Here is a 72,089-nt window from a genome sequence, read left to right as displayed (position 1 = left end):
GAACGTTTCCAGCAATGACAACGCATCGGTTGAAATTTCTATGACTTCAAGCCCTTAGCACCTGTATGGACTGGAAAATGCTTTATTATCCTTCTAAATTAAACAAGGATTTTCCTGTTATTCCAAATATTTCCTAGAATATATACATATTTATAACAAAGGAAGGTAATTTGCTTTAGAATAAATCTAAAAAATTTAAGAGAAACAATTCTAAAATCTATTCTCCTGTCTTTCATTAAAAGCACATGCCTCAATCAACACCAATAGCGCTACAAATTACTCTGAGCCTGAAAGCTATCGCAACTATTTCATTAATTCCATAGTTAGAGCTACTACATAAAAGACCCACTCTTATTTTTCCCATTTGTTCGGCACTGTCGCAAATTGTTGAATCACCAATCTCAATGCAAATCTAATTTGCCAAAAGCCAAACCCGCGAAACTGCGAATTTTTCACTGAGCTGTCATCAAATGTTTGCCACACAAAGGCGCATAGTGTGCAACCGCCAAACGACAACAGCGGGGAAACCAACACTAAAAACAACATCAAGCGCAACCAAACTTAAATACAAACAAAAAACGAACTGAAATTGCGAATAGATTCGGTAATACAAACGGAAGTACATACAACGAAATATATAGTAGACTCGAAAAAATGCCAACGCAATAGAGCTAGTCTGCGGATAATTGGGTTGCTGATACAAGGGGTGTTAGTTTCACAAAAATGATGAAATGTGCAGTGGTACGATTTTGAGAGGGTTGTGAGGTTCTGACTATAGTTTGTGACTAGAGAGCATAAATGTATCTTACGTTGTTGATTCGGTTGAGAAGTATAGTAATGTCTTGGGATAAACGAACCATTCCGTCAAATATGTTATGATTTTAATTCTCATTCCAGCACATTTGACCTGTCTGATTCGATCTTAAAAAAAAATATTTAATGCTTAAAAAAAACTATTTTGTCTTCGCTTAATAAGTAACATTAAACATTTTTTAACCTTTTGTTTTTGTAAATTTAAATCTTAGCTGTTGAAATTTTTCTTTCTGTAGCTGAGCAGTTTGAGATCTCGACGCTTAAAAACTCTTGCCTTTCATGACTCGGCAAATTCCGCTCGTTTGCGGATTGCGCCCCACGCGTCGGTTGGGCGGGAGGCGGGTAATCGTTTGGGTTTATATAAAAAAAGTCTGGTTTATTTTCTATATCAGTGACTAGCCTGGAAAAGAGTGCTCCTTGGGCCAATAAACGAGAATTCTATAGATTTGCATACCATTAGGACTAAGGGAAAATCAAAAATTCTCCATGAATTAGCGAGTTACCTTTTGAATTTATGTCAATGAAATAAGTACAACGAATACTCAATGATTCCCCAAATTCGGATTTCTTACGTGATTTTAAAGTTTATTAAATTGTCTTATCGATTAAGTGTGGTTGTATGGTTTATATATATTTTATAGCAACAACAATTCCTGAAAGGTTTTATCAGTACGAATATAATAGCTCGATTTTTGAGATCTTAAAATATAGACTTAACCTAAAAGTCATTTCCTTTATATTTCAGGTATAAGAGCTCTGGATTTTGAGATCTTTCGTATATATATTACCGTAAGGCTGTGGGAACCTGGCATAATACAGCAAAGAAAGATAGGAACAGAAAGCATCAAAAACTAAGAAAATCATTCCCATGGTTAATCTATTGAACTGTGAATACAGGCTGTACATGATATAACCCCCAAATAGTTCGAGTCTCGATTCCACACATATAAAGATATAGAATGCGCGAATAACAATATATTTTGGACCGCCTTTATCAAGAGACCTTAATACCTTCTCTTACAACACAGAGTTTTATAGTTTTGTTCACATAACGGTTGTTTGTGTCACCAAGCAATAAAAGAGTTAGATATGGGGTTATATATATATAAATGATCAGGATGACGAGTGGAGTTGAAATCCGGATGTCTGTCCGTCCGTCCGCCCGTCCGTCCGCCCGTACAAGCTGTAACTTGAGTAAAAATTGAGATATCTTAATGAAACTTGGAACACATGTTCCTTGAGATCATGAGAGGGTTGCTTTCGAAAATGAGCAAAATCCACTGCCGGACCCACAAAATGGCGAAAACCAAAAACACATAAAGTGTCATAACTAAGCCATAAATTAAGTTATAACAGTAAAATTTGGAATAAAGGATCGCACTAGGAAGGGGCATATTTGGATGTAATTTTTTTGGGGAAGTGGGCGTGGCCCCGCCCCCAAATCGGCTATTTGTATATATCTCGCAAATCAATGAAGCTATATAAACCAAACTTTCTGCAGTCGATTCTCTTACGTACCCCACCACACACCATGAAAATAATTAAAATCGGGTTTTCAACTTTCAATGGACTTTATATAATATATATGACGAATATGTGGGTCAAATTGTGTATTATATAATTAAATAAATAAATTGCGAGAGGATAAAATGTTCGGTTACACCCGAACTTAGCCCTTCCTTACTTGTTTGAGATGAATTTGCAAAAAAGTGCTGATAGTATGTATATTAGCGATTTCAAACGACGAAATCAATCAGAAGTCTACGCTGGATCGATGATTAATTTCGAAGCAGAACGACATATCTATTAGTAGTAGATAAAGAATTTTCTTCTCTTACTAGACTACTCCTGGTGTAAAAGATTGTCCTTTCGATAGTGTCAACATCAAAGTAAGAAAAGAAGGACAGTTTAGTATAGCTTGCAAGAAAGCACAATTAGAAAATGGAGATCTTAAATGGCTAAAGTCTTCATATTTTGAAAGAGATTTTATTAGAAAATTTTCCGAATACAAGTTCCGTTAAACTAGACAGGAATATCTAGAATTCCCCTCCCATAAAAATAGCTTAACCACGCTCCCCTCGACTCCCACACATATTTATGAATTTATACACGAAACGAATTTTTAGCTCAATACATTTATTGGTGCAACACAAAGACAAAGCGCCTGAGCAGGTAGTAGATTTGGCACTGCCACGTCCAGCTAGATTTTAACCGTGAAAACTGTCAGCACGCATTTAAGTCAATGTCGACACAACACACAACAGTGGCGTTAGCGCTGGACATTTTGTTGTCATATTGCATACCACGAAGACCCACTCGCATATCCCGTGCTAAAATCCATACCAGTGAGTAAATGTGGGGGTGTGTGGCAAACTGAGCCACATAACTCCGCCCCACACTCTGCACGCTTCCACTCTACCGCCCGGCGGAGGTGTTAAAATGAGCGCCGACAATGCACCGCAGCACGCCGTCATGGCATGTAACCAAAATGCAACAACTCCAACAATAACAACAACAATTAAAACCATAGCGCCTCGCCACAGTAACTAACATTTTCGGCAACTGTCAACGCGCAAAAATGTTTCTCATGTGGAAATAACTATTGCGGCGGCGCCGTTGACGAGTGACCAGCAAACGCACCGCGTCCTTCAGATGGTTAGTCCTACCGTGTATCAGAGGTATGCATTTGTCTGCCTATCGTCGGTCGAGCGTGGGCGCTCTCTCCTCAGTTGGTTGTGCGATTGCATTCATTTACATCGCAACGCATGGTCGTAACGAAAGGATATCCAGTTGCCCGTAACGGAAATGGCCAAAATGCAAAATGGTAACGGTAATAGAGACGGAAATTGTGTGGTAATTTTTGTTTAATTACTGGCTGCAAATTCAACGTTGCGGAAAAAGCACGGAAATGCTCGCAAATAAGAAGCTGCTAAGCTTTTGTTACACAATTGCTCATGCAAGGATATTATCGCTGTTTGCATGCGATTTGAGTGCGGCGAAAAATGCTGCAACTAATTCTGCTTAAAACGCGCTAATACGTCTATTATGCGTTGTTTCTGCGAATTTTCGCGGTACATTTCGTAAATCTGGTGAATTTGATTATGTGGACTTAAGCAATCGAGCAGTAAATGTGGCTTAATGAAACATTAATGTTGAGAGGACGTACGAATCTGTCTTTAAATAAACTAAAAGGAAATGAAGTTCCATATTTTGAGAAGTTTCTATGGCGAATTTCCAAAAAAATCCGTTTTGGCTTCTTATAAAATCAGAAAATAACTTTCCTCAAGCTGTAGAATTCTCTGAATTTCTCTTGAAAAATATATGGTTTGTAGTGGCTAAGCGGAGAGCTTTCTAAGGAACATTTACTCGAAATTTGCAGCCTATCTCGAACCATTTTTCAGGAGCTCCTGCAAGCAAGTCCGAAAAGATTGAAAAGCCCTCGCTTTCTGCAGATAACTAAGTGCCGTAGAGTACTTCAAACCCCTCTGCATCTCCCCATAACAATAATGAGCTACTGTGGGTCCATTATAATGTAGCATACTTTTTAGAACGCATACTTCTTCAAATATTCTACCGACCTCTCCGAGCCGTTCGATACCAAACGAGGTTTCAGACAAGGTGACTCACTATCGTGCGACTTCTTTAACTTGATGTTGGAAAAAATAATACGAGCTGCAGAGCTAAATAGAGAAGGTACAATCTTCTACAAGAGTGTACAGCTGCTGGCGTACGCCGAAAGACAGCAGACAGCGGCTACGCTGGCTAGGTCTTTGTCCGAATGGACGAAAACACTCCAGCTCTGAAAGTGTTCGATGCAGTACCCGCCGGAGGAAGCCGAGGAAGGGGAAGGCCTACACTTGGAATCTCCAACTGGCTCCGAACTGCGAAGGAAAGAGAGGAGTGGCGCGCTCTCATCGATTCGGCTATAACCGGCTAAACGGTTGAACGCCAATCACATACATACAATTATGACAGTCCTCATGTCACTATTGACTCTCGGTTCGTCCGATACATTTTAAAGATTTTTCGAAAAAGCTCTACCTTGAGGGATGTCTGGACGTCGGATTACTATTCGCTTTTATTCGTTTTTTTTTTTTTGAAACTCAAAGTGCCACGCAGCACACAAATATTCCCAATTTAGTTCAGAGTCTCTGTGATCTTGTTCTTGAGGATATATTGGATGAAAAGACTTTATTATTTCTCTTGGAGAGCTGAATAATTTCACAGTTTCTGGATTTATGGATTTCTTCGTTGAATAGCGTCTTCGATAAGTCGCCTAGTGAAATTTACGTTACTTTTGACAGTCATAACTTTGAAGTCGTAGATAATTTCGTCTACTTGGGAACCAGTATCAAGTACCTGGCTAGGTCATGTTGTCCGAATGGACGAAAACCCTCCAGCTATGAAAGTGTTCGATGCAGTCCCCGCCGGAGGAAGCCGAGGAAGGGGAAGGCTTCCACTCCGTTGGAGGGACCAGGTGGAGAGCGACCTGGTTACACTTGGAATCTCCAACTGGCGCCGAACTGCGAGGAAAAATAGGAGGAAAATCTACAAGTCCCTCATTATTCCTGTCCTGATGTATGGCACCGAAGCGTGGACGATGACAACATCCGATGAGACGACACTAGGAGTTTTTGAGAGGAAAATTTTGCGCAAGATTTATGGTCATCAGAACATTGGCAACGACGAATACCGCAGACGATGAAACAATGAGCTGTATGTGTTATTCGACGACATAGACATAGTCATATAGTCATATACATAGTCCAGCGAATAAAAAAACAGCGGCTACGCTGGCTAGTTCATGTTGTACGGATAGTTGAAAACACTCCAACTCTGAATGTGTTCGATGCAGTACCCGCTAGAGGAAACCGCGGAAGAGGACGACCTCCACTCCGTTGGAAGGACCAAGTGGAAAGTGGCCTGGCTTCACTTGGTGTTTCCAGTTGGCGCCAAAAAGCAAAAAGGAGAAACCAGTGGCGCGCTCTGGTGGATTCAGCTTTAATCGCTTAAAAGCGGTTCCTATGCCAAACATATATGAGTTTCTTTCACTCTTTTGTCATTTTTTAAGCCAAAAGTATATATTTAAACCAACGCAACGAAGTCACGTTAGAGACCCGAATAATGATTCGTATAAATTTGTACAAAAAGCTTCAATCCACAGACCGGCCATTTCGATGCGGATATATTGTTTTGTTTCAGAAATTCTCGAAAATTAAATTGAAACTGGTCTTAATTGGTTACTAAAATTAGTCTCTGTCATATATTTGAGTAGAAGCTCTGGGAAATATACGAAATTCTAACTTCACCAAGCTCTTTCAGTCCGAACACGATTTTTCATGACAGTCAACATCTTCAAAGCCAGAAGAAGTAGTGGAGTGCAGTTAGTAACTTTAAAGCTTACAGCAATCAGCCTACAATATACTACCCACTTCATCCTTTTAGACCGAATCTTGCTAAGGATACTGATCTCGCTTGATCCTTTTCGACCGAATCTTGCTACTGATACTGATCTCGCTGCGCTGTGTCACTAGCTTAATGTTTAAGTTAACAAATAGTTGATATTATTATTATCTATTACTATAGACCCAAATTCGACCCTGAATTCGGCTTTCCATTAAAATTCAGCGAATATTCAATAAAATGTACCTTAAACATTCTCTCACTCAGTTTGCAAAAGAAATTACACTTTACTGCGTTTGTCGTGGACACTTCCCAAGAAATCCGATTGAAATTGTTTTAAACTTCAACGGCAAAGTAATAAACTCAATGAAATTTGAAATTGTGCTGCAAGGCAATGCGAAACAGGGCAAATCTTCAACCATAAGATTACACCAAACAAAACACTAACTAGATAAAATGTCAAAAGCACACACGCGGACGCATTCAATCTCCGCATCAATGCCACTGTCCACACTTACACACACGGCGTGCAAGCGGTTAAGAACAAAGCGAATGAAGCGAGGAGAAATCAATTGAAAGGACACGAAAACTTTAAAACCAAAACGAATGGACAAGTCCAACAAGAAGAAAGGGGAACTGAGCTGACAGCGTCCATTTGCGGGGATTTGCAAGAGAGAGATGGTGGACCTTGATGGCATCATGAGTGGACGATGCGCTACTGGGAGATAAAGAAGAAGATATGATATGAAGGGAACCTTGATTCTACATTAAAGTGGGCTGAAGACAGCAGCAGCGTATTTTCGGTACGAACGATTGAGCCAACAAACATCATAGCCAAATTCAATTGAAAATTGTACAATCGCATTGCATTTTCAATAAATATTTATACAAGTAAATGCAACGAAACAACAACGCACTATGACTACAATATAAAATCATGAGCAGCAACAAAAAAAAACGGCAAATACGAGTTCAGTTGGATAAGTCAGTGATTTTCTGAATATCCTGAATGGAAGCGGACTTCAAATGCAACACTGAATTTATCGACTGCTGTCAGACAGAAGAGCGTATAACTTGATTCCACTGTAGTTGTAAGGACCAAAAGCTCGCTGAAAGTTTTGATCATCCAAAACCAGCAAAAAACTATTCTCGCAGAGAGAAGCAGCGGTTTTAAATGACTGCGGAGGAACAGCATTGACACCAGCTAGATTCAAAAATCCATCGCAGTGAACTTTACGCCACAGTATTCTATTAGAAGATTGATGACTTTGTTAAAAGTAACCCAAGTTAATTACCGATGGATCCCAGACGCACAAATGGACTGTAGCACAGAATCTAAATAAATACTCCTGCAGAATCGGTTGACCAAGGTAAAATGACGGTGCTGCCCCTAAAGTAATTTCCTCCCACCTCAAGCTCAATAATTTGCAAAGTGAGCACAAGCAGATATGGCTACAGCGATGCTCTAGTCTATATTCTTATCATGAATTGCTGATGAGCAACTTGAAAACCTCAGTTTCAATATCTATTAATTTAGTTAATTTGGTAATTGCTATGACTAAACATGCTAATTGACTCACTAATAAACTTAATTAAAAGGAAATGTATGACAACTCGAGATCACTTAATTTCGACAATTAGTAATTGTATATGGAACAAATTTACTAATTGACTCCCTAATTGACTTAATTTATTTCACTAATTGACTTAATTAAATTGAAATTTTAGATAATTCAGGACTTTTTAATTTAGTCTATAAATTATTGCAATTTTTTTAATTTTAATAGACCAAATTTACTAATTGACACACTCATTGACATATTACAATTAAGAGATAATCTGAAACCTCAGTTGTAGTAATGAGTTATTTTTCAACGCTATTATCTTAAGTTCTTGCGAATATATGATATATGCCACTGGATCTTTGTTTCAAAATCATAACCTCAAATTCATTCATTATTAATTGGGATTGAAAGTAAGACCTCTTTGTTAAATTATGTGATTATTGATGAAATTGAGCGATTAAATGACGTACTAATCAAACTATCCTCTCAAACTGGAAAGATTCAAATGATAGTTTGTAAGTATGTATAACTAAGCTTTTATTTATTGATAACATACTACATATGTACTCTAAGCAAGCATTACATGTATAGGTGTGTGTGGAATTGCAGCGCAAACGAATTGAGTGAAATTGTTTGAACGGAACGGAAGTTATTTTACTTGAACAACAACAAAAACATTTCGTACAACTACTGCAACTGATTTATCAAATACACACAGACCAACATATGCACTTGAAACACGCACACATAGCCACACATATGTATGGGGCATGCACTTAAAAATGTCCGCTGTTGGAGAAATTCGAAATAACATTTGTTTCATAGCATAATGCACAAGTGATTTGCTGGCCTTTATTATTGTTTTTGTAGCTTTTTATTTTATTTTTTCTTCTTTTATATTTTTTCATTTTTCTTCGACCAAACAGAGGACGTTGCGTTCAAACGAAAATTGCGAAAACTTTTGCGTTGCACTCTAATTTCCTATTAGAATTCAATTTTCCAACTGATTCCAACACAAATACAACACAAACACACACATACATATGTACAAATTGTAGTGTAAAGACAAGAGCGCACCCTCCTCGCCTCCTTCTAACAACTCCCCTCCATACAATAAGTTGTCGTTTCATAGAAGAAATCGTTACCGTAATCGGCTAGTCAAGTTTTCATATGGACAAGTCTCTATTGCAGGCGACAGCAGGAAGCAGCAGTGACAGCATGAAATCGCCAAATGAAAAATAACAGTACAAGAAAGCAACAAATACATACATATAGGCAAACTTAGTATTCTTAGCATTCCCCCCTGTTGTTGAACTGTAAATTCAATGAAATGAAATAGACAAGCCACCGAAGCTTTGCAAAGCTTCAAAGCATGCGAGCAATGTCAGGCTAGCTCCCCTCTCTCACCCCAAAAGAGATAGCAATGATGACAAGTTAAGCAGCGCCGCTGACATGTGATTGCTGCTGGCGTTGACTAAGCAGTTCAATGAGCTGGTACAGGTGTATTTATAAGTGGGTGAATTGTCAAAAAACTGCCGCAAGAAGTAGAAGTAAGAATCAAACGAAATACATTGCCAAGTCAGGCCAATGTTCATGCTTTACGCTACCGCATATCAAAATGTTTGTAAAACGCCTGTCAGCCGGCAGCAGCGCTGACTAGTGTTCTGACGATAATGCTTGGACTCAGTGACAAATGTGGTTTACACATGGTTGAATACACGCACATAGTTGAATACAGGGTGACCGAAGATGAACAAATATGCAATTTTTAGACATTAGTTTCAATTTAGTATAAGAAAAATATTCTTCGTTTTGAATGATCAACACATTTTTAACACTTAAAATAGTCTAAAATACAAATTATACAAACTTTAAATGGAATGGATAGCATTTTTAAGATTTCTACAAATTTAGTAAAGTTTACTACCACAGATAATGGAGGGGAACTTGACCAATCATCAGAGTTGTTTTCTAAAAGACAAATGAGCTATGTTCATCTTCTCTGGTCATTCCAATTCTCACAAAGAACCCTTAAGCTCCATTTTCGTTATAATTGAATATCTTATTACTCGAAGAAATATATTTTCCAGCAGATTAGTGCTTTATTTGTACAATTTATTTCACTTAAAGGCGAAACCTTTATTTTTATGATCTACTAACTTTGGTGTACAAGAAGTTTCTACAGAACTGTATTTAATTTTAACTAGGCGTTTCTCAAAGCCTGTCAACTTCAGTATACAAGAAATTTCTTGTTCGTGACTCTAAAAATACCTTTTTATTAACCATAAAATCTGCCTTCATCCAAATTTCATACCATTCAGTTATTACTAAAAATATATCTTCAAATATTAATTCTATAGTTAATATTTTATACTTTTTACAGAATTTATTATCCAGCATTTTCAGCATAATCTATTGCGAATTCTAACAAAATTATCAAAATGTTTATTTACCTAAGTTTTCTACCACTTAAGACGATAGGCGACCATTGCCAAATTTCTTCGTTATCCCGGAATATTATTCTAGCATACACCAACAGATTATTATTTCTCCTATGATTTAGAAAGAGTCACGCTCACAAAAATATATTGAGATGCTCACAGCTTCAGTTATCTGTCAAGGATATACCGAACCCTCTCGAGCTTCAGGACTGACATAAAAAGTGACCAAGTTGTGACTAATGGTTATCCATCAGTTAATCTATTAAACCAAGATATTCGTAAGATTTGGTTTATAGTAGTAAAAAGCTCTTAATTCTAATGAAATTCACATTGCGGTTCGGTCCAAACTGTCTTTATACTCTTCAGCTCATGATTTATTCGTTCTAAATCTTACTATTTTGGTTTAATTATCTAAAAATTTTGAAATTGTGTACAGATCTAAATTATATACATGACAACAACTTCTAGATAAGGCTGTCATTTGGTCTTCTATCAGTAGAGCCGATATCTTCTTAAAGGAGGACTTCAACAAGGTTTTTGAAAGAAGAAAAGTGTTGGATGCTGCGAATTTTATTTATTCACTGTAAAGAAGCTGGTAGAGGGCAGCAGAAAGAAATGTATATCCAAACTCTGTGTATATCCAAACCCACTGGCTAATGCCTTCTTACATTCCTATAATTTAACACGTTTAAGAAGAAGATATCTGGTAGCCTGGTAGAGAGAGAGAGAGCAACCTTCTACCAAAACAGCTTAACCACATTTTGAGCTTGTCCAGTTTTCATTAATATTAAGATTTGATTACTTTTTTAGGCTTTAAATAAATATAGAATTATTGAAGAAAAAAATTATTTTCAAATTGATTGGGAATATTAAAACTTGCTATGACATTTATTTTGGGGCTTCAATTATAATCGTAATCCGAAATATTTGATACAACTGGGACAAGGATTTACTTAAACTATTATTCGGTAGAAATATCATCACAACTTACAAAAAAAAGTTGTCACAGAACCTTTCAAAACACCCACTATATAACAGAGAACTGTGTTCGAATTCTGCTTAATTTTATTTACTCAACTCGAGTTGATGCCCAGGTGCGTTTGCAAGTTACACATATCATGACAAATCACATTACAAACAACAAACTACACATATACACACACTTCTCGAAATGACGGAATTTTTGTATTGAAACCAAAATCTACAGAAAAACAAGTAAGGAAAGGATAAGTCCGCGTGCAACCGAACATTTTATACTCTCGCAATTTATTGATATATTTTTATTAAGATAACACACAATTTGACCCAATTTGAAAATCCTATAATAAGGTATATGAGAGCTAGGGGAAGTTATGACCCGATTTTAACCATTTCTGGTACAGAGACGCACTATTAGAAGAAAAATGTTTTCTCTAAATAAAATTAAGATACCTGAGAGATTTACCGAAATTTTCTGCACTGAATTTTTCATATTCGATTTTCGGGGCTTTGAAAAGTTATAGTCCGATTTCGACAATTTTTTCACAAGAGATGCCACAGATCATACACAGTATTTGTGTAAAGATTTATTCCGCCATCTTGGTTCCTTATGGAACTTGTCGTGGTTGTGAACCACTTTCATTCATTTTCCACACGTCTTATCAGGGTGTCAGGAAAGTATTATACGCCTATTTTCCATTTTGTTAAAGTGCAGCTTCCTTCTGCTATTTCTTCTGTAAAATTTAGTGTTTCTGACGTTTTTCGTTAGTGAATTAACACACTTTTAGTAATTTTCAACCTAACCTTTGTATGGGAGGTGGGCGTGGTTATTATCCGATTTAAACTATTTTCATGGTGTGTAATGGGGTACGTAAGGGAACTGACGGCAGAAAGTTTGGTTTATATAGCTTCATAGGTTTTCGAGATACAATATACAAATAACCGATTTGGGACGGGGCCACGCCCACTTCCCCAAAAAAAAATACATCCAAATATTCCCCTTCCAAGTGCGATCCTTTGTTCCAAATTTTACTTTTATAACTTTATTTATGGCTTAGTTATGACACTTTTTGTGTTTTCGGTTTTCGCCATTTTGTTGGCGTGGTAGTGGTCCGATTTTGCCCATTTTCAAAAGCCACCCTCTCACGGTCCCAAGGAACATGTGTTCCAAGTTTCATTAAGATATCTCAATTTTTACTCAAGTTATCCGTTGCACGTCGGACGGACGGACAGACAGGCATTCGGATTTTGACTCGTCTCGTCTCCCTGATCATTTTGATATGACTTACAAAGTGAACAAAACTATTAATACTCTCTTAGCAACTTTTGTCGCGAAAAATAAGCCAATCGACTACCATAGTAGCACTAACATCACCTCTGGCAAAATATGAGACTAACATATCCACCATATATATATACTTTGGTATTTAACAACAATTTCTTTGTTGTAATTCAATTGCTTTCGCACACACAACCGCACATCGAAGGCTTTATGTGCTTTGAAGCACCTGTTTTGGTGAAATTGCTTGCAGCAATTTGCCAAATTTATTTAGTTGTGTGTGTATAAGCGGCATTCCCATTCCGGGTTGCACGTGGCGTATGAGTGACTCTAATACAATTATGCTCGTTAGAACGTCCTGCGAGTGCTGTCGAATCAAATTGTTACATTTTCTGCGCATTTGTCAAAATTAACTTGATTGCATCAAATCAAACTGGCTTTTACGAATTTTTCGTTTAATTAGTTTTCAAAACTGGCATTTATTGGAGTTATTGATAAAATTATACACACTCACTTGCATATGTTTGTAGGAGGGAAGTATGTGATGGTTGACTTGTTGAGTTTAAATCTTCAACTACAAATGATTAGATTTTTTTTTTGGGTAAAAAATATGAAACAAATCAACAGTGTGCTCAAGTAAATGCAAAAATTATAAAATTTTGAACACATTTTTTTAAATGTTTTTGAACGAATATGTGGTTGAATGTAGAAAGGGATCTGGATTTATTTATTATTCACTTGAAATATATTCGGGGTACAAATTTCTTCTTAGCCAATTATGAAGCAGACTATTTAATATCTAGTTCAATTTGTTCTTTATGAATTAATACATTCTTTAAATCGGTTATATTTTAAAGCTGCAGCCTATGCAGAATTTTTCTCAGTTGCAACAGTTTCTCATCGAATATATAAAACAATTTTCTCTGCGTGGATCATGCAAGCCGATCTAAGCATATACTTCCATCATCCTTCCCAAAAATAAGCCCCTATCAGCAACAACTTTACACCTCTAGACTTATCAACAGATAACCCAATCGTCCCTTAAACTCCGCCAGACTTACACACAACACGGTAATCTCTGCTAAGCGATTTTCACTCGATCTAAGGTCACATCCATGTTAACACGCATTTTCACATTTTCTCATACTTCAGATATCTAAAAATTAACCCTTTTGCCCTTACTATATTGAAAAATGGTGAAATAGGGGTACGAAGTAGCTTAAAATCCACTCAACTAGCTCGTCTATAGCACATCTGTCCAAACGATCACTATAGAAAATTCATGAAATGTTGTTTGAACCCGTAGGTAAATTCGATGCAGGCGATATACAGAACCAACTTTATTAACCAAACTTAAGTTTAAGAAATTCGAAAGCCTTGAATTTTTATCATGACGAGCTGAAGGCTTTGATTTGAAATTACCCATCTTTTAATAGAGAAAAAAATATTTACACTATAATTGGTCTGTTCGATGGAATTAACCTGTCAAATATAGCAATAAACTGATCCAACGAAATCTAATCAAGATATCAGGAAACGATGCCCGTCTTTAAATTTAATTTAGGAGGTTCATAAAGCGCTATAAACAAATAATGAGATAAATGTTGATTTCTATGGATCTACATCAAGTAGTCATCCAAACTACTGTACTTTACCGTTTACTGTCTGATAGCTCTCTTTGTTCTGCAATTGAAAAAATGGCTTTTCATTGAGCCCTGAGGCAATAACTGGTCCGATCAAGAAGATTTCGCTGCAAAAATCATTCTACGATCGATCCTAAGATGTGCTCCGAAAATTATGTTACCTATCGTCCTTACAAAATGCGAAGGAATAAAAATTGGCCGATTACAGACAGCGATAATTGGTGTGCTGCCTCCTTATATAGCTGATAGTAAGACATCCGCAAAAGTCGACTGATCGGCTGAAATCTAACAATGAGAAAATCCAAATATTGATGTTAAAGATTAACAAAGCCAAAGTGTGAGGAAAGAGATATAGGCTATAGATTCAGGCCACTCAAATAAATATCTGAAATTCGTCGTGCAAGGCAATTTTAAATTGATCTCAAAATGACGAACTTTGTCAAAAAACAAGAGCGCAACTTTTTGGTTCCGTTTGAATGAAGACTTCGAAGAAGTGATCCCTCTTCCGACACAGACGTGGCAGTGAAATTAGGCAGGGCGGCGTCAATATTTCGTTTTGGAACCCTTTAAAGCTATGAATAAGTAGAGCTGGGAATTAAAAAAAGAAGATACAGTTAAAAGAGATTATTTTTTCGTAATAAAAAGGAGAATAAAATAGGATTATATTGAATATTTGAAAGTTCTTTAACTAAAGTTTTATACTCATGTTATAGTGTGTCACTTAGATAGTTTTAAGAATGATATTAGAATCTGATTTTTAAAAGCAGAAAACAGAGACCAAATTTAGATTTGCAATCAACTAACGCCTCTAACCTAAAAAGAAGTCCATAAACACTTCGAAGAAGTAATAAAAATGGGAAATCCGGCAATAAAAATTAATTGCAGCCCGAAAGGATATACAACAAATGCGATGTTTGTATGCAATTTTATAGTATTGTGTGCAATGAACAGCTGTCGCACAATTTCGTACAATAACAACACTTATGTGTACAATTATGCTACAAATAGCTTCGCATCGATTTCAATGCATTAATTTGTTTTAATTTTCTTTTTTGTATTTGTGTATTCTGTGTTCGCTTGCATTAGCAGGCGATGAATTTGGGTTACGCAACAGCAAATGCAACTTGCAACAAAACCAACAACACACGCCACACGCTGTACATCATTACGCATAGTTCAACGCAGCCGCCGCAGGGTTGCTTTTCAATTCGACCGACAATTTGATGCATCGCAAACACTTTGATTTGCCACTCTAATGAGTTTTTGCGTCCACTGCCGCCACGCACCCCGCATGCAGGTGCGCATTTGCTGGCTCTGGGCTTGGATATTTTTTCGATTTCCCATTTCTTTTTTTTCGTTGCGTCATTTCCAAATGAATACTTAGTCGTAAATTTAGCTGCACAGCAGGCAGATTTTGTGACAAATGCCGTTGATGTTGCAGTTGCCGGTGTTGCGAGTGCTTATGCGACACAAGCCCCGTTGGCCGGGAGCGTAATTGCGTCAAATTTTCACAGTGTGCACGAAATCTAACTGTTCACAATTAACATATTTTACGCTCCATTCATGAGGAAGTCGGTGAAAAAAAATTGAACGTGAGGGGGGAGTGAGTTCCGTTTGAAGCTTATGATTTAAAGACTTCAAGACTACATTAAAATGTTCACCAGTTTCAAAAATTCTGGGAATACATCAACCTAGGTTACCCACAGAACCTTCGACTTTTTAGAACACTCATTAAAATACTCATTTATAAGAGTACAAGGCAATTTCGAACGTTTCTGATCCACTTAGAGTTCAGTTGGCTCAGTTTTTTATCAATGAGCATTATGAGGTTCTTAGGTTCAAAATCTAAAACTTTCATATAAGGAAAATGTAAAGAAGAAACCGAGTAGTTCTAAATTAAGTCTCATTTCTGCCCTAAAAAAGAACGAAACAAATCGTATAAATTTCGAGGTTACATTACGCCTTAGGCCCTCCAAGCGACTGAGGAGCTCATGGAAGATTGCTTTAGGCTAATTTTCATCTCTAAATTATTTGCTGAAATTCTTCTGAACATTATTTTACGTAAGCGTGGTAATCTATATAACTCTTTCCGTCACATTCTTGGAACTGGCGAAAATGAAAGACCACGCTGAGCTCAGCGGGAGCTGCACTATGTTTTCAGAGATTATTGGAGTTGTCTGGAAAGCCGAAACTTAAGAAAATGCAGTTGAAATCGGATTAAAGAGATCATACCAACTCGTCTTCAAGCGATAAGTAACTTTGGCAGTCCTCGATGCAATATGGATCCAGTTCAACACGATTGCGCAGCTCGGAAGACTCTTGAAAAGATAAGAGGTCATTTGCTGAGCTTCAAAATATGTGCAATAAGATTCTACAAACCATCACCGAAGACTACGATCCCTTGTGATAAGATTTCTTACAACAGAAGAAAGAAACTCGAAGGTTTACTAGTGTCGACTGAGAAATAAGACCCATTCTCTCTTTCAGCTCCCACCAGACCAGCAGCTTGTAAACTCATTTTGAGCCCTACCGCCATATTCGCCAGATTAATGTCTTCATTATGCTTTAAGGCCATTTATAACTCAAACTGATTTTATTTATAAATTTACAGAAAAATGCTTCACAACAAATTCTCATCATTCGACAGCAACAAAATTAACTCCAACAACAAGAGAGAAAATCAAACTGCAGTAACTGCAAAAAGTAATGAGCCACGAGCTCTTTCAACAGGAAAAACCGCCAAGCATCGGCTGGCTTGACGCTAAAGACAGCCATTAAACACATTTTTATCAATGCGAATTAAAAGCTTTTAACATTTATTATAATTCTATTAAATTACTCAACGAAACATAATGTAATGAAAGCAATGAACGAGCGAACGAGCAGCGACACACAGAGGCAGGCCGTGACAATATTGAAGATAATGTTGTAAATATATATACGAGCACATATTTATAGTCTGTAGATGCAAATCAACGGCTTACTTAACGTGTGCGTCATTATGCCAAAGGTAACCAGTGGAAATTACTCTTGGCTGAAGCTGCGGCATGCGCAAATATTAATTCATACAAGCAATCCCATTTACCGTGTCAATGTGGAATACTTACACGCTTAAGTAACGACTTACAACTGTTTCACATTATTAATCGGAATTGACAGCAATTCAGCGTTATGTGGAGAAAATCTTTAATTTTAAAGTTAAATAGCTAGATCAGTAGACGAATGGAAAAAGACTTTACTACTTTTTTGGGTCATGAATTTGTCATCTGTCATAATATATACAGTCGAGGAACCTGTCAAGAATCAGGAATCCGTCAAGTGTCAATACAAGAGACATCAGTTTGATACAGCTTTCTCCAATTTACTTATGGTTCGACGGAAGAAGTCTACTTTCACATCCACTGTCAAATTATTTTTAGAGTAGTTATAGTGCTAATAGTAGTCTTTAGATCTAAAGAATCACCACCGTTACAACCATTTTAACATTCATTAATTTTAAACACCGAAGTCACAAAGCATTCAGCAAGTTTGGTGAGTTCAGATCCCCAAAAGCTCTGACGAACTACATCCAACCGCGAATTAACCTCAAAAATGTATGTCAAAGCTCTTTATATTATGAACAATAGAAAATAAGCCTCATTACCTCCCAAAATCACTCCAGATCTTGCATAATAATCAGAATTAAGTTTAGAGTTTTTTTTCAGAAACAAGCTCTCTTCGGAAAATGTAACGATGGATTCCTGAGAATTACAGTAGTACCTCGACATACGAGTGCCCCAACATACGAGTTTTTCGAGATACGAGCCGACGAGCAAGTGATTTTTTGCTTTTGGTTACGACCGAAATTCGAGATACGAATCCAGTTCGGTTCGGTTCGGTAGTAACACGCAGTAGAGATAAAGGAGATCTTAGGAATGTGGGACAGAGTTTCACAGTTCGTTGAAAAAACACCCAGAAAAAGTTGCAACAGGTCGTGCATTTGACCTTTTTAATGACACTTGCCTAACTCATTTCCGGAACATTTTGAGAGGGATGAAGAAACAAACCTCCTTGGACATGTTTTTTTCTAAACGGCCTACAGGTGAAATCGAGAAAAATGTAGCGAAAAAGGCAAAGACCAGTGAGGATATCTAATTTAATTCTTTACATTCTCTTTTTTGTTTTTGTGTAATAAATATTTGATATTTATAAATACGTTTTTATTATTCAAAACCACGTAACAAAAATAACTGGGGTGACATTTTGGAGGTTGGAACGGATTATTTGTGGTTCAATTGTTTTGTATGGGGAAATTTGCTCGAGATACGATTAATTCAAGATACGAGCAAGGTTGCGGAACGAATTAAACTCGTATGTCGAGGTACCACTGTATCTATATTTGAAGACGATTTTGGATTGGGAGCACCTTCAATACATAGAGAAATTTTGGTCACAAGATGCCCTGATAAGAAAACTAAAATTTTTTTATCTCGAAAATTAAGAATTTAAGAAGGTCTTATCGAAAGTCTATCTTATCTTGCTTCGCCTTTAAATCAAGGGCAAATCATAACCTTCTATTTACTTTGGAATCAGGGGAACCACCTGAATGCTATGGTAGCTTCTATATAACACCTTGTCACGGACTTTAAGGACCGCTATATTTATTAAGTTAAGTTAAAGAAGAAATACCGCGATCCGCCGGAATCGCTGAGCTCATTCATATGCTGCAGTCGTTCAGCTTCTTTTTCTTCCATATGACAAATCAAATGCACTAATAAAATCAAAGTTATAAATATACATGCGATCAAAATAAATGGAATACAACGCATTACCGTTATATTATATACCGCTGTGACATGCTGCATAAATAAAAGGTTCGCATGTTGCACATATAGAGGATGTGGGATAGCTGTTGCAATATATCGCTTGCAACTCACGAATGATTTCTATAAAATCACGATGAGACATATGATGCATTCAAGTTTATAAAGGGTGTCATAATTAGTTTGTAAACGTTCTGCTTGGAGTCTAGCTTGGAGTCAGGCCTACAAAGCTTTGCTGGAGCCTAAAGCTTTTGCTTTACCAAAGGTTTATGATTTCTATCTCATATCTCGAGATCAAATTTTAGTTTCCCACACAATCTCTCAACGTTCCACCCATTATAGCATTCTGTGGAGACATACAATTCTGCTTATTTCACATGACATGACCCATTTCCTCTGATTTCTTGTTGCCGAAAATTGCAGAAATTTTTCTTCATACATATTGCGCAACTTCTTTGACATTTTCCGTACCGACTTGAAACCACATTGAATGCGAAAACATTATAACTGCGGTTTGTAGACCACCACTAGCATACTTGTTCTTATTTATGTACTGAGTATAGCTGCCGCACATATCAAACCCACAAAACTGTGACCGGAACTGGTGACCAAAATTACGATGCATGGTATTGTGCAAAATTAAAGTAGTTAAAATTTATTCGTCGATGTTTTCGAACACTACTGCTATGGTCAACCTTTCCAAGGACCGAGATCTGGTCGTTTAAATTTGTGGTTGATTGAGATCTTGTCTTGAAAACCGTTTTGTCAGATCCTGCGAACCAAGTTAAACCTTCAAGTAAACTTTCGAAAACTTTTTGGTTGAGATGAAAGCCCTTTAGAGGGAAATCCATCAGCTGTTGTAATCGTCGAGTTTGTACTGACTGAAGGCGTTGAACTGTGCCGATTTGACAATATTTTTCAAGAATTTTCAAATAGAGAAGGTTAGAAATGGTTCTCGGCCTACTGAGAATATCTCAAAATCTTCGAAAAAACGTTATAGTATACCATACTCCATTCTCGAGCTGTATACTTTATTCTTCAGACAGTTTATTACTTCTGGAACTCTAGGTTATGCTAGTTTTGTCCACTCATCAGTCCGATGTTTACTTTGAAAGCGTTTAAATAATCAAATAATTTTGACGGGGTCACCAACTGGAAGTTGAACTAATGAGACTATACTGGAATTCGGAGAGAACTTTCAAGAGATTCAGCAGAGTACGAGAACCGCGTTCTTGGCCTGGAATACCAAAGCTGAATCGATATCTTCTATGCACAAATATGAAAATAAACAAGGCTTCGGATTCACCGATTTTCAATCAAACGAACTTCTTCTAAGCAACTACTAAAATTTTCCACAATATTGTAATTCCATGTATATGATTTCAAAAGTTCACTCGTACGCCGCAACTGATACCCATATACTCGTATGTATATCCATGTCTTTTTCTAAAGGGAATTGATTCATTTTGGGCATAACTGATGAATTCGATTCTTTCAACTGAAGACACGTACATATTTAAGCACTGCATTTACTCTACTTGGTGGCACTATGTTATTTTAGTGTGTTGCATGCCACAAGAATATGCCAACTTTCCAATATACCAGCTGCATTGCACGAAATACCTATTTGACCCCCATGCACAGTTGGCATTCTGCAAATGTCAGTACTAGAAGTAGATTGTAGATTATACGTCTTTAAATATGTATTTTCTTTTAGAAACTCTGCTAATAATGCTCTGCTGTCTTATAATATAATGTATGGCATTTATTATTTACCCCAGGGTGCTGCAATGCAGGCCAATACTGGTATAAGAGGATTTTTTATATTAATTCATTAATATTATAAAATGCCTTTATTTCTTTTATCTGTTTGTTCACTTATCCTTGACGCACCTCGATGTGGACTTAATTTCCATAAGTCTGAATTGTCCAAAATAGAAACGAACGCATAAAAAATTGTCTAAATTGTCTAGTATCGCAAATAGTTTTCGGAACTTCATGCCATTAGAGGTATCACATGTCTATGGTTTGTATTTAGCAACTTTTTTATAGAAATTATAAGTCAATTGGCCTCTTTGACCTTGAAAAATATATAATAGATAATACATATACAGTAGTTTTTCGAAACGAACACATTAATTGTCAGGCCTGTTCGTTACATCGATTTTTTCGTTAATTCGAGTACTCACTTAGAGGTATGTTTTTCAATAAAAATTAGTTAAATATCCGTAAATTGTAGTTTAAGAAATTATTTTGTTAAAATAATGAAAAATCAGCACAAAACAATTCAAATCAGCTAAATTCTTCCAAAATGGACCAATTCTAACAGTTATACTTCTTATTATATATTTATATTTTTAATTCTGGTTCGATGTTATTTGATTTTTTCATCTTTCTTCATATGTCTTCTTCACGTTAAACCGAGTACTTACCATGTTCGTTATTTAAGGTACTTAATGTAACAAATTTGCTTGTTCGTTATAAGCGGTTTTCGTTAAAACGAATATTCGTTATTTCGGAAAACTACTGTAAATTGAAAGAATACTGAAATAGATGTAATATTTTATTAGAAAAGGGTGGCTATAGAACTACTCGAACAACCGATTTCGACTAAATTTCGAGAAGAAATAGTGCATGGTCGAAGACTTCAAGAACATATATTTTAGAATACGGAAGTGATTATACCCAGTCCAAAAAATTTACAGTTTTGCGGAACTGCTGACAGATTAGCTAACCTTAGTTCTACGGTAGGTGGCGCTGGAGGGCAGATATATTCGGAACTCATATTTAGTATGCGAATTAGATTATAGCATATTCATCTCATACAATAAAAAGGCCGAGTTATAAATATATATATTATATACAATAGATCGCGTTGGAGTCGAACTCTCTCTTCTTAAATAGAAGACTATCCGATTAATGATGAATTTAAATGAAAAAAAATAACATAACAGATATGTAATTATAAATACACTCATTGACATACAAACATATGTTTAAACTTTCAAGAGGCCTACAACAACAGCTTGCTATGCGGTCAAGCACTCAAAAATAACACAAGAAGATAACACCCGTGCGTATAAAGCATAGGGGGAAAAAAAAGCATTGAAAGCATTTATTTAAACGAGTAGAAAGAGAAGAAGAGTAAGAAGATGTGTTAAATACAAATATTTATAGTGTGGATAAACTATAAATAGTGTTATTTTTTAAGTAAATAATGAATAAATTGAATTGTACAAACTTTGTTGTTGGCGTTGATAGAATGAGTGTGAAGATTTGAAGTTTATGTGTGGTCATATATTATGGGAGACAAGTGTCATGGGTCTTCACCTAACAAAGTATATCGGTCCTGTGGCGCAATGGATAACGCGTCTGACTACGGATCAGAAGATTCCAGGTTCGACTCCTGGCAGGATCGCAGAGTTTATATATTTTATTAATTTTTTTTATGGAAAATCCCAAGAAATTTGAATTTAGAATTATAAAAATGTTTAAAATTAAAAAACTAGAGACATAAAATTAAGCAAAATATATTTCGATTATAAAAAAAGATGAAATATAGTTAAGAAAAATATTTTTAAACAAACAAATGCGAATGTAAAGCGTGTAATTTAACTGATTACATTGTAATTACATTTTAATTATTTATTATATTTTAATTTTTAATTTACCAAAAAACAACTCAACAACTTTACATTACTAATTTTTAGAGAGTTTCAAAGTAATCTAAGAGTTCTAAAAAGTAATCTTAAAAATAAAATAAAAATTTTTAATTTTTAGATTTTAAATTTTAAATTTAAAAATATTAATTATAATTAGAAAATAATATTTAAACGAAAAAAGTTTATTTTGAAGCTCTCAATTAAACTGATTACATTGTAATTACATTTTAATTGCTCAATTAAATTTACAAAAAACAAATATATATGTATGTCAGAATCGTAATATGAATTCGTAAATTTATATATACTTATAAAGTACTTAAAATTGTTACTTATTACCTTTTAAGTTAATTCAAAATATCATTTTTGCGCAATTAAAAGTAATCATACAGTAATTAAGAGTAAGTAAGTGTATAAAATATAATTTGAAAAAGTACATATATAACTATTACTACATTTAAACCATTTATACTAGTAAACTTAGAGGAATTAAATGTTATTTTAAAGTAATTAGATTAGAATAACACTATTAAAATTAAATATTATTTACAATCAACCAAAAGTATACTAAAATGAAGAATAAAATATTGAATTTTAAGCTTAAACTTAAAGTAATTACATCTTATTAACATAACTTTATTTTTTGATTAATTCTTAATTACTCTTAAAATTAGTAATATCTTAATAGGAATTTATAAACGTAAATAAACATATATATGAATTTATATATCTATTATTACTTCAAAAGCAAAAAAAAAAACATTAAATATTAATAATAAATAGCCAAAAATATACGAAATTAAAAAAAAAATTATATTAAATTTTACACCCTCAATTATGCATTCAATGCATTCACGAATTCATATGTATGACCTTGCTGATTTTCAGTAATAAAAAAAATTAAGAAATTATGTAATTAAAAAAGTCTCAATTGAATTCGTGAAGGCATCTCCAAACATTCATAAATACTTATACGCTTTTATATGTATCTACAATTACTTATAAACCACCTCACAAACATCAGAAACCTACCAACTCTTTGTGTAATTAAAAGTAATCTGGTAATTTTCATCAAATATTTGATTGAACTAATTTTAATGCGATAAGACATAAACATGACAATCACATTAAAAGTTCTACGTTGCAACAACAAAACCAACAACTACACCACAAGAATGGATTTACAACTTTCAACCACATGGTTAAACAACAACTAACAACTTCTCCGATGTTTGCGTATTAATTTCAATTAAATTTAGTACCACCCTGTTAATGCGTGTCAATAAACATTTCAACCAAAATATGCTGACTTTTGTGTACAACAACAACATTAACATCTACTTATTACGCTTATTAAAACTTATGCCTTGCCAACACAACTCTTTGTTATTTAGTTTGGCATATTTCACTGCAAGTTACGAGTACCTCAATGTTAAGTGGTAATTATACTCAATACTTTTACATTAAAATCAATAATTGAGGAACTACGACGACAGAAGACATTAAAAGCAGGCAGCTATTGTGGGTGTAAAGCAGCAATGGCGAGAAATTTTATTTAAATACATGTCGAAACATCTTTTACTTAGTACGGATATGCAGAGTACTCCACATTATAGTGGAGAACAGTGGGTTGAAAGTGGCTCTTTGTAGTAAAAGGATCCTAATTAGGTATATCTAGAGTGAGTAACACTATGGAGACCACAATTCGTGAATATTTTCTACTAAAAGTCTACAGACAAATTTAAGATATGCATAAATACTCAGCATCGGCACATATCTTCTACTTCGACCGCTCATTAAAGTACTAATCGATTTCAATCAAAAGCTAAGTTGTGATTCGGAACTTAAGGCAATTTGTTACAAGATTATCTCAATCACTATTGGATCCCAACTAGTTTGAGTTGCAGATCGATCTATCCTTACTATCCTTTTAGAGGACGGATAATATTGACATCAAAGCGAGTCTTTTAGTTAAATAATGCGTTATTGGTGGCTTAAGTATGGGTTCCAGCTATAGAATATATGGAACCACAGCGACTTCTCAGACTAAATAATACTTTATTGACATGATTTTCTTAACCGTTCTTGAGAAGATTAGGACTTTTGGCGAACCTGTATATTTTTAAGCAGCTGATAAGTAAATATACGAGTCTACTAACATAAAAAACGAGCCTTGTGGTGGCTGTGGTGAGTTATAGAAGATCTCGAGGTCGTCTTCCGCTTTCAGCTTATTAAGGTAGAACCCAAACTTACAGCCGACCAGGAGATCACATGAACTATCATTCATAAACTAGTCTTGAACTTGGAAATGAAAAGGACCCAATTGAAGTAAAGAACTGACCAAGTGACTGATCTTCTCGAAGTTGAGGTTTATTATTTAATTTTCCATTGTGGATAAAATAACGAAGCTTTTGTTAAACAGCAAGTACAAGTAGACGAAGCATTGCGAGAATACCAGCAGCTGACAGCATTCCACGCATACAAAAACCGTCTCTCCTCCACTTTAATTAGCAAAGCTTCAACAGTAACTGCAATAAATACTTGAATAGCTGCAACAATTTCTATGTACTCCGCTGCAATTGTGTGTAGTTGCCCGACAATGTATAGGCACGTGCCAATAAGTTGCCATCAGAGTTCAAGTGAATTTCACTCTTCTTCCTGCCTCTTCTTATTTATTTATTTTAATTATTTTTTTTTTAATTTCTAATAGAACTATCGTTAGCAACGCCTCAAAGGCAACAACAGCATTTAATTAAACTAAAGAGAAGAAAGTGCAAATTGCAAGGGACAAGTTGAGTAGCGTAAGTGGCTCGCTGCGCGCTTGTCTACAAACTGCCGACTGCCAAGTGATGCCACGCGCATTAGCTAGCGTTGCCACTGCAACTGAGCGGTGTTAATTACTTGGGTGCTCTATTACAAAAACAACAAATTATAATACAAAAGCAAAAGCAAATAATGCGCCATTAAAAGTGCACAGAAAGTCGTTGAAGCTGAAAGAACCCGCTGAATTGTTGGAGATTGAAGGAATTCTGAGAAAACGAGAAGCTTCTCGGGTTTTAAATGCTGAATTTTAAGAGTTCGATACTTGAGGCATTTAATGGAATAGTAATGCACTCGACTTCATAGAGTTCTTCCCTCCATTCTCCTTCTTTCAAGTTCCAAACTGCTACCATACAATAACTTGGCCCTCCGCAGTATAACTATAGAAATAGCAGTAACTGAAATCATCGATTACTGAGAGATCAGGCATTAATTCACTCTACAATGGTTGTTGGACAAGCGCTTCTTACATACTTTTTTGTCTCTTCGACTTGTACCATTGCCTCTCTTCGAGGAACCCTGGGTAGCTTGTCGGTTTTAAAAGCTCTACGTTTTGGAATGCTATGCTAATCCAAGATTCGTCTTTATATTTAGATTCCAGGAAGTGCTCTGAACTTAGGACGTTCTCAATCATACAAACATGAAAGACCCTAATACCCGTATCAAAATTAGTCAAATATTTAAACTTACCACACAAATGTATTCACTTCCTTTTGATCCGAGTGCTACTCCCATTACAAAGCCGCCCAACACATCCCAAGGGACTTGTTTTATGTACAGTTCTTGTACTGAGTAGCTGCCTGATTGAACGTTCATCAGCGGTCGATTACATAAGGCGACTGACTGTCTGGTGGTCTTCCACCTCCATCTCCTTCGGTTTTTCATTTATTTGCATAACCAATTCGTAAACTCGTCTTTTCTTAGTGTACAGTGTACACTTTGCCCCCACGCCTCCGCCCACTTATCGTCCCCCAGAGAGACACTTCAGTTGTGCCCTAATACTGCTCGACTTAAGTCTATTGGTCTGCCGGTCTGTTGGTCTATTGGTGCATCTTCCGTCGCTGCTATTTTCATAAGCATTTAAATTAACATTTATTTTAGTAATGGAAAAACCGTGTCTATCAGTTTACGCTCTTTCGGCTATCATTTAAATCATTTTTGCTCGTGGCTTTACAGCGGAAAAATACACACACTAATAATGGCGTAATAAGAAAAAGAAGCGGAAGCGGAGCTGTTTGAAAATCATGCTTAATAAATGATAGTGAAAAGTATTCAAAGCTGTTGGGATATAAATTGCAAATTCCTTTTACTTTACGGCGACTTGGCTTTGGCGGGTTCAAAAACTTAGTAGCAGTTCTCAAGAAAAAATGCCAGTGGAGATTTGGCAAAGTTGACTTACATAAATACCATCGAAGAGTTTGATTGGCTTAACGGTTGGCATACGCCTTGTAAGTCTGAAGTACTTCATTGATAATTATTATGATAAACAGTTAGGGATGACGAAAGAGTTGCATTTATCGTAGGGCATTTATCGAAAGACCGCTGGATTTTGTAAGGACGACTTACATGAATGTATGTAGCTGATATGCAAATATATCACTCAACAGAACTGAGATTCGAAAACCCCGAAGTGACACAAGTTTAAACTTAGTCATTGAGTCGAGGATTCTGGCGTAAGAGACGTAAGACGTCTATTATAACACCGTAAACCATTGGAGACTAGTAAGACTGGCAGTGCTGATATATTTTAAGATTCGCAAACTTGTAAAGACTCTGGTAAGAATGTTTGAACTCAAACCCCGGATGTATCATCCATAAACGAGGATCTAGAAAATGAAAACAAGAGTGCTGGACTGCGCGGACTAAAATTTCTGGCCGTTTAGAAGTCCGCCGAACCTTCAGTTTAGTAAAGTACGCGAGTCACCGAAGTCTATTAATCATAGCAAGACCATCGGTATCTCAATGACAGTCTCTTCAGAACTCAATAAAAAAATCATATAACCAGAAATTGACGTTATTTAACCTTGTGTATATTCGATTGTTAGATCAAGCTAAATTTGGTTATGTTAGATTAAAGATGTCTCCTATTAAAGAGTTCATTCTCAGCAAAAAACGAAGAATCTTACTAGTTTATAATTTGAGAACCTTATTAAAACTCCTAAGGCTGTATACCTTGATAGGTTATAATATGTTACAGGCAGATCCTCGTGACAAAGCCACAAGAGATTCTTCTTGACTTGATAGGTACTCAGGAATAGGGATGGCAACGATTAATCATTTGATTAAATTAATCGATTATTTTCATTTAATTTACGATTTAATTGCATCGAAACACCTTTTCAAATTACTCGACTATTACTCGAGTAATTGCAAAATAATCGCAAACAGCATTTTCAAATTTAATACATTTTATATTCATCTAAGTTAGCTTACAAGGGTCGAAATTGGTCACATCAGTCATTAATGAGTGCAAACGTTGTAAACATAGTTAAATTCTAATATGTCAACGTAGTTTAATATCAAAAAATGAATATCTGGTAACACTGCATTTACAGTTAAGTCAAACGCATTTTACGTTCAGTTGTTTGAAGTGCAATGGCGCCAGTTAAAAGCGAAGTATGGAAATTTTTTAATAAAATAAGCAATAACTACGTTAAATATCAACTCAAATGTCAAAAGCGGGTGCAACTGCGACCGAAAAACGCAATCGTTTGACAACAAAACGTTTATCGAAATTGCTTTTTCTTCAAACTTGGTTGAACAGACTTCTAAATTTTCTTGACTTCATGAATATATTTTCCTTTTAAGACAAATGAATTTTTAATACGATATTTTAATTTTATTTACGTTTTTGTTTTTGTGTATATACCAACACAATTTGAATGTCTGAAATAAGAATATAGTCTCCTATTTACTGCTACTTTGGACTGAGTAGGCAATTGAAAAGTAAAGTCCTCTCTCGACGAACCAAAATCAAACTCTACAAGTCGCTTATCATTCCCGTCCTGCTTTATGGTGCAGAAGCTTGGACGATGTCAACATCAGATGAGACGACACTAGGAGTTTTCGAGAGGAATTTTGCGCAAGATTTACGGACCTCAGAACATTTGCAACGACGAATACCGCAGACGATTGGAAGAGTTCAGCGAATAAAAAGACAGCGGCTACGCTGGCTAGGTCATGTTGTCCGAATGGACGAAAACACTCCAGCTCTGAAAGTGTTCGATGCAGTACCCGCCGGAGGAAGCCGAGGAAGGAGAAGGCCTCCACTCCGTTGGAGGGACCAGGTGGAGAGTGACCTGGTTACACTTGGAATCTCCAACTGGCGCCGAACTTCGAAGGAAAGAGAGGAGTGGCGCGCTCTCATCGATTCGGTTATAACCGTTTAAACGGTTGAACGCCAATCACATACATACATACATATTTTATTGGTTTTATTTTTACGCAAAGTTGCAAAACATAGCCTTTCAAGCAAGAGGCAATTGTTTTACTTTACGATTGCTGTGCATATTTTGAAAAATTTAATGTCATTGTGCTACTTAACTTCAAATGTAGGCCATTTTCTCTTTTTGGATATGTCTGGGACTCTGTGATAGAGCATTATAATACAAGATTCGGCGCTGAAACTGATGGTGGTCTTTATGCAATTTTGTATTATTTGAAAACATTGGAATTAATCGATTAATCGATTTTTTTACATTAATTGCAATTAATTGCAATTATTTTTTTATATCTTTCAATTAATCATTTGATTATTTAATCGATTAAAAAAAAATTTTTGCCATCCCTACTCAGGAACAATATTACATTGGACTCCAATGACTAAAACTGAGACAAGAGAACATTCAACTTCCCTGTCTGACTTTGGATCATTGTGGAAAAGGCTCCCTAATCCGAGAGTTCCTGAGTAGTTCACTGATTACTCTTCTCTAGAAAGAAGGAGGGCAGTAAAAGTATTAGTTAGTAATTTAAGACGAGCCTTATGGTCTATCCGTCAAAAATTTCTTCAATCTAAAAGTTTGGACCGCGTCGTTACCAAATGAATGTAGGAATTATTGCTACAGTCTTCAGTCCTCCCAGCTAACTTGTGGAAATTACAAACAATTTTTCAAAGAATTCAACAGGTTTATGATCTCGTAATTCGAATTCCTACTATACTACCTATTCATTTCGAGTGTCAGTGTTATCTATCACATTCAATAAACAGCTTCTCGCTTGCGTGCTGTTGAGAAAAGAAAAAAGTGAAATAATACATTAACGGGCTTATTGAGCTGCCGAGTTCATTTAGTTCTTTTCGACGGAATTTCCACTCTTCCTTTTCTGCTTTATACGCGCTGACAATTTCTTGATTTGGATTTCTTCGTCTTATTACTGCCATTTGCGTACTTGCTTTATGCGTTATTTTATTTTATTATTTATATTTTTATTGTTGTTGTTGTATTTCACAATTCTCAAACCTCATACCCCCATCGAACTGTTTTGAATTTAAATTGAAATGTAAACCGCAGTGGCAGCAAGTTGACAGCCATATCAGCGACAACTGGCATAATCAAAGTGCCACCACTTCACCTCCAAGGACCTGTGAGCGGAACTGGGGTCGGTGGTAAGCCAATCGAGACGCTTCATCAGCGCGCCAATGCGTCGTTATTGGAGTTTATTAAAACACGTTCAGCGCGCTGTGGAGGACTATTTTTTTGCACCTTTTCACGCAACTGATTGTTGTTGTAATGAGATTTTTTTTGCTTTGTTCTTGTTGTTTTTTTTTGACATTCCATTTGGCATTAAATTTGCTTTACTTTATTTGTACTGGTTGTTGTTGGACATTTTTGTTGTAATTTTTCGCTTTGTTATTTTTTTGTTGCCGTTAATACATCAAAGCACACAACTAACTGTAAATGAGCACTCTTTGCAGCAAAGTTAACCAACTTGTTGGTCATCAGCGACGCTCTTCACATCTCCCTACTCCCCTCGCTCTTCTCTACCTCCTTCTAGAATCCCCTTTGATACTCTTTTGGTCCGTTTTCCGCAAATAGCAATCTAAACCAATGGTTGGTCATTTAGTAATCAATAGACAAAAACAATAAGCAACAACTTCAAAACAGTGAAGACACAGTAAATAGAGAAGCAATCGAGCTACGTGCAGTAATAAGAAAAACCAAAAACAAATGAACAGTTATAAAACTCTTTCTCCCATCACTGCATTCGCGTTTGAATCAGTAAATGATCAGCTAGTCCTTAAGCGCACAAAGTGCTAATTTCGTTTTCCTTCTTTGTTGTTATTGTTGAATTAAAAGAGCAAATTACTTTCACAGTTAGCCAGGGATACCCACGAGCTATAATGAAATCAAATTGATTGCTATATTACTTAAGAATTTTTTTGTCTTAATGTTTGCAAACTACCGTTAGATATGTATGGTAAGTAAAAATATTTTCCATCATTACTTTGTTGGGTTCTCCGAAGAAAACCCAAATTTGAATGTTAATTTGGAGATATTCTACAAACATCTCGGATGATCTTGGAATCTCAAGATTAGTCTCCGGTTCGTCAAAGGAGTATTTTGCACTCTTTACAGTAATAGAAGTCATCGTATCGCAGAAGACCACCACCACCGATTTTTACAGCAAAGTTGTGACCTCTGCACTCACTAAAGGCTGTTAGGACTCGGATTTCCAAGTTTAGTCTCCGAGTCGTCACAGAGAATTCGAATCTTCTTTCATTATAGTTTATCCGGTAATACCCCGCGAAACTTTAAATTTCTCAGCAACAAATTTTTAGTCGACTCAAAATGGTTCAACAAATACGTCCATTATCTACTATAACCATTGCTAGTCTAAGACTTTCAAACTATAGTCATATGTTAAGCTCACGAGCTCCAGAGAGTTGCTGATTCGCACCAGTCTGGGCAATTAATTTCAGTTAATTTGCCTTGAATTCGAAAATTGTGAATTCGTGTTTGTGTTAGAGAAGGATTTGCTTGTCAAATTGACTCCTATTGGCTGAGTTCCGTGCTAAGTCCCTACTTCAAAATGGTCAAATGGCTCTGAGTTAAACTGGAAGATTCAAATGAAATGGCTCTGAGATTCAAATGATTGAAAACCTTAACATTTTCACTCTTCTGAATTTCATCAGAGATCCCAAGGTTTGCGCGATCGACCTTTTCACACATTTTTGTTGATCCAGCAACGGTGGATCCCTCATTCTTGCCAATAGGAGGCGTTCTCAAGACTTTGTAGTTCCTTTGGAAAGGATTCTCCGGTGTACACCCAATGCTATTTTCTGAGGCCATATTATGGCAGGAAAAAAGTTGGGTATTCCTGTCTGAAAGTATGTTCAGTCGCTGTCACTGAAAAAAAAGCCTACACGAAATTTCAATGGTTGGCAACGCCCAAACCAAAAGGAAAACGAAAATGAAAAGGGGAACAGCTGTTCGATCAAAATAAACGGCAGAACAATTTGAGTGCGCGTTTTATTTGATAGCTGTTTTTTATAGGGGAAATAATATTAATTTATTTATCCACTAATTTGCCGCGAAAATATGGGCAGGCAAGTGCAATTGAATTTATATCAAATAACAATTGGTACTTATCTCTGACTATAATATATAGGTTCCACTTGAAACTTCCAGTGTCCCAAAGACTTCAAGGTAAATATGTTGGTTGTTATTGCACATAAACCAGGTTTAATTAACACAATCCCAGGAGCACTTAATAAACCCATCTAACTCACTCAATATACAAATGTGTATTTTCCTCTACATTCCTCACTGCATACATATGTATACTTGGAGAAATTATCTTCATGCTATAGCGCAACGCCTCCAACGACCACAAAGCCTTTACCTGCTAACTTTTTATCACTCCTACAAAACAGCACACAATCCAATTTTCCGAGAAAACAACAAAAACATACAACAACATCGGAGTTATTATTTGCACTGCCAGCACTTTTGTGCTGCAAGCATATAACAACAGCGCTGACGACAACTTCGACAAGTTCTTCAAGGCGCAGTGCTTATAAGCATAGAAGCAGGCGGAGCGGATAAGCAGGTGGTAAATTTGAATGTTGTTGTAAATATACATATACATATATTGTTGTAAATTAATATGTTATTGTAAATATATATGTTGTAATTTTGTTGTTGTTGTAAATATATGCATATATGTTTTTGTAAATATGTCGCCTTCTTATGAAATTAGCGCACTACTTATGCCTCTGCCAACGTCACTGCTACTGGTGCAACGGCATGTATGAGTAACCTCACATTGTTCATACGCAGCGTCGAACAGGTAACTTGGTATATGTTATATGTATGTTCATATGTAGGTGTGTAAAAACTTATTTACATAAATATTTGCACATTTGCATGAGCACCAGCTCATTTCCTTATAATAATTGCTTGGTTACCCCCGCACCGCAGGCACACTTTTCACTCACACCACACGCATACACATACATACACATACTCATTCTCGCGATTATACGTAGTTAGTGGTCTTGTTGTTCCGTGCCATTTTTATACCCTGAACAGGGTATATTAAGTTTGTCACGAAGTTTGTAACACCCAGAAGGAGGTCCTATAAAGTATATATATAAATGATCAGTATGTTGAACTGAGTCTGTCTGTCTGTATATATAAGAACTAGTCCTTCAGTTTTTAAGATATCGTTTTTAAATTTTGCAGATGTTATTTTCTCTTCAAGAAGCTGCTCATTTGTCGGAACTGCCGATATCGGACCACTATATCATATAGCTTCCATACAAACTGAACGATCGGAATCAAGGGCTTGTATGGAAAACTTCCGCATTTTACTACATATCTTTACAAATTTGGTGTGAGTTATTGTTCATTGAAATAATTTAATCTCCGAAAAAATTGTTCAGATCGGTTCACTATAGCATATAGCTGTCATACAAACTGAACAATCGAAATCAATGGCTTGTATGGAAAATTTTCGCATTTGACGTGGTATCTTCACGAAATTTTACATAGATTACTTGACATGGATCTATTTTCTTTATTAAATAATCTTAATGTTTCTAGCAAACAACCCGGCTAAAAAGACTTAGTAAAATGTTTTCTTTTTTTTACTTACTTTTTCTTACGTTTTTAGATTTGCTTAAAGACATAGTTACTAAAAGAAATGCACCTGTGAAGGGTATATTAGCTTCGGTACAGCCGAAGTTAACGTTTTTTTTTGTTTTCGCATGCATTCTCTTACATTTATTCCACTACAATGCGCTGACTGACTGTCTAGCTGTATGTCTTGACATTGCCTTTATTATATGTTGGAGGAGGTCTGCTGCTCATATCTAATGCATCACAGCTCTTTGTTTGTCTGCATTCTTATCAGTTTGTCGCCCGCTACGTTTCACCTTTCAGTTGCTTGTCTGTCAAATTATTGTTATTACTTTGCATTAGTTTTTGTTGGCGGCAGCATTAAGACGCTTGTAGAATGAGGGCGCGGCTGTGGTGTTTATAGATTCTTTCACTTACTTTATTGTTGTTGTTGTCTACCCACTAATACAGTTATTGGTGCTGAGTGATAATATTTAATGCAATTAAGTGCATACGCTTGCTTGAAGATGTAGTCAATACAAATCAATTACTTTATTAAAAAGAGGCTTTGCTGACAAGGTTCGAGGACTTCCGTACATCAAGCTCTTCGATTCAATGTCTTCATGATTTTAATCTCTCTCATAAGCAACTCGTTTGTCATCTTACATGTCTATTTACTGTTTTAAAAACACATATGAGCTCAAATGAGCATTCTTCAATGATTACGGACTAACAGCTTTAAATATAAGGAGGTTCTAGTTCAATTCAATCTTACAGAAGGCGATGTAGGAAAGTGAAGAAAGGAAAGTCCTTAGTCCTAGAGTTCGAGGTCCATGTCCTATATGAATACCAAGCCCCTTTTCAAATAAGTATAAGGAAGAGGGTACTAAGGTCACATCACATTTCTTATCCTTGGTTCAGACTCTCTTTGAATATAGATGTCCATGTCCCGTATGAATCCCAAGTCCCTTTTCAAATAAGAATAAGGAAAGAGGGTACTCCAACTAAGGTCACATCACATTTCATATCCTTGGTTCAGACTCTGTATGAATATAGATGTCCATGTCCTGTATGAATCCCACGTCCCTTTTCAAATAAGTATAAGGAAAGAGGTACTAAGGTCTCATCACATTTCTTATTCTTGGTTCAGACTCTATATGAATATAGATGTCCATGTCCTGTATGAATCCCAAATCCCTTTTCAAATAAGTATAAGGGAAGAGGGTACTAAGGTCACATCACATTTCTTATCCTTGGTTCAGACTCTATATGCATATAGATAAGTTTTAATTTTTTCTGAAGACGTTGCTAAGAGAACTATAAAACGGAATGTTTTCTGGAGTCTACACTAAGATGGCAAGAACCTTTTAAACTACATCTAAGAATATACCAGGGTTAGTAACATTGAATCAGCTACACAGCTCTCTTCGTTCACGTCTATAGTAGAAAGTTTCTAAGTTAGAAACGTAGAAATTGTATCTCGGAACCATTGCTTTAAGGAAAAATACTCCGAACCACGTGGTACCAAAATCCCGAAAACTTGAACTGTTCGCTTGAAATATACGAAGTTCACACTATTAGATCCATCAAGCTTCAACTCAGAACTTTCATCAACATCAATAATTTATCACATACAAATCGCGAAATATCAGCCGTATAGATCTCTGACGCATTCACTATTTGTTGTAATAGATTTTTACTTATTTCTTTTCGAAGTACAAAAAATATTCTATATCAAACACTGCTGTCCTCTGCCCCAACCTCACAAATACGTCGGTATTGCAGCCATCCGAAAACTTCAAAAGTTTGCTTCATCAATTAATTACTTACACTCCATTCGCAGTATGTTGGTATTTTTGTTGATTGCCGAAAATTTCTTTCAATTAGCATTGAAACTTTTTGCCCAAGTACTGAGTACCCTGTATGAAAAAATTGCTTTTAGACAAAGCGGATACTACGATTTTATCCAAGTGTTAGAAATATAACTGAAACTCCGTTGAAGGTCTTCATTTCAAGGAATTTTTAAAGATACGGAACCATAAAACCTCGACAATTCTCTATAAAAAGCTAACCAGGTCAAGAGCTCGAGTGGTTTGCAGCATATTAGATCTTCGGTTTGGATACACAGGTTAGTCAGGACTCGTCTTCAGGATTATTAAATATAAGAATACCAGTAATCCAGAAAATATCACCTTTAATCTAACCAGAAAGTCTACCTAACTTTCCCCACAGGGCTTGCCCTCAGTGTTCGCGTCAGTAATCAGTCAAACATCAATGATTTCTCCATTCGCAACAATTTAACAAACACAAATTAACACATCGAAATAAAAAAATCAAAAGAAAGTATCAAAACAACAAAGTCGCAATGCGAAAAATAAAACAGAAGTAAATACAAAAGCAGTTAATGTTCACGTAAAAAAATTTGCTCGAGGGGTTAGTGGGCAACTATTGCCCTCATGTTAGTCTTTATTTTGGGGGAGAACTTTGGTATGGTTGGCGTGTTGCAAATTAAAAGGCACTTCCGCTTCGATTTGATTGACTACAGTGCTTCGAAAACGCATGTCCGTCGCTTTAATTCAAGCAAGACTAGCTATAGCTACCAACAAACCAAGAATAAGGTTAATGGCTCCAGAAAGACCTTAGACTTCCCTTGTGGGTTCCTTATACTCTGTCCTAGTGATTTAACCTGTATCCCAGAATGAATATGCTGAGCCTACGTTATGTCCGAAAAACTTCCGGCATTAGACAAGTCGTAAAATACGTTAAGTGATCTCAAAGCTCAGCCTATCGACCTTTCCCACGATAGTCGAATCTATGTATTTAATTGGTAGATAGACTGGATTTTTTAGATAATATCAACACTTTTCGCTCAAATTCCTCACAATTATGCTAAGAATGTTTGAAATACTGTAAATTACACAAAACGCTTAGATTATATCAAATTATGTCATGTGGTTTTCGAAAAGTTACTTTCCTGATGTAAAGTTCATTCTTCACTATTACTTTCTATGCAAAATACAGACAATTTCAATTACATCAATTAAAGGGGTGACAATATTAAGCGCAGAAATGTTATGCACAAAAGCTTTTAGAAGCTTCAAAGGATGTTAAGAGTATATTGAAGAATATGAGCTTTTATGTAATTGTCTTCGCTGAACACTGATTTGCCTGCCATTGAAAGATGGAGCTTAAAATATAAAGCTTTCATAACCATTGCTAAGCTCTCACCCGAGAAAGCTTTTAAAAGCTTAAATTGATGCATCGAAAAACATAAGCGCGTATCAAATCCATAACAGGATGTGGGCTTTGAGGCATTTGTCTTCTCTAAATGCGATTCTGCCATAGAATTAAAGAGCTGAACTGCAAAACTTTCAATTTGGAAACTTTTGTACGATAGCTCTTGATAATTAGGAACCGAAAACAACTATTCTGGCCAGAGACAACCACTAGTCATGAGAATATGTAGATGAGTACAATAAAAGAACATTTTATTTCTTCAACTCAAATATATTTTTCTAACCGGTCAAATTCGTACCACTGATATACAGCTTCACCATTTGTTCGATTGGTACATAAGAACCGGTTACACCACCAACAATACCAAATAATATCACGACAAAACTAAGTAATAGATGAATTTTCAGAGGTCCATAACCCTTTTCATATCGAACCGAAATATCAATGATGGCTGGAAATATAAGACCCAGAAAGGAGAGACAAAAAGCGCCGACAAATGAAAGAATTAAGGTTAGGTTCGGCCAAGCAACGGCAAAACCAACTTGAAGGGAAGAAAATAATAGGTGAAGACCACCATAATACAATTTTTTTAATAAATGTAAGTACAGATCATGAAGATCTCTGATTACCAGACAAAATCGCCAAGCAAACACGAAAGACCAACTCCAACATGAACGCCTTGCTCTCGGGCACTTTCGCCTTCAACCAATTATTCCACATTACATCAATGGGCACATAGCCTTGCAGTGGATGTGAGATATACATGGAAAAGGCGAAAATGACGCGCGCCGCATTACCGAGTCTAAAAAAGAGTGAAAGTGTTTCTAAGAGAATTTAAATATTCTTAATTCTATTACATCTCATCATAAGGCAGGCTCTGCAATATTGCCGATTTGATATCATCGCCATAGCGCCAATAACCTAGTAAACCGAAGACTAGCTGCAGCAGTATAACAAAGTATATGCCTTGACTCAGCACACCGGTTATGCCGACGTAGGATTGTGGTTCTTTCATATTTGCCTCAATCGAAACGACCTAGTGAGTTTGAGAATATAAAGTAGGTTAGGTTTGTATTGGAAATATTTTTATAGTTACCAAACCAGGCGCCTCAAAGGCAAATAATGTGGCACCAATGAATAACGGATATAGACGAAAGTCTTGGAAAGGTTTCAAATCCTCAAATGGTTGTAAATTACTGAACATGTAGTAGAAGATTATGCCGAAACCTGAAAGAAAAAGAAAGTATAATTAGTTTAAGATATAGTCTCTGAAAAAGAGCGATCCTAGAAGAATTCTACTTAATACGTGTGATCAGATTTTTCCAATATTTTCGAGATTACTTTTATAGTGAGGATATTTGAATCTATATTAATTTAACTTACCAAATATTAGCGAAAAGTTCGCAGCCATCGCAAAAGGCACCAATGACTTCAAGTTCGGCACAGAGTAGATAAGACATAACGGTAAAATTTCACAACACATATACAAACGACTATCCCAGACGGCCCAGTAATGATCGCCGAGATCCTTAAGACAATTTGCTATGAAGACCACATAAACACAACAGGAACCGAAATGATATATGAACAGTAAAGAGTTCACCATGCAGCTGAAAGTAGAGAGGAGAGAAAGTCCCATTACTGAACTAAAGACTGTATGAAAGATAAGGATATAGACCCTAATCAGTCGATCTGAGGGTGGTACTTCCCGTTGACGAGATCGATTCGGGCCAAACGAACTATGAAGCACCTGATAAAAAGTCGAGACGGAGACCACAGAACTAGATTATAGCTAGTCTCTTAAAACGATGCTTTTAAGGTCTTTAATAACGGGGTTTTCATCTTACGTGCTACATCTCACCAACAAAAATTGTCAATTAGAGGCATTCATCCCTATATATTCAAATACCCGTGAATTACGGGAAAATATCGCGTGAATTGGTCCTGATCATTCGTTAAACAAAGGAAGAATAGATAGCAGAACAGAGAATACCTTACAACATAGCCAAATTCAAAAAGGCGTCCGATTCCATCGCGCCGAACAGAACCTTCTCATGGATAAAGAGGTCAGATATTTCATAAATATTCTCAATATGTCCTTGGCTACTCCCATTATTTCTAAAGTCGGACAGAAAATTTCATTCTGACGAGACCTTTCATCTAAACTGCCCTCCCTTTCCCGTAAGCCCGACCATTTAAAAACTTCAACTTACGTCTTGCCTCCAATCAGCATGAATTAACTCTCATCATAATAAAATCATCTCATCTTAATAAAATGTAGTTAAATTAAATATACATTTATGTATTAAGAATTTGAAACTATACCAACCGCATTGTACCCTGCAGTCCACGCAAACAAGGTGGACCTTCGATTATCGCTTCTACCACACCTTCGGCATATGTATAGAGTGGTACATGACGTCTCTTTGCTATTTCGTACATGCCATACATCTGGAAATGGCAAAAACTAGCAGTACTTCGAAGTTGACTGCAATTCAATGTACTTACCAACATTTGCTTCGAATACAAGACAATAACACCAATTACAGTCGTACTAATCAACGCATTCAACCAGCCAGCATTGTGAAAAGCCATCGGTGCCACCAAAATACCGGTGCCAATTATAGCCTTGATGATATTAGTCAGCGCGCCAATATTACTGCGAGTAATAGATAAATATCTCTGGGTTTTATAGAGGGAATCTTCAAAAACTCACGATATTGGATGCGCAACTTCACGATGCTCATATGGATTGTAGTCATCCTTACTAAAGAAATAAAAATGAGGTTTGGTGTGGAATTTAAGAATTCAAGAACTTACGACTCAGCCATTACATTGAAATGAAATATTAATAATAATTTACAGCTATGCGTTTGACAGGCTTGTAAGGTGCGACTGTTGATAATTGAATTTTTAAAAGAAAGAGAAGGATGTTTATTTGTAAGAAATCATTGGCAAGAAAGAAAGTCCGGTTAATTCCTTGGGTTTGGGCCATAAAACATGAGCATCAGATAGATTCGTGGGTACGTATACTAATGGGATTAATATCCGGTTCCTTATAGACAGCACACTCAGAGACTTCAACCATTACAATATTAGAACTCTGTTATAAAAGAGTTACTGAGAGTTCAGAGACAATATGAGACTTCTGTAAATTTTGTATTCTAGGATTGACCAGATCTTCTTATCACTCATTAGAATCTGCGAGTTTAAATTCCTGTCATAGCTCTTCTTTTAAATATATGGGGAATCTAGAAATTATCAGATCTTCTCATTACTTACCGGAATCTCCATGTTAGAATTCCTGTCCCTGCTCTTCTTCGGATTAGATAGGGACACGCGGATTGACCAGATCTTCTTATCACTTACCTGAATCTCCGAGTTTGAATTCCTGTCACTGCACATCGTCGGATTGGATCAGGAATCCAATATTGTCCAGATCTCCTATTCCCTTACCAAAATCTTCGAGTTGAAATACCTGCCTAAGTACAGTTGTCTGATTGGTTGGGGATTCTAAGGCTTACCAGTTCTTCTTATCACTTAACAGAATCTCCGAGTTCGAATTCCTGTCATTGCACTTCGTCGTATTGGATACTGAATCTAGATTGAATCTAGGAAAAATTCGGCTGAAAAAATGGTTCGATTGGTTCGGATCTCAGAGGGAAAACTATCAAGTTAAACTCAGAACCATAGTTTCGATAAAGATCGGTGAAACCAGGACAGGTTTGAAGTTAAGAAGGCGCAGTTATATACACAATAGACTGATATCCGTTAGAACAATAAGTAATTAAGGGCATACTAATCGATAATTCATCGATATCCAGCTGTATATAATAAACTCTTGATTTCAAATTTTCGAGTCCGATATAATAATTTTCACATTCTAAACAAAATCACTATATATTTTCCATTTATACAGTATAATATAAAGCCTTCATCGTGTGATTTTCAAGGGTATATGTAAAGACCCACTCCTGTATGGGTATATATGTACCAACAATGCCACCGACCAAGCCTAGAAACGCCAGCAGCATACTGAAAATTAGATAAATCTTAATTGGACCATAGCCGGTGTCGTATTTCACGCAAATATCCAAAATAGCCGGTAATATTAAGCCCAGAAATGGCATGCACATAGCGCCCACCAGAGAGAGTATTATGGTCAATGATGGGCAGGAAATACCGACTAGTACTAAAATGAGAGAGACCTTAATACAATAATAGTAGTGAATAACTGAAGTAATACCCGATGAAATGGCGATAAAAATGCGAAATAGCATCTCCAGCACAAATTGATGCTCCTCGGCCACTTTCGCTTTCAACCAATTGTTCCAGACAACATCCACGGGCACATAGCCCTGCAGTGGATGCGAGATGAAGAGTGCAAATGCAAAAATGACGCGCGCCGTTGCGGCGGGTCTAAAGGTAAGGATAGTAATATAAATCTTTTAAATGATTTCTAAAGACTTACACCGCATCATAGGGTATATTTTGTAGCACAGTCGAGGCGATATCTTCAGCATAACTCCAATAGCCGCAGAGGCCGAAGACTATTTGAAATATAATAATTATCAGCATGGCTAACACAAAAACGCCACAAATGTGCCGAAAATGTGCAGGATTTTTCATATTCGCCTCCACGGAGACAATCTACAGAAGAAAGATAACCTCGAAATTAAATATAAAATTTCAAATATGCAAAGTCACAGACCAGCCCAGGCGAGTCGAATGCGAACATGGTGGCGCCAAAGAAGAAGGGAAACAAATAAATGTCCTGCACCATAGACAGCTCCGAGAACGGACGCATATCCGTGAAGATATAGTAGAATAAGATACCGAAGCCTGGAAAATGAAAATCATTTTTTTTAATAGTTCTTTATGATTTCAGAAAGAAATACGCACCAAATATCAAAGTGACATTCGCGAAAAGCGCAAACGGTGTGAGCGCCTTCAAGTTCGGTATGAGAAAAATCATGCATAACGGCACAATTTCCATTGCCATATAAATGCGATTATCGTGCTCTACCCAATAATAGTCGCCGAAATCTTTCAGACAATTCGCAATGAACACCACATAAACACAACAAGAGCCGAAGTGATTGGCGAACAGCAGTACATTGACAATGGCGCTGGTCGTTAATTACGCGAGACATTAATGAATTAACAGAAAATTGCCGCAAACCACAAAAGTCTCACCCGAGAAAATGTTGCAGCCAACGCAACGCCGGTGGACCCTCCGTCACGCCGATCAGCATCGCTTGACTGTAGGTTAGCAGCGGCACCTGTTTGCGCTTGGCCAGCTCATACATGCCGGCTAACTGTTAAAATACAACAAAAACTACATGCCAAAACTGTAAAGTGAGTGTCCGCTAAATTACCAAAATGAATTTCGAATGTATAATGATGATGCCTATAATGTTGGTGCATATGACGCCGGGTAGATAGCCGGCGTTGCGGAAGGCCATAGGTGCCGCCAGTATGCCCGTGCCCACTATGGCTTTGATGATGTTCACAAAAGCGCCGAAATCGCTGTAAGATTTACACATTTACTCGAGGAGATTTTTTGGACTATTCAGTTTACCTAATCGGATGCTGTACTTCACGGTGCTCATATGGATCGTAATCATTTCTAAGTGGAATATATTTTTATACATTTTAATTTCGTGTAAAAATCACAAAACTCACATTTCAGTCTTTTCAGCCATTTTCAGGCGTTGCAATATTGGGAGTTATTTGAAAAATGTAATTTTATTACAATTGAGAAACCAAAGGGTGCTATATGGTTTCGGTTTTATAAGTTTCGTAATTTTTCTAGGTTAGTGTGTTCGAAAATTTGAAAAATCAACAATTGGTATAAATGGCAACAGTGTGGTATCATCAAATATAATAAGTATTCGTTACAACAATGTTTTTAGAGTAACAAATCGAACTCTAACTGGTATAAAATATATAACTGGTATTATAAAATAAAAGGCATATATTCAAATGAAAGTAATATCCGGTTTAACATGCCTACTAGAGTGACGAATCGGACAGTAAGTTTTAAAAAATTAATGGACTGGTATAATATATACAGTTGAACTTCCCTAACTAGAGTCACCGTAATCCAATCATAATAGTTAGAGAGACTTTCGAGTTATGGAAGGTAATTTGTATGATATTTGAGTTCGAGTTATGGCAGTTCAACTGTATATAAGTGGTATAACAAAACAAAAGCCATAATCGCCCGGTAGGTTAAGAATCACACAATCAATTGGTATAAATTCACAAACATGGTATAATCAAATAAAAGCTATCTTAATTTCAACAAACCTAAGATGGTGATACAATAAATAAATAATAAATAATGATAATAAATAATATAATTAAATAACTTTCATTTATTTACCATAACAGAGAGCTACTAGTATAAATACAAAAAACAATGTTAAAAGTGACGAATCGAACAAAAGGTATAAATGTAACAACTGGTCTAAAGTGGTATAATGAATTAAAAGTCGTATTCGCTTCAGAAACCCCTGAAAAATTAAGAATCGAGCAATAAATAGTATAATACCACAAATCTGGTATAATATAGTAAAAGCAACCATCGCTTTCACTTCACTGAAAGTTAGAAAATAGAACGAACAACTATCGTAAGCGCAACAGAACTGTATAATTATATGAAAAACACCCTGTTTCAATATTCTTTAGTGAATAGCAGTGAAGATAACTGGTATAAATGCAAAAGTGGTATTTTGAAAAAATATGAATTTTAGAACCCTTGAATACTGTTTTAGGTATGGTATACAATTTAGATTTCGTTTTTGCGACATGTGGTAACTCTTTTCTGGAAAATATTCAAAATTAAAAAAAAAATAGTTTAACATTAAAAAAAATAGTTGAAAATTTAAAATAAAATATTTCAAAGTTAAAAAAAATATTTTAAAATAAAAAAAATAAAATATTTCAAAATCACTGTTTGAGATTTTTAATTTTTTTTTTAATTTTCGCCATTATTGTCAGAATTATTTATTAATGCGCCTAATCATTGAATCCGCAGCGAATTCGATTTCGATACGATAAAGATTTTCGATCGAAAATGTTCATGCAATCATTGATTCCGCCGATAAACTGCTTTACCACAAAGTGAGAACGTAAACTGTTTAATCGACCTTAAGCGACAAATGCGACAAATTTGATAAAGTGTCTATGCTTAAAATAAACATTTTTGCTTTGTTCAAAAAAAATTAAATCTGACCTTTAACTATTGTGAAATTTCTTCCAAAAAATTTTTAATTCGCCTGAGGCTCTTTCAAAAATTCCATCGCTAGTTCGAGGGGGCAACTTTATATCGCTTTCAAACATCTTTAATTTATTTTTTTAGTCTGTTTTTGTCTCTTGGCTCTAAAATATCCGTTTAAAACATAATTTAGACCGTCATCAGTAATTATTTACATAAAAACTTCCAAATTTTTTATTTATTTTACATTTCCGCAACTCATTCACCAACGGATAGATTCCGACCTAAATTTTCGATTTTGCGGATTCAATGATTTCGTAATTAGCGACATCTATTAGCCGCGGAATGTATTTTCTCGAGTCGGTAAGTGAGTTCAATGTGATCGTAAATTTTATTTTCGATACGGTTTCAATGATTCCGACGTAAATTTTTTCGATCGAATCGAACCATTTTTTCGATCGAAACGGATTCAATGATTAGGCCCAATATTTGTAAAATTTTCAACATCTTTTTTTAATTTTTTTTTAAGAAATATTCTAGAAAATATTCATAAGTAAAAAAAAAAAAGTATTTGAAATTAAAAAAAAATATTGTAAAATTAAAAAAAAAATATTTTAAATTAAAAAAAAAATATTTTTAAAATTAAAAAAAAAAATATTTTAAAATTAAAAATAAAAAATTTAAAAAATATTTCAAAATTAAAAAAAAAATATTTCATGATTAAAAAACTATTTCAAAATTAATAAAAAAAAATTTCAAAGTTTTTCTTTTTAAATTTCTTTTTATATATTCAGTATTTTTTTAAATATTATCAGCAAATTTTTTTAAATTTTTGAGTTGGCAACGCAAAATTAACCACTGCTTTGCCGACAGCTGTAACTTTAAACAAATTAGTATAAATACATTTCGACTATTTTTATTTTCCAATGATTTATTTAAATTAATATTACACTGTTTATAATATAAAGTACTAATACATAATCAACTGCATGTTAAAGCCACAACTCTGTCAAAACTTGAGACTAAAAATCGTGAGTTGTTTGCTTTATATATGTGTGTATATGTATATAATTTCTATAAATAACTTACGCATACATATTTTATTCATTAATTATTACTTTTTTTTTACATTTTAAATGTAGAACAAATGTAAGAAGAATGTGGGCACATTTCAAACGACTGTTGACCAGCAAACTGCAAGGAACACATTGCTACCGGTACGGTGCATATGTTGATGCTTTGCTGTTGTTTTTGCTTTTCGTTTTCATGCACGTTACAAGTTCTAAAACAACTTCTTAATCTGTGACGAAACGAATGAATACAAGAAAAGGTCAGTGAGTACCTAATTAAGACGCTGCGTAATGGGCAACTTCTTACGTCGACGACGCGCCATTTGTTGACGTTCCCAATATTCATAATAGCGTTCTTGTTTCAACCATTCTTGATATTTATACCACCATTCCTCCCATTTTATGTAGTCCTGTGGAAATGCATATATAATTTTATTAGAAATTGTTAATGTTTCATTAATCCATTGCTGCTTACCTTCAAATCTAGATCGCGCAGATAGCCACGACTCTTGTAGTATTCGTAACGTACGCGTACATCATCCCACGACAGCATGCCCGACGGTGCTGTGGTTGCAAGTTCTTCCGGAAAATGCCCGGCCGGTGCTGGTGAATACGAGTAACGACGCGGTGGCGACTCGAGTCCCTCTTCGATCATAACCTTCAAAGCTCCACCGGTAGAGTCTTTGGTTATGCGCATATTTTCCATATTACTACGATCAATGCTCCATTGTGCCATTTTGCCAAAACGCTCGGAGAGTGTCAAACCGGTGGCAGCAATAAACGTAGGCAATGAGCTATCGCTATCGGAGCCACCAGAATCTTCGGATTCGGATGATGAGTGCTTCTTACGTTTCTCACCTTCGATTTTAATGCGTGTGCGAATCTGTATAATGGAAAATTTTTAGAAATCTGTAAACAAGCAACGCATTAAAACAACTTACTTCTCTGTCCTTCTTCTTTTTCTTGGCGACAGCAACGGTTGCTGACGACGAAGTTGAAGCGGGCTCTGGTGGCTCTGGCGGACGATTCTTTACGCGTAAATCTTCATTTGGCGAATGCCGACCCGTACGTACAAGTTTGAGACGCCCATCGGCTGGCACACGATCCAAGGTACGATCGTGACTATACCGACGAGCCTTGTCATCGCGATACTTATCAACGGTACGCGCGTTTGCTGGCGCTGGTGGTGTAGTCGGATGCGCGTGCATACGCGACGAAGTGTGACCGTTCGGTGGTGGTTGTCCACCACGATATTGCAACGAACGCGACGTTGCTTTTGGCGGCGGCGAACGCGGACCACCTGGTAAACGCGCACGCGGTATAGATTGAGAGCTGCAAAAAAAAAATAATATATTAGAGAAAATAAATAAAGATATAAGGGTTGGGTTACATACCGTGATCTATTGTGATGTTTTGGTGAGCAAACCGAACACGAATCATCCGAGCAACTGCTAACCGAGCTATTTGAACGTGAACGACACGAATTCTTTAATGAAAATATACAAAATATATAATTAATATGCTACATCCATTATTCCACAATAATAGTTAACTTACCCGCGGCGGAGGCGATGGTGGTCGCTTTGAACGCGGCAATATTTGTCCCCTCTTATTGGGACCAACCGGCGGTGGCGAACGGCGCCGACTCATGCTAGGTGGTGAACGACGTCTACCTAGTGGCGAACGCGACGGCTTACGACGCATTGGCGGTTCGGGTGGTGAACGCGGCCGATTATTACCACCAGCACCGCCAGGCAAGGGCATACGACTGCGACCCATATCGGAAGGTGAACGCGGAGGTATACCACCACGTGGTGGTGGCGAACGCGGACGTCCACGCATACCTCCCTCCATGGGTGGTGACATGCGACGTCCACCCATATCGATGGGTGGCGAACGACGACGCATATGCGGCGACATAGGTGGCGATTTACGCAAACGCGAGCGACTACGCGAACGCGGTGAACGTGAACGTCCATAACGACCGGTATTTGGTGGCGGCCCACCAACGGGTCCACCAGCAGGACCGCCTGCTGTGGAATTATAACGAAAACCACCTTCGCGATCACTTTCACCGGAACTGCTATCACCTTGTATGTACATTTTCTTGTAGCCAGTATGACGCCAACGGTTGGGATCCTTTTCCTCCACCTCTATCAACTTCTTATCCCAGTAATCATTAGTGTTGGCGCGTGCCTTTTTCATAACGTTATCGATCTCACGTCGTTTTCCGGCTGGTAATGAAGGATCTGCAATCGATGTAAACATATAAAATCAGTATGAAAGTGAGGGCTTTGTTATATTTGATCTGCATGACACTGTGTCCTTCCAAAAAACTGAAAACATACGCAGAAACAAAAGAGTTATTTATACCTGTTATGCGTGCAACTGTTGGCTGTCTATCCATATGGAGTTTGGGATTTATTTCGCCACGTCTGCGCGACGTCGACATGGTGAAAGATGTTAAATTCAAGCGATATTATAGAGGCGGACAACTGAATATTGCAACAATTGCTACAACGAGACAAGCGCCAAGATTTATATATATATTCCGAGCGTCTAAGTTGTATACTTTACGACGTTTCGACGTTTAATACGCGCGCAAACCGACGTCGGCTTGGAAGCCAACAAAATTAAGCTGAAACGCTTTAGGATAGAACGCGCACTTAAGCACTTACACAAAAAAGCTGCAAGAAACATTTTAATAATAAAACATGAGTGAACAGCACTTTTAAACAAGCAAATGCAAATATGTGTGTATATTTGTTATAACTTTTGATTCTCTCAAAAACTGATTAGTGGGTAAAAGCAGGATATGCAAACATAATTGAGGGTAAACAACGAAATGCAGAAAAGGGGTATTTTAATAATTTTCATAACACTTATTTTTTAGTAGTAGTGTGATTTTAATTTTTTTATTTTTAATAAAAACAGAGGTTAGAATGGACGTATCAAACCAAAGGCAGCTAGATAACAGTTGCTGTGCGAACGATAAACGCGGATAATGTACGAATACCGCATTACATATCGATCGAGTAATGAATAATAGACCGACTCCGCGACCGCATACGAGGAACGATTTTTAATAACAACTGGCGGCACTGCAAGCCAAAAATGTCTGCATCATTTGCATTTTACCGGCGCGTATGCAATTATACTGCAAAGAAAATATGTTGCCCGCTTTTCTTCAGTTGCATATTTTTGTAGGGTATATATTGAGCGTCTAAAATACCGAAACCGCAGAAAATACAGCAACTGCCACATCACTAAGGCTCTGTGTTGTTCGTGTCATCCATGACTCTACGAACATGTTGGCTACACCATGCACATTCCATTTTTAATACTCAACACTTATTCATATACATATGTATATGCATATATATATATTTATATAAAACGAATTTGGAATTTTTATTCACTTAAACTATATTAATAGAATATACTCCAATTGAAAATGCACGCATATGCATCGTATATAAATATGTATGTAAAAACTTGAACACATTTAACATATGCAACTTGGCGGATGGTAACGACCGCACCGCCGTATTGACCCGACGAATGCAACCGAGGCATACCTTTTTCGCTTTGTAAGCAAACACACATTTTCTGCACATTTCAACTGCTTTAAAGTAGATAATTTATATAAAATTTTATTACGTACGTTTTATATATACACACGACGATTTCACAATATTTCAAAACGATACGGCTTTTCCTAAATGAATATCACAAAAACGATATTGTACGGCGTATAGAGCACAGAAAATATTTGGTTAACACTGCTCGACGTCCATTTTAGAAATGAAAATTTTCAAGCGCTGACAATCCACCAACAATATCGATAAATGTGTTTGTAGTTATCGATTTTGTTGAAGGTGTGTGTGAATGCAACAGGGTGACACATGGAATTAAATAAATAAAATTTAAATTTAAATTTGTATTCAAAAAATATAATTTGAAAATTAATTACATAGAACATGAAGATATCAAATAAACGCTTGTGGAGAAAAAGTGGTCTCTTATCGAAGTTAAATATTTTAGCACAATATATTTATGGAGGATACAAATTGAATTGAATTTCAAAACTGTCGTCTTTCATCCAGTGGAAAAGTTAGGTTTTTTATAGACACTACCTCTTTCTCTAATTAATCGTTCACATTACGTTATGTCGGCAATCATCCGTATTGTTTCGGGATCAAAACAAATGAGTACTAAATAGGGAGTTCCACCGGGAGGTTTCCTCTGCCTGGTCACCGAATAACACTAACAACGCCTTTACAAGTCCTATGAGACTTACTGTCCTACCCTTCAACTTTTGGCGACATCCACTATTTCCCCGCTGATCTGATCTGATCTGATAAAACCTTCTTGCTTGAGTGCTTGAAAAAATAAATTGTAGAAAATAGCATTGATTTTTCAAAAATTCTTTGTTAAGGAACAATTCCCTAGAATACAAGATTTTAAACACAAGGTTTGAATTGAAAGGGAAGAGCAAGATCGCGGGGAAAGATCTTTTAACTTGGAAGTTCAATATATAAATCACTCATCATGCTTGTCATGATGTATGGTGCGGAAGCATAGAAGATGACGAACAACGATGAGCAAAGTTCCCCGGAGGAATTTTGGAACCCTACGCGTGGGCGTGGACCGCACCGGTCTAGCCGCCTGATTGTAGCAGGACGTAGCAGAAAAAGATACCGACGTGTCAAAATACCGTACTCCGGTCACTGGAAGCCTCTTGTTGTCTCCTGAAGCTCACTTATACAACAAGGCCATTTTGGTACTCGTAAAGGCGCATAATGAACTGCTCTCAAGGCAGTTTCTACTGAGGTGTTTCGTAGAAATCACCAGTCTCCGCATGATACTAATCATCTCCTTGCATGCCCAACGAACTCTTCTGACACCCCTATTCCTATGTTCCGATCCGTAGAAACAGCTCGTTTCGAGACCCTACCGTTAGATGACCTCGACGACATCTAGACTTATACGTTCTGGTTCAAGAGGACTGAATAATATATATAACAGCAACAACTGAATTCGATGGAATGACGAGCTCTTTGGCGTTATGGACATAGTGCAGCGCTTAAAACGCAAGCTACGCTGGCTTGGGCATATTGCCCGAATGAAAAAAAAAAAGGATTCGGTGCTCGATGACCAAAACTCAGGTGAAAGGATCAAGTATAGTAGACCTGGCGAATCATGAAATCTCCCACTGTGTGTAATACAAAGGCGACTGGAGAAGGCTTATTGATGCGGTAAAAACCGAAACAATTCATGGTTGTAGTGCTAACTAGATGATGATGATTCAGTTTTAAAATTGGACCAGAACTTGTCGCTACTTTATGTACCAATATTTGCAATGAAAACTCTTTTACATACATTAAGTTGCTGTGTAGCTTCCACTAATTATTATACGGCTTTCTCACCTCTGTACATATACTGCCAATGTTTGATGTGGGCTCAACGGACCAAACAATTACTTTGCTATAATAACATTTTCGGGTAAACCGCTAAGTGGGGAAAGTGGAAAACGGTGGAACATAGGCATATCCACAATTATAGTGGCGTTGCCAATCGCTTTTAAATTCCACAACTAGGGGGAAATACTTAAAGTCCAAAGGGGAAGCTATAATTTATATTATGGCGACGGGGAAATGCTCTAGGACAGCCAAAGGATAACAATTTCCACTTCAAACGGGTGGAACCCAAAAGTTATAGCGTCCAAATAAAACACATTTTGTTCTACATAACTTTGTTGGCACCGTGGTGGAAGATATGTTTATATTCCATAACAGTAAAACACGAATTATTAAAGGAATTTGACGAAATGGCTTAAATAAAAACTAATTTAACTAAATAGTTTCAAAGTAAATTTAAATTACACTGAATTTAGCGTTATGCAGCGTTGCTTTCTGGTAGTCGATTTTATATAATAAATTAGAGTAATTTTTTTAAATTTGTTAGTGACGAAAAAAATATAAATTTGCGCCTATAAATATGCCAAGATATTTTTTGTCTTTTAGAAATAGCTGCCAGAAAATAGTTGAATATTTAATATATTTTTTTGTTAACTTTCTGTGACAAAATTAAATTTTCTTCTTAAATTAAATAAATAAAATAAGATATTCTAATTGAAATGCAAATTTTCTGCCACTTTTGTTTTTTTATTTAAGCAATTAAGTTCACCCTGAAGAGTCCAAGAAGCCTATAAATTCAGCAGGCACTTTTGAGCGCATCGTTAGTCTTACAATGTCTTAGCTGACAAAACTTTTGGCTAGTATGTATGCTATTTAATTTCGCTCGAATTGGAGTGGAAGTTATGTCTCTAAATAATTCAATATAAACAACTTCACTCCATAATCATAGCACAAAGCTTGTGATTAATTACAACCGAGTTTGACTTGGTTGTAGTTTCTTGAATCCGTTTTTGAAACATTGAAATGCTGTGATGCTAGTAAGTAATTTTTAGAACCTCGCCAAATTCAGTTTCATGAGTGAGTTTGACCTAGTTTTAGGATTTTTTTTTTTGAAACATTGAAATGCTGTGCTGATAGTATGTCATTGGAGCACCATCAAATTTCCAATCACAACCGACTTTGACTTTCAATAAGTCTTGCGAAATTTTTGAATTTCAGTAATTCTGTGATGGTAATAGGTCATGTCATAAGAAGACGACGATATGGGTTTCGGTCTCTTCGACTAAACAACTCAATCTTCCTTCCTTCGTACACACTTTGAGCACGTCGTTGGTTATCAAAAGTCTTCCAATGGCTTCTGATTAATCATAAGTATTTTCTATTTTGCCATGATGCTATGGTGATAGTGAGTCATTTGAGCGCATGATTTCTACATCATGGATTACAAGCACTTTGAACACTAAAATAAAAATGTTATCCATACAATCGTAATCCTTTAAAATATTTAAAAAAAATATTCTGATTTAATTACAACATAACATTAATTTTCATTTTATTTGAAATATTTTCTGATATTTCTGTGATAGACAAAGACATTAGTGCAAGATATTACCAGTTGGTTTTTGATTTACCGTCTTTCAAAGCTATCGCTTCTAAATTCACCTACCTCCTTGAGTTATAAAACAAACTCTCATCATTATTGCATCCTCTTATAGAATATAAGTTTGACTTCAGAAAATATTAGCTAAATGCTATAGCTTTTAAAATACAGACTTTGTGGAGCTATGCTGCATATCTCTTTGCATATAATCCTCTCTTTTGTCTTAGTGTTTATTTTAATTTTCTTTCAAAATTGTAAAATTATTATATTTCCATTTCAATTAAAATTATAAAAAATTATATTTTAATTTTCGATCCTCTTTGGCATGATGACCATAAATCCTATTAAGATTATGTGGTTTGGTTTAGATTCACCATAAACATTTTCGATTAGTTTCGGAATAGGTCATCTTTAGAACCTCGCCAAACTCAGTTTCATGTGTGAGTTTGACCTAGTCTTAGGTTTTTTTTTTTTTTTTTTTTTTGAAACATTGAAATGCTGTGGTGATAGTAAGTCATTGGAGCTCGATCAAATTTCCTATCACAACCGAGTTTGACTTTCCTTAAGTCTTGCGAAATTTTTGAAACATTGAAATGCTGTGATGGTAATAGGTCATTTATTTTATGTAATTTTTTTATATTTTTATAAATTTATTGCGACTATAAATATGCCAAGATATTTTTTGTCTCTTAGAAATAGCTGCCAGATAATAGTTGTATATTTTATATTTTTTTTTTGTTAATTTTCTGTGACAAAATTAAAAATTTCTTCTTAAATTAAATAAATAAAATAAAATATTCTAATTGAAATTCAATGCATTTGCTGCTACTTTTTTATTTAAACAATTAAAAAGATCAAGAAACCTATAAATTCAGCAGGCACTTTAAGCGCGTCTTTAGTCTTACAATGTCTTAGCTGACAACACTTTTAGCTAGTATGAATACTATTAAATTTCGCTCGAATTGGAGTGGAAGTTATGTTTCTAAATAATTCAATAGCAAAAAGCTTATGATTAATTACAACCGAGTTTGACTTGGTTGTAGTTTCATGAATCCGTTTTTTTAAACATTGAAATGCTGTGATGCTAGTAAGTCATTTTTAGAACCTAGCCAAACTCAGTTTCATGTGTGAGTTTGACCTAGTCTTAGGTTTTTTTTTTTTTTTTTTGAAACATTGAAATGCTGTGATGATAGTAAGTCATTGGAGCTCGATCAAATTTCCTTTCACAACCGAGTTTGACTTTCCTTAAGTCTTGACAATCTTGTGATGGTAATAGGTCATAATAGGACGACGATATGGGTTTCGATCTCTCGGACTAAACAACTCAACGCTAACGTTGATATTACGCTTTTCTTCGTACACACTTTGAGCAAGTTGTTAGTCATCAAAACTCTTCCAAAGGCTTTTGATTAATATAAGTATTTTCTATTTTGCCATTACGTCGTGGATTACAAGCGCTTTGAGCAATAAAATAAAAATGTTATCCATATAATCCTAATCCTTTAAAATATTAAAAATAATAATAATAATAATTTACTTACAGCATTACATTGATTTTAATTTTATCTCAAATATTGTCTGATATTTCTGTGATACCGTTTATCCTTTACTTTTTAAATTGTTAAATAATTATTTCTAAAAATTCATTGACATAAGGCATTTTATTGGTAAAATTATCAAAACTGTTTCCCCATTACTCCTATTATTATTGTGTCTGGAGCTATACTGCATATCCCTTTGCATATAATCCTCCCTTTTATTTTAGCGTTTATTCTCATATTCTTTTAAAATTATGAAAGAAAACTACTTTCATTTTCTATTCGGTTTGCCATTATTAGCTTAAATCCTATTAAGATTATGTGTCTTGATTTAGATTCACCATAAAAATTTTCGGTTAACCATATATGAAGAATTCTCAATATCTTTTGATAATGAAAACTACTTTCATTTTCTATGCGGTTTGCCATTATAAGCTTAAATCCTATTAAGATTATGTGTCTTGATTTAGATTCACCATAAAAATTTTCGGTTAACCATATATGAAGAATTCTCAATATCTTTTGATAATGAAAACTACTTTCATTTTCTATGCGGTTTGCCATTATAAGCTTAAATCCTATTAAGATTATGTGTCTTGATTTAGATTCACCATAAAAATTTTCGGTTAACCATACGTATATGAAGAAATCTTAAAAGTAACAATTTTTATATACATTACTTGACATCCCGCAACATGTTGCAATATTCGAAAATTGTTTATCGTAAATATAAACATATTATATTTAAAAAAATAATCTGTTACATTTATGTACTCTACCATATTCGAAGTACCACACTGTAAATTTATTCATCGAGAACTACCATGTGGATTGTATGAGAAACTTAAAATTCTCTCAGCAAAAATATCAGAGAACATAAACTCATTTTATGTTCTCTGAAACTGTGTGAGCGAGTTTGCTGAGCACAAGTTTACCGCTATGTTGAGTAGAATTTGAAGCCTGTTGGCATAAGGTCCACAAGCCTGCTAGCATCCAATCAAGTGTATTGCTATATGTTTCGCATGAAAGTGATTGTTTGAACCAAATTTTATATATGTATCTACTCCTTCGGCAAATTATATTACTTTATGCGTTCATTACGTTCACATTGTTTCCTCATTCTATAAAAGTTGTGATATTGTTCACATCTGCCTTGTAACATAGTCCCTTAGTTCTTATTGAAATTTCGGAGCATACTTACATGTATCTGAAGTTAGCTAATGAAGTCATCACCAGTTGGTTGTTGAGTTTCGATCTTTAAAATCCATCTCCGGCTGTGATAGCTCTGACATCTGACACATATAATTTATTATCATCCTTGTTGAGTCTTCCTAAAAAATAAAAGATTTACTTCAGAAGATGTAGCCTTACTGCTATAACTGTAAAAAACAGACTTTGTTAGATATATAAGCGATTATTTAATTTTTATTTTTTAAATAGTCATACAATAATAGTTTTGAATTAAGTTTGCCATTTTGTTTTCAAAACTTTGATTCATATCTCTTTGCTTTTACTCCATGTTCTCTATTCGTCAGACATAAATTCCAGGTTCATATTCGTGATCCATATTTCATGCTGGAGGTCGATGAGGCCCTATGTTCCATCTACGAACTGTGGGAAGCTATATAATATATCTGTCAGACAATTATTCATTGATAAGGTTGTAAATATCTCCCTTGCGTCTTTTGAATTTCGCGGCTATGTAGACACGATACAGAGCTCGTATCTGGCAATACTATACATCATTGAAAGGTCTTGACATAACCTACGAAATGAGGCTATGCATGATTAGTTTGGATATTGCGTTCAACAGTTGTAGACGAGTAATCATGGAGTTCACTAATGCCAAAATTCGCGCTATTTTAAAGTTTTACTTCGTTAAAGGCAAATCCGCTAGAGAAACGTCCCGTGAGATTAATGGTGTTTTGGGGGATGGTACACTATCACTTCGAACTGCGGAGGAATGGTTTCGACTATTCAAAGTGGGTGAATAATAACCATGGATAAGTCGGCGGAGGAAGACCTGCGACGACGAATACGGATCAAATCATGGAAAACATCGAGTTAGACCGGCATGTGACATCTCGTGACATCGCCCAGGGGTGATAGTTAGTCACCAAACCATTTTAAACCATCTGCAAAAGACTGGATACACAAAAAAGCTTCTATTGTTTCATATAATTATAAGCGCTGGTAGAATGAAAGGCTGCTCAAAGATTCACCTCCCCTATTTCCCAAAAGAAGAATAACTGTAAGTTAAAAGGCTTGGTACACTTTTCAAAATGCAACTACTCATCGTGCTTTTGGAGTTGGTATTGTAGGAAACAAATTTTTACGATTTTAACTTTTTGACATTTGTCGCATAACTCCAGAAAATGACCACGACACTTCACTTCTTTTCCAAGGGTATTAAAATCGTAATTCTTTTGAAGTGCATGCGTGCATTAGGGGCTTACATTAAAAAGTAAAGAGAGAATGAACAAAAAATAACAAACATTTTTTGTCCGAAAAGGGGTGCGGTGGCGGTTGACAGCCGGCCAAGATTTGATGGCAGCACATTGAGGTTATAACTGAACATACTCAGAAGTAGTGAACAGTTATGAGAGCCACAAGCTGTAGTCGCCGTGGCATTTGTAGGACCACGGCGAAAGTAACTGTAATATGTATAGGAAATCGCAGGAAAATGGTGAGAGAATAACAACAATTTAGTGCTCTGATACGAGTATATTGTAGTATATATAACGAGAAAGTGAAATGTTTAAGCACTTTTCAAAATGTTGACAAGCGAGTTCGTAGCTCAGTAGGTATGTTAAGGGAAACTGCAATAAATGTCCAAGTGCATAGGTTGACAGTAGCCCACATAGAATGTGAGGTTAGAGACAGAAGTGAAAGCGAAAAATATTGCAAAATGCCAGACTCCTGTTGAAACGCAGCTTGTCTCATAAATTCTATAAAAGCTTTTCGACAAAGCTGTAGCATAATGCAATGGCTTAAAGAATGGTTTTCGGGACAAAAACGCCAAAAAAATGGTCAGAACATAGGTTTTATTTCCTACTAAAAGTGAAAGTATGATCGATGTCATTATAATGACGTCAAATCGCACAACCGGGGCGGACAATTAACACATGTGACGTGAGATAACACATTCACCAAACTTGGTTTTCAATAAATCGATTGTGAAATTCGCTGTGTGACTTGTGGCTCCGTCCTGTTGCCAAGGTCCATATCATCCAATTCGGGCCAAAAATATTCGGTTATCATTGAGCGGTAGCAATTCCCATTCACAGGAACGTGGCGGTATTGATCATCACGGAAGAAGTACGGCACCAAACCGAAATTTCGAGATGCAATGGTGACTCATGGAGTACGAGTGGATTGCTGCCTGAGCAATAAGACATATTTTGCTTATTAACGAAGCCATTCAGCCAACAATGAGCCTCATCGCTGAAGATGATTTTTCGATGAAAATCCGGATAATTTCAAGTTTTCAAGCCCAATTCACGAACATACGACGATTCTGGTGGTCAAGCGGCTTCAGTTCTTGCGATAATTTGATCTTTTAGGGATGTACGCCAAGACCTTTTTGTAAATTCGTCAGAACGATGTCACAGAGATGACCAATGCAGCAATATTCTCGACACTACGGGCACTTCTTTGTCTCACTGGCACGGGAACATTTTGTACTGTGCCTGTGGATTCACTCTTTTCCACTAGACGCTCTATTGTTGATCTAACAGGACGATTATAACATAAACATAAATTTGACGGAGCTCTCTTAAAGTTGAAGCTACTGACTCCGAATTTCTGTAGTGAGTTTTAATAATTTATTGGATCGTATATCTTTCCATGATGAAATGGCAAACCTTACTGAAGAGAAATGTCAAAAGATATGTCGTCGCTTGCTGTCCCTATCGGTCTAATCTTGTAGCCCTTTGAAACCCCTTTATTAATACTATTTATACTCCGCTTCGTTCGACCAAAGTGTTTCAAAATGTCAAGAAGAATCTTTATCAGATATATACTCTCTTCCAGGAGTTTTAGCTCATTTAAGAGAAGATAGTGTGTTGATTTTAGAAGGGAATTGTAAGTCGATTGCAAAATACTCAAACTGAATGAAAAAGCTCTCACTATTTATAAGTTAGGGTAGGTATTAAGGCTTTTAAGTATTTTTGACGATTGTAGACAAGCCCATTATGGTCCTAAATACTTATCTAAACAGTCAGGTATTTAAAAAGCCTTTGAGACTATTAACAATTCTGCGCGTTTGATTTCAAATACAGCTTGTTCGACAGCATGGCTAGGAACTGTAGTCTGAGAAAAGCGGGACAGTCAATTAGGAAGTGCTGGTCCAAACAAGAATGACAACTCGCAGCGGATAGCATCTATAACTCTCCGACATGTTGTATAAGCTTTTATTGGTTAGAAGGCCTACAAGTGGAAAATTATGAACTTTGCTGAGTCTTACATATCAGAACCACGTAAGGACCGCATGAATACTGCCGGATCGCTAAGCTTAAGCCATCGGAAAACCGACTCATTCATTTCGAGGAAAGTGAAAGGAAGACTGTAATGGTCCAAGATAAACTTTGTTGAGTCCTTGGGACCGCATTTTCTTTTTTGGAAATGATTAATTTTTTTAGTCTTGAAGTTTAAAGAGATCACAGACAACAATAATTGGAAATGTAAAGCTCTAATAAATACCGCATTTGAAAAATTCTACGACGAACATGTGCTAAAACAAAGTACCAAAACAAAATATTTTTTCTCAATTGGTCTTACATACGAATCCACGGATGTGTCACAAAAATATACATAAACGGTTATCCATGCGCACACGCACTGACAGTAAATTGAAAAGTCAAAATGCAATTCAAATGTAACATTCCGCACGCAACGCTGCACATTTTACAAGCGTCACATAAAGCTGTCAAAAAATGTGAATACTTTCAATGCACACATCGCAGCAAATGCGACGTGAATGTCAAAGGAATGTTGAAATGTTTGAGAATTCGGGATTTGACTTTGGTTTTGATGCCGGCATATGGAATCTGGAATGTGTGCAATATTATGTATAATTTATATATGTTTATTGCTGTTGTTGTAGGCGTAGTGAGCATTCTCTGATAGATACCTTGTTAATGATATTATAAATATCGGATATATTGTGGTCTCTTCATATATTAGGTCCTTAACTTCATCCCCGCCATTACTTCATAGCTCTATTAACTTACAAAATCGATGTGTTAGTTTCTTTGAGACTATAGAAATCTGTCATCTTATCTTATCTTATGACAGGGAAGTTTCTCAGAAGTTATTGGTTAATACGGCTTAGCCCTCTAGTCTCTCGTGTCGATCCCATACTTATATAACGGATGGAGTCTGTCCATTATCAATTCGTCGGAGCAGCTTTAGTGGTTATGACATTAAGCAGGGGTTCTGAGGTCTTTCTTTGTATCGAAGTTTGTATAGTCCAACTTCAATAAAATTATCTAGAGATTAACTATATAGTAAACATTATGCAGAAGTAACTGAATCCCCGATTTTAGAAGACTACTTTTGAGTTGTTCTATTAGCGTCTTATACCGGCGACCTGATTTTGACCCAATAAGATCATCGAACAGTACAATTTTAATATCAGAAACCATATATTCCAATCCATTCTAAGGTAAAACATTAATTAAGACTTGCTTTTTAAATGGAACCTCATTACGGGGTTTTTTTTTTAATTTTCAGGACTAAGAATGTCAGCCCTACGAGTCCATTCATCCCTTGGGATTTTGCGGCAGAAACTTTGAATATGGACTTCGTCCTAACCTCAGAACACATGGTCATTGTAATATTGAACCTAAAAACTAAGATCTGACGAGCCATTCTTGGGACGCCTTTTTGGTAAATGGAGTTGAAGTCTAAAAAGATATTTACTTCTATTGCTTATAGATACAGAATTTCTGCATCCTCGGCATTTAGTTATAATATATTCGATGAATCGGCTCCTCTATTCTAAGAGATTAAAACTGATCTAATATATAATTGAAATCAACAGGGTTCCGTTTGGAATTTTTTGGGAAAAAATGTAGTAAAGTATTAATTGAAATACAGTTATTTTACTAAAAAATTTAATTATTTATATAGTGTTTAAATAATATTTGGAATTATTTTTTAAACTAAGCGCCAAAAGGTATGCAAGATATTAATGATAATTCAAGAGATTATTGCTTTTATGCGCCATGCAGTAAAATATTTTGTTTTAACTTATGAACAATCATGAGTCTCAAACATATCATAACCTAAAATTGTACTGCCTCATATTTTCTTCAGAATTAAACTTGTGTTATTTTATCAAACAAAATAATAAAAATTTACTTTAGTCTACAACAAATGAATTACACTTAAATTTAACTACGCATTATATCTACTGCAATGTCTGCGTTTATTTGCCAGCCGCCATAACGCATATTGCCACTTCAAAATCTTTGTTTAACTCTTCATTTGTGTGCGAGCGCGCGCAAATTTAAGTTGCAAGAAAAACGGACAGACAGTCAGAGACTGAGGAGAGGAGTTCAGAAGAGCAGAGGAGAGGAGAAGATGAAGTATGAGGAATGAAAACTTAAGTAAAAATCTGTAAGACGCATATTCATACGATGTGCATGCCACGCGTTATGCCTTGCCAACGGCGGTTCAACTGCTGAGCAGCTTTTGAGCTCACAATTCATTTCATGATGGAAAATGTAAATATTGGCACAAGCACTGAAAATGCTTATTATATTGTATATGTATATGTATGTATATGAATGTGCTGCGCAGATACTTGCCACACACATATAAATTCGCTGTTGTTGCAGCGCCTTAAACTCAGCCAACATTTGCTGCACATAAAACTAAAATAAGCGCTTCCGTTTCCGGCATACGAAACGGAAGTATATGAACATGCGCCCACGTGAAAGTCAAATAAGCACATAAAAACACATGCACAGTAACTCCCACAAGAACTTGCAATGTTGCAACTTACCCAGCACTCACTCCGCACTGTGCAGTTCCAGCATGTAGCATGCTTTCAGGCGCTTGTAGTGCCAAAACTGAATTTCCATGTTGCAATGTGCGGGGTTCGCGTTGACGTTGTTGCTTTTAGCTTGCGAAATGCCATTGCAATTCATGCAACTACAAAGTTGCAACACACACAGATGCATATATATATATATATATATATATATATATATATATATATATATTAGTACTTCAGCGCGTCTGTGTTTGCCTTTAACAAGCTTCTTATATTTCTTTCCGCTTGTATTCGCGCGGCGCAAACAAAAACGGCGAATTTTATGAAAATGAATTGTTGCTAACTTTTTTCCGGCAACGGTATAATAAAAGTACTTAAAACTCCACGCAACCAGCGTCAACTCAGCACTCCGTTGCGCTCAAGGACGGCATATGTTCGCTTTCATATGTATGTATGTGTGTGTGCAGTGTTTATAAATAAATATTTATGTGCAAGTTTTATGACTTCTTAAAAGATAATTTTCAAAGTAAGCTTAAGCAGATTACGTATTTGTTTTTATACTCTCGCAACAAATGTTGCTAAAGAGAGTATTATAGTTTTGTTCACATAACGGTTGTTTGTAACACCCAAAACTAAACGAGTTAGATATAGGGTTATATATACCAAAGTGATCAGGGTGAAGAGTGGAGTTCAAATCCGAATGTCTGTATGTCCGTCCGTCCGTCTGTGCAAGCTGTAACTTGAGTAAAAATTAAGATATCTTGATGAAACTTGGCACACTTATTTCTTGGCACCATAGGAAGGTTGTTTTCGAAAATGAGCAAAATCGGACCACTGCCACGCCCACAAAATGGCGAAAACTGAAAACACATAAATTGCCATAACTAAGCCATAAATAAGGCTATGGAAATAAAATTTGGTATGAAGGATCGCACTATGAAGGGGCATATTTGGATGTAATTTTTTTGGGGAAGTGGGCGTGGCCCCGCCCCCTACTAAGTTTTTTGTATATATCTCGCAAACCAATAGAGCTATATAAACCAAACTTTCTGCAGTCGTTTTTTTAGCCACTTCCTAATATAGTCCAAAAATGAAAGAAATCGGATCATAACCACGCCCACCTCCCATACAAAAGTTAGGTTGAAAATTACTAAAGGAGGGTTAACTCACTAACGAAAAACGCCAGAAACACTAAATTTCACATAAGAAATGGTAGATGGAAGCTGCACTCAGATTTTTTTACAAAATGGAAAACGGGCGTGGCATCGCCCACTTATGGGTCAAAAACCATATCTCAGGAACTACTTGACCGATTTCAATGAAACTTGGTTTGTAATAGTTTCCTTACCTTCCAATAATATGATGTGAAAATTGGCCAAGTCGGTTTACAGCCAATTCCTATATACCAGAACTTTTAAGACGATCTGAATCGTTTACATTACAATATATAAAGTAAGCACTAGTGAAGATATCGGTGCAGAACTTTGCACAAATACTATGTTAATAGTGTGGCAGCCCAATTCTAAAAATCGTCGAAATCGGCATAGGTTTTAAGGCCCCATATATCGAACACGAGGACCTCGGTGCTTCTAACCTAATATTATGGTTTCCAACTTTCAATGGACTTTATACAATATATGTGACGAATATGTGGGTCAAATTGTGTATTATATAATATAAATAAAGTTAAATAAATAAATCGCGAGAGTATAAAATGTTCGGTTAAACTCGAACTTAGCCCTTCCTTACTTGTTAAATTTGTTGTTGTTGTTGTGGTTGTTTATGTGCGAATTCGGCTTGTTTTGTAAATGCAGCATACATTAAGGGGTTTTGGTGGTGTGGAGTGAGGCGTTATAATGCGTTTGGCTAGTATGTTTTACAAGTTTTTGTTGTTGTAGTTACAGAAAACTTCTGAAAATAGTTTTAGAAGGCTCTGCAAGGATGTCTGGTTATAAAACAGAAACAAATCGGTAGAATCACATCCGTAGATAACGAATATGCTGAAAAGGTGAGACCGTTAAGAATATATTTTTACCATAAATTTCTTATGAAGTGCTGAACCCAAAGACGACGCGTCGCGACGGCTGATTACAAATGTCGCTTTGAAGCTAGCGTCTTGAACATTTGAAGACGGCAGCGATTTCTGCTGATAATCTGATTCATGGAACAGTTTATTTAGAAAGTAATAGTTAAGGGTTCTGTCTAGAGCCCAATCTTTTCATTAGCATTTTGAAATTTAATAAAAACTGAAGTAAACTGTTTTAATGGAAGTGTTTGACAAATAAAAAAATAATGGCAAACATCGGCACTTTCAGGTCCCAATCAATAATCTTTAATAAATAATATAAGTGCAATTTCGTCTCTCTTGGAGGTTATTATAACTTACAAATATCTGCTTAGAGACCCAAAGTAAATTAACTTTTATCAATGAAGCACTTGAGACAAAGTGAACTACCTATAATCCCTCCCGTAAGGAAAATAGGCGTCAGACTAACTGAAATATGGAGAAAACCTCCGGTGAGAATCTTTTTTGCTTCTTTAGATAGTCCTATAAATAAAACTACATATTGAATGAGGATCTAAGGAAACGTTGTTTGAGGCCTCGATCTGTGTTGTCTGCTCAACAAGTTTAACCCTTTTGACCGCGACGATGCCTGTGAACAATTTCACCAGTTTGATGATTTAAAGCAAAAGCTGTGTTCAATGTTAGCTGTGTTTTGTTAGAATCGATCCAATTATTATATTAATTTAATTTAATAGAAAAATTAGTATGCATTTTGTTCAAAATTTATTGAATAATATTTGTTGGAAAGTAATATTTTTTCTTAGTCGTTTGTGTATTAATGAGGATTTTTTGAATCTCACAAATTGCCTGTGGGCAACCTTGGGCCATAGTAGTAATAAAAATTTTTGCTTTCATTTATGCTTTCAAAAGAGAAAGCCGTATCTTAAAGTAAAATTAACAATATTTTGCGGTTTGTTTGGAATGTTGTGATGAAGACAGTGGATATATTTCATCGATATTAGAGGCATTGCGGAAAGCATAGAGAGCATTAAAAAAGGACTTTTGGAAGAAATTTGTGAAGAGATAGGATTCGTCACAATGATGTGCTGAACACATAGAAGACGACAAGTGACGAGCGACATCTGTCAAATATTAAAATACACGCGTTCTTATGGGCACAGATTTTTTGACAACAGCACGACTACGCGACAACAGGCTTGTAGTTGTCGTTGTCACTAAATTAAAAATGTTTCTAATTTTGGCGACGACAATGGGCAGTTGTAGAGTTGTCACTAATATGTGAAATGTAAAATTATTAAAAGTTATAACAAATATGACGTTATTTTGCCAACAGAACCGTAAAATAGCTTTGATATATCATTTATAATAACAATCGATTATTTACAACAAATAAATCGACCATTTTCACATTTTTTCCGCAAATAATTTCACTTTAAATTAAATATGTAAATTTTATTGAAGTGAAAGATTTTAGTACGGCAACAATGAAATTGCTGTTTGATATGTCGCTGCCGTCCTCAAAATTTTCCAGACGCTGGCTTCAAAGCGACATTTGTGATCAGCCGTCGCTACGTCGTGTCGAAAAAAGCATCGATGTTAGCTATCGATGTCTCGAATCTGAAAACATCGATGCATCGATGTCACTTTCAACGATGTTTTATGTCGATGTTTTATGTAAAAATTTTACTTCACACCTTCACAATTTTTCGGGTATTAACCCGAAACCCTCTATTTGGATAACCTTTATTACATTGGAATTAGATTTTTGTAAAATACGGAGAATTCGTTAAGGGAATGTGCGCTTGGACCTGCGGTTACTTTTATGATTTATTTATACAATTTACATAATTCTGGCGTAGGCTACTGCGTTTGATCAGAGATTCAAATTACTTCATTTTAAAGATGCTAGGGCTAAAGGAAATACTTTTTTTGTTTTCATAGAAAATTAATCGCGCTGATACAATGGAATCTTCGGATGAGTGTGAAACAGAATACTCGTTTGATGTTTCTTCTTCTTTTTGACTGGCGTAGACACCGCTTACGCGGTTATAGCCGAGTCCAAAACAGCGCGCCACGTATCCCTCCTTCTGGCAGTTTGGCGCCAATTGGTTATTCCAAGCGAAGCCAGGTCCCTCTCCACCTGGTCCTTCCATCGGAGTGGAGGTCTCCCTCCTCCTCGGCTTCCACCAGCGGGTACTGCATCGAAAACTTTCAGAGCTGGAGCACTTTCATCCATTCGAACAACATGATCTAGCCAGCGTAGCCGCTGTTTTTTTATTCGCTGGACTACGTCTATGTCGTCGAATAACACATACAGCTCATTGTTCCATCGTCTGCGGTATTCGCCGTTGCCAATGTTTAAGGGACCATAAATCTTCCGCAAAACCTTTCTCTCGAAAACTCCTGGTGCCGTCTCATCGGCTGTTGACATCGTCCACGCTTCTGCACCGTAAAGTAGGACGGGAATGATGAGAGACTTGTAGAGTTTGGTTTTTGTTCGTCGAGAGTGGACTTTACTTTTCAATTGCCTACTTAGTCCATAGCAGCACCTGTTGGCAAGAGTGATTCTGCGTTGGATTTCCAGGCTGACATTGTTATTGCTGTTAATGCTGGTTTCCAGGTAGACGAAACTATTTACAACCTCAAAGTTATGACTGTCAACAGTGACGTGGGAGCCAAGACGCGAATGCGCTGACTGTTTGTTTGATGACAGGAGATATTTCGTCTTGCCCTCGTTCACCACCAGACCCATACGCTTCGCTTCCTTATCCAGTCTGGAAAAAGCAGAACTAACGGCGCGGGTGTTGTTTCCAATGATATCGATATCATCGGCGTACGCCAGTAGCTGTACACTCTTATAGAAGATTCTACCTTCTCTATTTAGCTCTGCAGCTCGTATTATTTTCTCGAGCATCAGGTTAAAGAAATCACACGAGAGTGATTCACCTTGTCTGAAACCTCGTCTGGTATCGAACGGCTCGGAGAGGTCCTTCCCGATCCTGATGGAGCTTTTGGTGTTGCTCAACGTCAGCTTACACAGCCGTATTAGTTTTGCGGGGATACCAAATTCAGACATCGCGGCATAAAGGCAGGCTCCTGACGGTGCTTTTGGTGTTGCTCAACGTTAGCTTACACAGCCGTATTAGTTTTGCGGGGATACCAAATTCAGACATCGCGGCATAAAGGCAGCTCCTTTTCGTGCTGTCGAATTCAGCTTTAAAGTCGACAAAGAGATGGTGTGTGTCGATCCTATTTTCACGGGTCTTCTCCAAAATTTGGCGCATGGTGAATATCAGGTCTGTTGTTGATTTTCCAGGTCTAAAGCCACACTGATAAGGTCCAATCAGTTTGTTGACGGTGGGCTTTAGTCTTTCACACAATACGCTCGACATAACCTTATACGCGATATTGACAATTATCCCACGGTAATTGGCGCCAATTGTGGGGTCTCCCTTTTTGTGTATTGGGCAGAGTACAATGAGATTCCAATCGTCAGGCATGCTTTCTTCCGACCATATTCTGCAAAGAAGGTGATGCATGCACCTTATCAGCTCTTCGCCGCCATATTTGAATAGCTCGGCCGGTAATCCATCGGCCCCTGCCGCCTTATTGTTCTTCAAGCGGGTAATTGCTATCCGAATTTCTTCACGGTCGGGCAATGGAATATCTGCTCCATCGTCGTCGATTGGGGAATCGGGTTCGCCATCTCCTGTTGTTGTACTTTCACTGCCATTCAGCAGGCTGGAGAAGTGTTCCCTCCACAAACTCAGTATACTCTGGTCATCAATAACTAGATCACCTGTGGGGGTCCTACAGGAGTGTGCTCCGGTCTTGAAACCTTCAGTTAGTCGCCGGATCTTTTCGTAAAATTTTCGAACATTACCCCTGTCGGCCAGCTTGTCAAGCTCTTCATACTCACGCATTTCGGCCTCTTTCTTTTTTTGTCTGCAAATGCGTCTCGCTTCCCTCTTCAGCTTTCGGTATCTTTCCCATCCCGCTCGTGTTGCGGTCGATCGCAAAATTACGAGGTAGGCAGTCTGTTTTCTCTCCACTGCGAGACGACAATCCTCATCATACCGGTCTGTTTCTTTGACTTTTCCGAAAACCAATGGTTTCGGTTGCAGCTGTACGTAAGGAGTTTGCTATGCTGATATACCGAGATGCTGATGAGTGCTCTCAGAGAGCAGGAGTGCAAGTCGAGTAGAAAATCGTTCGGCTGTCGGTTGTGATTGCAGCTTTTCGACGTCGAACCTTCCTTGTGTTTTTTGACGTGTGCGCTTTTCTACACAGAGGCGGGTGCGTATCTCAGCTGCTACAAGATAGTGGTCCGAGTCGATGTTGGGACAACGAAGCGTACGCCCATTAAAAATCCTGGAGACATGTCGTCCATCTATCACAACATGATCGATCTGGTTGCGAGTGATTCGATCCGGAGACAGCCAAGTAGCTTGATGGATTTACTTATGCTGGAATCTAGTACTACAGACGACCATATTTCGGGCCCCGGCGAAGTCGATCAACCTCCGACCGTTTGGTGATGTTTCGTCATGGAGGCTGAATTTTCCGACTGTTGTGCCAAAGGCACCTTCTTTACCCACCCTAGCGTTGAAATCGCCAAGCACGATTTTGACATCGTGGCGGGGGCAGCGCTCATAGGTACGTTCTAGGCGCTCATAGAAGGTATCTTTGATCACTTCGCCCTTCTCTTCCGTCGGAGCGTGGGCGCAAATCAGCGATATGTTGAAGAACCTCGCTTTGATGCGGATTGTGGCTAGACGTTCATCCACCGGAGTGAATGCCAGGACTCGACGACGGAGTCTCTCTCCCACCACGAATCCCACACCGAATTTGCGCTCCTTTATAAGGCCGCTGCAGTAGATGTCACAAGGACCCACCTTCTTCCGTCCTTGTCCCGTCCATCGCATTTCTTGGATTGCGGTGATGTCAGCCTTTACTCTTACGAGGACATCAACCAGCTGGGCAGAGGCACCTTCCCAATTAAGGGTCCGGACATTCCAGGTGCATGTCCTTAATTCGTAGTCCTTTAAACGTTTGCAGTGGTCGTCATCAAAATTGGGGTCTCTCATCCGAGGCTGTTTTTTTCTTTTCATTGGGGGGTGTTTTTATGTGGTGGGTCCCAAACCGTACGCCCAACCGCATAGGCGGGTTTCGCCTTCTCACTTTAGCTCGCCTCCAAACGGATGTCTGTTGGCTACCCAGAGGATACTTGGTCTAAGACCGGAAGTCGTGAGCTGCTTGAGCCACATGTAAAAGAATCGTTCCTGGCCACTCCCAAGTGAATGACGGTCAGAAACTTTCCTCACTTAGGTGAACTTCTACATATGACTCCATCTTACATCGTTTGATGTTTGGAAGCAGAATAAACATTTGGTCCACCAAAAGGTGAAATGTAAGCTGTCAAATTTATCTACAATTACAGGGACGGAAGGTTGAAGAGAAAGTGTATCTCGGCTGTTACCCCTACCAATCAGAAGCCTATAGAGTTTGGGTTGACATGAATACTGTGTTTCCGGAGTTGTATAAATAAGCTTATTAATATTTACACATTGTAGCCTATTCAGTGCAGAGTAAACGACACCCAGGGCAACTATCACGCAGAAGTAAAATCGAAAAGAAATGACAGTGAAAAAATTTTCCATATCGTTGTTTTGAAATTCTGTTATTTATTGAGAAAAAACTTTAACAGACATATAATGCTAAGTGAAATAAAATGTATCAACTTAAGGCGTACTACATTTCATTTATTTATGCTTCTGCTTCTGTATCCCTTAGCTTTTCACACTAAATTTAAAATAAGTAAAAAAAGTTCAAAAATACATCGATGTTTCGATGTATCGATGTTTAAATGGCCGATGTTTTTGATTTCGATGGGTTTTGAAGAAACATCGATACATCGAACCATCGATGTTTCATTTTACGATGTTTGCATCCCTAGTCGTCGTCTTTGTGTTCAGCACTTGAAAGAACAGAAATAACATAATAGCATTCAAAAAATGTATCTTAATTCTCTAATATAATGATAATCAAAAGTATTTGAAATTACAGACAGTTTTTGGAAACAATATTCCATCTTACAGGTGAAAATTCTAAAAACGTGTTATATTATTATCTTATTGTAATTTCAAAGGCCTTTCCTGAGAAACCAAATGAGGTTTTCCAAGGTGATGAAGGATTAAATAAGAGTTCAGTTTGAATAAGAATATTACTCTCATAATCTTCTGAGATCATAATCTTCATGATATGAAAAACATGACTTCGTTGGTAGAATTTTTTAAAACAATGGCCATATTAAGACCTAGCAAAACATAATGTTAAACAACCTGACTAGATAAGACCTCTTCACGAAGGGAAATTACTATATAGGTTCAAGTTTCTCAAATCAGTCCATCGAGATAATTACTATATATTGGTAAAACTTTCTTCGAATTTAACTTTACTCTTTATTTTACTTTACTATACTCTCGCACAATCAACCAGGTTACGAGTGCACTCTACCAGAACAGTTGAGCCATTTTACAAGTCTGATTTTTACGCAGAAACCAGTAAAAAGACAAATATGCCAACGGCTGTGATTCATAATAAGATAAAACCAACTGTTAATTATAGCAGAAGTGTGAGTTGACCAAACAGAACCTATCTTCACTTGTTGCCGCGAAGAGATGGAGATATTTAAATGATTTACAAATTAACTTGCTCGTTTTCGCCTATGCCAAAAGCAAAGTGTACACTGCCAATTAAAACACTCGAATAACAGTAAAATCACCAGCTCTGAAAGCATATTTTAACACTAATAAACACACATACATAGAAATAAACAAAATAAATAATTTGTGGAAGTAGTTTACGAAGCCATTTATCTTCATCAACCCCTTAAGGAGGCATAGCCTAAGCCTCGAATGTTTTGATTTACAGCATATCTCTATAAGTTTCTCGGTATTTAAATATTAATGAGTACTACAAATATGACCGAATTTGTGTGTGTGGTTGAAATATAGTTTATGTAATAGTTTATGTAATGCACTTTAATGGCTTTTACGGTGAATCTATTAAATATTTTCGGCATAATTATGATTTATGCAAATAAATGTGGTCACTAATTTATGTACAAATAAGTAAGTAATGTCCTTTCTTACGCGCGTTGACATGCGTGGCTTTTAAGGTCACTTATGTGCATGTGTGTGTGACCAAATCTGTAATAAATGTTATTTGACACTCTTAATTTAGTTTAAGCAGTAATGTGTGTGCTCCGCATTTGGCTTGCAATAAATTTAACTTAACGAGCGTAGTAAAGGACCATGCATTATAGCTAATTAGTAGGCCACAGTGCCTTAACTCGGGCCGCTTGTTGTCTCTTGAGCGCGCCTCTGTGAGTAGTATAGTTCCAACGCCTTTGGGCTAACGGCCAAGTGTGTTGAATTTAACTTTTCAATTTGTGTTGCGATTGTTGTCGCTCAATCAAAACAAAAGTCCCACCACCACCAAACAAGCGGTAGCCTTCTCTACTACGGACTCCCAAAAGCATGCAAGGCAGTAGCGTCGAAGGTTGTTGAAAAGAGGCTTGAAGTTAGTGTGGTGCTTGGAAGAACAGGGTTTCTTGATTTGGACATTTTGGATTTCGGATAATCATCATTTCTAAATCGATACTTGCTGATTAGAGCTTTATGTATGTTGTTCCGGAACCGTTTTTGATAGAAACATATATAGAGGGACTAAACAGTACAATCTACTCGAAGAATGAGTTAACATTTCAAATTGTGGTTGGATTTGGTTAACTTCACAGAATGCGAGCTAAAGATCTGCTGACTTACTTCCTTTAACGCGAACTTAATAGAATTATAACGAAGAAGACTTGGTATCATGAAGAGAGCTTCCCTTACCAACTTAAGCTCTGTCCAATGGCTTTGTAGCTAGATCCATGTGACATATACATTGTTCAAACTTTGACCGAGCTTCTACTTCCATTTGTGAAGCGAGCTTCCTCCAAACATCTAATATATTATATTTATGGACAGACATCAGAAGATTTAATTTAGCAGTGATGGCCGTTGCTTGAAAATAAAACTGTTTTTATGTTCGACGTAAACTGGCATCGAAGCCAGATCTAACCGCTCCTATTGTATACCCATTTACAAACGCTTCTCCAACAAGCCTCTTGCTTTTATGTGCTATGATGCTATAGCTTTACAATGGCATAAATGCCAAATTTTCTCCAGGGATGCTGTCGGCATAAAATTGTGTCCTACTTTTCCGACTTGTTGGTGCAACAGCTGTAGTAGCTTGGCCGTAGGACTTCATTCACTGCCAAGATGTTGCCAAGTATAGCGTCTTTTTATATAATCCACATAGTTTTGTATATAAATACACACAACTTCTTTCATAAACATAATTTTACCTCTTCTGCTGTTGGTTTTGTCAGCGCCTCCGGCGGTACTGTGGCTCGTATGCCCAGATGGGGTGGTGCACGCTTCGGCAATTCATATTTTGCTACTTTTTACTTGTACATATAATAATCTCAACTTTCAAAATATAAATACATCCTTACAGTGAGCTTATAAGCGTGGAAAACGTTATAGAAGCTCTTTGCGTTTCGTGGTTATACTGGATGCTTGGAACAGTGGACAACAGTTTGAAAATTACTTGCAAATATGCAACTAGGATTTATGTGGGTACCTCATCAACACTCAACTCGACTAATAATTGTAGACTTTGACAGGTACAGTGCACATGTCAGTGCTAGGAACGACGTTCTGTGGATAGAATCGTGTCGAGAAAGACTTTTATAGAGTACACTGTTTGTTCGAAAGCCGTGAGATAACTGACAGTTGTCTGTTAAACTCATGAAACCGATCGATTAACACATCCCGAGAAATTTTGATCTATTATGAAGACAAAGAATTCTTTATTTCTACTAGGTCGAAAGACTCAAAGACCATAAATTGTGTGGGAGTTCTTACTCATATATAATAGAAAATTGAGACTAAAGATACAAGGTAAAATCAATGAAAGGTCAGTGGACGACCATAAGCTCAAATGGGCAGCAACTTCAAAATAACAGAATAAGCTTGAATTCCGGGGACTAATATGAAAACATATCAGCTTGAAGACCAAATAAAGTGTCTTGTATCGATATTATAGTCCTATTTGGGTTCCCCAGATACTTTCTCTCTCTATCTATCTCTTATCTCTCTTTCTATTATCTTAGGATTTAAGTCTAGCCAATTAACTCACATTTAATTTTTATTCATGGAAGACTGTAACCCACCCCACAGTACATAACCTCAAACACACTCTGGCGGCGTAACAGCGACATTTGCTATTTGAATGCCAACAACACCAACGCGCACAGTTTGACCGAATGAAAGAACCTCCTGCTGTATAATAATTACAGTGGAGACTTCTTTGAATGCTTTTTAATTGAGTAAGATAAATAGGTTTATGAACTAATTTGCTACTTTACGGAAAATGCAAAATTTTGTGCGAAAGAAAAATGAT

The 72,089-nt window shown here is 36.5% G+C and overlaps 2 protein-coding genes, 1 long non-coding RNA gene and 1 other non-coding gene across 7 annotated transcripts; 2 read left to right on the top strand and 2 right to left on the bottom strand.

Annotated features, from left to right (window-relative positions):
• The first annotated feature begins 22,269 nt into the window (after positions 1 to 22,269).
• On the top strand, positions 22,270 to 22,342 carry Trnar-acg (transfer RNA arginine (anticodon ACG)). The gene has a single exon. It is a non-coding gene; the product is annotated as a tRNA-Arg (tRNA).
• Positions 22,343 to 35,326: 12,984 nt separating this feature from the next.
• On the bottom strand, positions 35,327 to 44,461 carry LOC105210761 (uncharacterized). The gene is made up of 18 exons (XM_029039277.2): positions 42,386 to 44,461; positions 42,282 to 42,329; positions 42,079 to 42,229; positions 41,897 to 42,018; positions 41,603 to 41,829; positions 41,412 to 41,542; positions 41,172 to 41,350; positions 40,947 to 41,119; positions 40,618 to 40,892; positions 39,521 to 39,633; positions 39,417 to 39,467; positions 39,209 to 39,359; positions 39,030 to 39,151; positions 38,084 to 38,310; positions 37,797 to 37,927; positions 37,558 to 37,736; positions 37,330 to 37,502; positions 35,327 to 37,241 (listed from the first exon to the last, which is right to left on the bottom strand). Exons 1-18 carry the CDS (start codon positions 42,403 to 42,405, stop codon positions 36,979 to 36,981), a joined length of 2,736 nt encoding a protein of 911 aa, XP_028895110.2. The 5' UTR covers positions 42,406 to 44,461; the 3' UTR covers positions 35,327 to 36,978.
• A 372-nt stretch (positions 44,462 to 44,833) lies between these two features.
• Positions 44,834 to 48,815, bottom strand: LOC105210667 (serine/arginine repetitive matrix protein 1). 4 transcript variants are annotated; one of them, XM_011181757.3, is made up of 8 exons: positions 48,657 to 48,815; positions 47,366 to 47,679; positions 46,550 to 47,241; positions 46,387 to 46,478; positions 45,934 to 46,324; positions 45,468 to 45,875; positions 45,300 to 45,402; positions 44,834 to 45,222 (listed from the first exon to the last, which is right to left on the bottom strand). In XM_011181757.3, exons 2-8 carry the CDS (start codon positions 47,442 to 47,444, stop codon positions 45,218 to 45,220), a joined length of 1,770 nt encoding a protein of 589 aa, XP_011180059.2. In that variant the 5' UTR covers positions 47,445 to 47,679; positions 48,657 to 48,815; the 3' UTR covers positions 44,834 to 45,217. The 4 variants fall into 4 exon arrangements, with proteins under 4 accessions (XP_011180059.2, XP_011180057.2, XP_011180058.2 ...); XM_011181755.3 differs by having other exon boundaries at positions 44,834 to 45,402; XM_011181756.3 differs by having other exon boundaries at positions 44,834 to 45,402; positions 48,571 to 48,797.
• Positions 48,816 to 49,023: 208 nt separating this feature from the next.
• On the top strand, positions 49,024 to 61,152 carry LOC128922501 (uncharacterized). Its single transcript, XR_008471720.1, has 2 exons — positions 49,024 to 52,623; positions 53,289 to 61,152. It is a non-coding gene; the product is annotated as an uncharacterized LOC128922501 (long non-coding RNA).
• The last annotated feature ends 10,937 nt before the right edge of the window (positions 61,153 to 72,089 follow it).

This window comes from Zeugodacus cucurbitae, chromosome 6 (assembly GCF_028554725.1).
Source record: "Zeugodacus cucurbitae isolate PBARC_wt_2022May chromosome 6, idZeuCucr1.2, whole genome shotgun sequence".
In the NCBI taxonomy this organism is placed as follows: Eukaryota; Metazoa; Arthropoda; class Insecta; order Diptera; family Tephritidae; genus Zeugodacus; species Zeugodacus cucurbitae.
The sequence above is the reverse complement of the archived record's forward strand: the minus strand, read 5'-3'. Positions and strand labels throughout refer to the sequence as shown.

What these genes read in the sequence shown, in the direction of transcription:
- LOC105210761 (XM_029039277.2), bottom strand. Translation starts at nt 42,405, where the DNA reads ATGGCTGAAAAGACTGAAAT. An exon ending in ATGGCTGAAAAGACTGAAAT is followed by an intron (nt 42,330 to 42,385) that starts GTGAGTTTTGTG and finishes TATTCCACTTAG; the next exon opens with AAATGATTACGATCCATATG. An exon ending in TACATTCGAAATTCATTTTG is followed by an intron (nt 42,019 to 42,078) that starts GTAATTTAGCGG and finishes GTATTTTAACAG; the next exon opens with TTAGCCGGCATGTATGAGCT.
- LOC105210667 (XM_011181755.3), bottom strand. Translation starts at nt 47,444, where the DNA reads ATGTCGACGTCGCGCAGACGTGGCGAAATAAATCCCAAACTCCATATG. An exon ending in CACCATCGCCTCCGCCGCGG is followed by an intron (nt 46,479 to 46,549) that starts GTAAGTTAACTA and finishes TTTTCATTAAAG; the next exon opens with AATTCGTGTCGTTCACGTTC. An exon ending in AAAAGAAGAAGGACAGAGAA is followed by an intron (nt 45,876 to 45,933) that starts GTAAGTTGTTTT and finishes TCCATTATACAG; the next exon opens with ATTCGCACACGCATTAAAAT.